At 37.2% G+C, this 72,089-nt stretch overlaps 1 protein-coding gene across 4 annotated transcripts; it reads left to right on the forward strand.

The window, feature by feature from the left end:
* Positions 1–35,056: 35,056 nt before the first annotated feature.
* KERA (keratocan) lies at positions 35,057–42,959 on the forward strand. Of its 4 annotated transcripts, none has more exons than XM_048217916.2 (3): positions 35,057–35,354; positions 36,909–37,802; positions 42,054–42,959. In XM_048217916.2, the coding sequence occupies exons 2-3, from the start codon at positions 36,911–36,913 to the stop codon at positions 42,176–42,178; spliced, it is 1,017 nt and encodes a 338-aa protein (XP_048073873.1). In that variant the 5' UTR covers positions 35,057–35,354; positions 36,909–36,910; the 3' UTR covers positions 42,179–42,959. The 4 variants fall into 4 exon arrangements, with proteins under 4 accessions (XP_048073873.1, XP_026355697.1, XP_026355698.1 ...); XM_026499912.4 differs by having other exon boundaries at positions 35,060–35,601; positions 42,012–42,959; XM_026499913.4 differs by having other exon boundaries at positions 35,060–35,354; positions 42,012–42,959.
* The last annotated feature ends 29,130 nt before the right edge of the window (positions 42,960–72,089 follow it).

Here is a 72,089-nt window from a genome sequence, read left to right on the forward strand (position 1 = left end):
TACCTTATGGTAAAATAGCCCCTATCATCAAAGGACCATGATCAATTGAGTTGACTGGCATATATGTGAGATATATATTACATTAGGGACACTGTATAGTTTTGATTGTCATGTCTTTTCTACATAAAGATAAGTTCCTCAAGCTGTGATTGTACTTTCAGGCCATTTCTTGGTATGAACTTAAAGTCTATTTTTTTTCCTCAATAAACCTATGATATAGGAGAAATAAAAATAAATTTTCCTGGCCCTACCTATAAAAAAAAAGTCACCATTAATCTTTTGAAACTTACTCTTAAGTAGGTAATAGAGAATGTGCCATAAATTCTCTTTTAGAATTCATGTTATAGACCTAAACGAATTTTGTCTTTATATCGCTTTGGAAAAAACATCTTGTCAGCTGGCAGTCTGTATCTTTAAAAACCTTTGATTTATCTCTATCCAAAGTCATATATTATTCTTAAGCTAAAAAAAAAAAAAAAAAAGCAAAACTATAACTTTTAAACAGTAATTTCCTTTGTATATGTGGTTGGTTGACAAGGACCAAATTAAGCACAGTGACACTTTGATTAGAAGCATTTGGGGAAGGCACTAGTTAGATACTGTTTTGAAACAGCTCCCCTTTCTAGAGACCAGACCCCATTAATTCAGAGCAGAGCAAGAGAAAAGAAGCTTCTTGCTTGCTTCTTCACTCATTGTGACAGCCCTCCAGGAAAGGAGATTGGAGACTCTTCATCTGCTCTTTCCTCATTGCCTTACTGCTACCCCAGCCGCGGTAGTGTTTTTCAACATTTCAAGTGTATAATTAGCATGATGAAATGCTTTTCTAAATACCAGACATGATGTCTCAGATACAGAGAACCAGTAAATTAAACAATGTAGGATTCTACACTTTCTAAAGATATGTTTTATTTATTTATTTATTTATTTATTTATTTATGTGAGAGAGAGAGAGGGAGAGATTGAGGGGAGGAACAGAGGGAGGGGGGCAAGCAGACTCCACACTGAGCATGGAGCCTGAAGCAAGGCTGGATCTCACAACCCTGAGACCATGACGTGAGCCAAAACTGAAAGTCGGATGCTTGATGCACTAAGCCACCCAGGAGCCCCTCCACATTTTTGAAGAACCTACATGACGATTCTTATACTGGTGGTCAGTGATACACATCTTTAAAAACAATGGCTAAGTGAGATCAAGCCATTGAAATCCCAAACAGTTAAAAAGCAGAAGAGTCCTTTTCTCTAGAGAAGCAGAATAGAAAGAGGTCTGTTGTTAGCAATATACATACACTAGAATACATATTATCTTTCCTGTATGCTAATTTGTTTAAGATCTCTAACCATCAGTTTCTTCAAGTGTAAGCAAGGAATAAAAACACTAACTTCATAAAGATATCATGAGACACTTCTGTCACCCAACTAACTTAGAGTTGTGTAGATTCTTTCTTTTTTCTTTTTTCTTTCCTTTTTCTTTTTTCTTCTTTTTTTTTTTTTTTTTTTGCTTTTGTAGATACTTCTTTTTTTTTTTTAAGATTTTTTTAAATTTATTTGACAGAGAGAGACACAGCTAGAGAGGGAACACAAGCAGGGGGAGTGGGAGAGGGAGAAGCAGGCTTCTAGCAGAGGAGCCTGATGTGGGTCTCGATAATCCCAGAACCCCGGAATCACGCCCTGAGCCAAAGGCAGACACTCAACGACTGTGCTACCCAGGCGCCCCTGTAGATACTTCTTATCTGCCTCTGGTTCTTTCTCTCCAGACTGGCTGTACTCTGTTAAAGAGAGATGGCTCAGAATTTACTTTGATTAAATTTTCAAGACGGGTACTGGGGAAAATGGTTAACAACCAGATGAATTTAAATTAGGAAGTTCTATCAACTGTCTTGCTAAAAACAATGATTCTGATTTTGTCTCCTCCTTGAGAACCCCATGAATGGGTTAAAGTAATGATGAATATGGATTCTTTCTTTCCTAAGATCTTTTCCTGAGATTGCATCAATGAAGACTTAACTGGAGACCCTAATTCTGGAGGAAAATAGAAAAATGAGAAATGTTCCTTTTTATTCTCAACATCTCCATTTGAAGATCAGGGTTAGGTCATGCCTTTACGGTGAAGGAAAACGATGATGTACTCGGGCTTTGAGGTTTGCAAGGAATTATCATGCCCTAATAAGTACGAAAAATACAGATGGATGAGAGACCGCTAAATGAGCCAGAGGAATGTTGATTTCTTAGTTAAAAGTTCTCCAACTGGTAATAGCTGCTTTCAGAAATAGTGGAGAGTTTAAAAGGTTGGTTTTACAGAGGACTATGGATTTATTTCCTTGTGATCTTTTATGTTTGGGGTTCCGGTTTTTTCTATAGCTGTAATTTTATCATAATGATGGCCTTAGATTTTTCTTTGGTTGGGTTTTGCAACCATCATAAATACTTGCTTAACATTTTGCTCACAAATAAAAGAAGACACTCATTTGATTTAAAGTGAACTCTAAGGCAACTTTATGAACAGAGCAAAAATAACCATGTTGTAAAAGTTAAGGAAGATATGCCGTAAGTATAGGAAACAAATAGAAATACATTTTTAAAATATGTAGCTAGTTATATTTGCTTATTCACTCATGCATTCCGTAGATTTTGTTTCCTAATAAAGTATAAGAAATGAAACTACAGCCACATGCAGGGAAAAGTAGATATTTAGGCAGCATAAAGTGAGTGAGGCCCCAGGCATCTTCAACTCACTTTGATGGCCCTGAGATTCCACTTCTATTGTGTAGTTCTTCTTGCTTCACATTTTCATTGGTCCAAAGAGTATCGCCAACATGAGTGTCTTGTCCCTTAAAATGTAACTGCTGTTCTATAAAAAAGAATACATTCCATGTTCTAAAAATATTCAAGAGCCTTAGCTACTTTACCTATGGATTGGGTCTCAAATAAATCCCTTTCTATTCCTCCTGCCACCACTTGAAGATTTGCTCAAGTTGCTTAAAACTACTTACTAATGCACCATCATTTTCAAGATATGATCCAGGCTCCTCAGTGTAGCATACAAGGTAGCTAGGATATCAAGGGTTCTTTGTGATCTGGTCTTTGGTTATCTCTAGAGCCTTATCTCTTACCAGGCTTTGCCAGGATTCACCATGCACCATATGAAATCATTTGATATTGCCACCATACTTACCAGTTTGCAGTTGGTTTTGCTCTGGTGTCTATGAAAACTCTGTCCTTTCTTCCTAGAATCTCTTTATGTCCCTTCCACTTGAAAACACCTACACATCTTTCAAGACTCACCTTAAGCTACTCTGTTCCTTTCCCATAAATCCTTCTGACCCTTTCAGGTAGAATTAATATCTTTTATCATAAAAATCCTTTATCACACAAATAAAAATACTTTATCAAAGTTCTGAACTTTCCCTGCTATGTCTCCATCTGACCATTTCCATTAATTCATTCAATAAATATTCATTGAGCTTCTACTCTACTCCGCAAATGGCTTGGGTGTTAGGGATTCGATAAAATAAGACCAATAAGTTCCTCCCTGAACAAAATTGGCATTGATAAGGAGTTCAAACAATAACAGAATAACATGTACTCTATGAGTTGGTGTCATGTAGTGATAAGTGCTATGAAGAAGAATAAACTACCTGAAGGAACAACAGAGTGGAGAAGGAGTGGTGGTTTTTTTGTTGGTTGATAAGGAAAGAATTTCTAGGGAAAAGACTTAATTGTAATAATAATATTTACTTAAATTTTACTATGTATTTGATACTTCAGGGAATGCTCTTTATATATTTAACTCAAAAAAAAAAAATCTATACAATACACTCTTCCTTAATGGGGGAGAAAAACCAGAATGTAAGGTCAGACTTATTTTAAGTGTCATATTCCTCATGTGAGACCAGATCTCTGCTGTCGGAGTGCATGTTCTAACTCGGTAAGCTCCTGTGGCATTAAGAGGGGCTTAGATGTGTTTATATGTGTGTCTGTAAATTCCCTCTTCCCAGCCCTGACAAAACACAGGGCCTGATGATAAGTTCTGAAGAAGGGCGATTGAATAGACTTACCAAAATCAATCTGTGGTAGGAAATAAGAAGTCATGAAGGTCAATCTTGAGTCAGGCCTTTTCTGACAGGCTCCAGTACAATTGCTTCTGTTTTGGTCTCTGACTTCACAAGAAAATATTTCAGTTTACTTTAATTCATGGGAATCATCTACTTCTCTCTATTAAATTTATTTTGAACAGTGTTCTCCACTTTAAAACCTGGATATTGGATATAGGAATATCAATCTATCTTTTTCATATCTAATCTGTCAACCAATATCTGGCTAGATTTTCAAAATATATCACCAATCTGACTGTTTGCCCCTACTAGTCCAATCCACTGCCATCTTTCTTGTGAATAATGCTACGGCTCTCCAATGGATTTCAAAGTGGATTCAAGAGCCGAATCACACAGTTTATTCTCAAACAACAGTCAGGATGAGTCTTGAAAAATATGTCAGGTTACCCCAACTTTAATACCTGAAATATCTTCTCATCACACTTAAAGTTCAAAGCCCATACCAGAACCTTCAAGGTCATGTTCCCTCATCACTCTTCTCAACCATTTTCCTCCAACACACAGGTAACCTTGTTTCTTGAACTTGCCATTCTTAGTCCAGGGTTCTTGCATTTGTCTCAACTGTACCCCAACTATAGACACAGTTTATTTTCTGACCTCTGTTCAAAATTATCTACTTAGAGTGGTCTTCACTAATCAGTATAAAAAAGGATACTCTGTTGCTGTCTGTCCTTTATCGTGCTTTATTTATTTATTTTTTTAGTACTCATTAGAACTTGACATTGTACTATGCATAGTATATTTGTGGTTGTGTTTCTTTCCCCGTAATTAGAAGTAAATACCGCAAAGACAAAGAACTTACTTTTCTTCTCCCCAGGCTATATTCCTGGTGCTCAGAATAATGCCTACATATAGATTTCAATAAATTTATGTTAAAAAAAAAAAAACACCTCCTATGTACGTGGCCCTCTCACCCATATGCATTCATTGATTCTTTGTTACACTCTAGCATAGATTATCATAATTGTAAAACTGAAACTGAGGGAATAAAACTAGCAGCTAATATTACATTGCTATTAAAATGAGACATGAGACAAACTCAAAAGAGTTTTGTTGCTGCTGTTTTAATTGTTAAAGTTTCTCCTAAGCTCAGTGTTCTTGCTCATGGTGCTTTGTGATATAAAATGGAAAAAAAATGTTGGCTCAATAATGAGATAGTCAACTGTTGTAATGACTTCACACAAAACGTTGAGCAGTGAATTAAACCATAAAAGTCCTTTAAAGCATTCCAAAACCCATGTTCTTGATCTTGCTAGTTTATTTCTATTTGGTTGTTTTTGTTTTTAAATATATTAAGATGAATATGTTTTGCTTTAATATTCAATATCCTAAGTAGTATAGATGTTTTGAGAATCATTGATTTCTTAAGTGTGACAACGAAAGAAGTTACTAAAATAAAAAATAGACCAAAGGGACTACATCAAACTTAAAAATGTCTGCATGTCAAAAGAAACAATCAACAGAGTGAAAAGGCAACCTATGGATCGGGAGAAAATAATTGCAAGTCATATATCTGATATGGGGTTAATATCTAGCATACATAAAGAACTTTTGCAACTCAACAAGAATGAAAAAAAAATAAAATTTTAAATAATCCAATTTAAAAATGGGCAAGGGAAGAAACACTTCTCCAAAGAAGACATACAAATAACGAAGAAGCACATGAAACAATGCTCAACCTCAATAATCATTAGGGAAATGCAAATCAAAACCACATGTGATACCACCTCACTTCCATCGGGATGGTCATTAGTAAAAAGAACAGAAAATAATAAGTGTTGTCAAAGATGCAGAGAAGTTAGAACCCCTGTGCACTGTTGGTAGGAATGTAAAAAGATGCAGCCGTTATCGAAAACAGTATGGAGGTTCCTTGTAAAATTAAAAATAAAATTACCGTATATCCAGTAATCCTACTTCTGAGTATCTGTCCAGAAGAACTCACAGCAGGATCTTGAAGAGATACTTGTACACCTATCTTCACTGCAGCATTATTCACAATAGCAAAGAGGAAATAACCCAAATGTTCATCAACAGATGAATCGTTAAAGAAAACGTAATGTATACACACAATGGATATTTCACAGCCTTAAAAAACAAGGAAATGCTGTCACATGCCATACGGAGGAACCTAGAGGATATTATGCTAAGTGAAATACGCTAGTCGCAAAAGGGCATATGAAGTATGATTCCACCCATAAGAAATATCTAAGTCAAAAATCATACAAACAGAAAGCAGAAACTGTTAGCAAGTCCAGAGAGGAGAAGTGAAGGGTGATCAGTGTCTAATGGATATAAAGTTTCAATGTTGCAAGATAAAAATATTCTAGGGATCTGTTGCACAGTAATGTGACTATATTTAACAATATTGAATTGTACGATTAAAAATGGTCAAGATGATAAATGTAATGCTATGTGCTTTTGCCATAATAAAAAACAATCTAAAATTAGATATTGGGACTGCTGCACAGGTCTGTGAATATAATTAAAAACCCCACTGAATCATACACCTTGAAGGACAATTTTTATGGTTGTAAAAGGTAAACTGTGATTGTAAAAAATGAGTAAACAAGAAAGACTTGGGGGAAAAAAAGAAACAAATGGTAATTTTAGAAATGTAATATATAATTGTTGAAATAAAAATGGAGTTTTAGCAATAAAAAATACCCTTGATAAAAAAAACAACATAATGAATACATAAAGAACTGAGTAAGTACACTTAGAGAGTTACTGACCTATAAGATATATCAAGGGAAAAGTTTTGGAGAATGCTACAAAAAAAGGTAAGGAGATAGAAAAAAAAATGAGATTCAGAGTTAAGGAAGCTAAAATAAGTCTTTTTAATATAGGACCAAATGGAGACCAATAAGGAATTGAGAATGCAGGAGAGAAAATATTGAAAAAGGTAACAGCTGAAAATTTTTCTGAGCTGATTAAAAAGTCTGAATTCATTAATCCAGGAAGAAAAAAAAGACTCACAAAGCAACATCAGTTTGAATGATAGCAGATTTACACACACACACACACACACACACACACACACACAAGGAAGACAGGAGATAATGGTGTAACATCTTTAAGCACTTTGAGTAAACAACTAATAATATACAGTTGACTCTGGAACAACTTGTGTTTGAACTGTGTGAGTCCACTTGACGCACAGATTTTTTTTTTTATAAAACAGTACTGTAAATATATTTTCTCTTCCTTATAATTTTCTTAATAACATTTTCTTTTTTCTAGCTTCCTTTATTGTAAGAATACAGTCTATAACCCACAAAATATGTGTTAATTGACTGTTTATGTTATTGGTAAGGCTTCAGATATTAGTAGTTAAATTTGTTTGGAGTCAAAATTATATGCGGCATTTCCTCTGTGTAGAGGGTTGGCGTCCCACCCCCACATTATTCAAGGATGGACTGTGTATTTGCAAACATTATTTTTGAACAATTTCAGAATAAAGACACGTTATGGTTTACCACCTAGGAAATTATAAAGAATGATCTTCAAGGAGGAAGATGATCTCAGAAGAACTATTTAAAGAATAAGAAGAAAATTAAACAGAGTAAATGACAAGTATTTGACAAATAAAACATTGTAAGTATCAAATTATAATAATTATATCTTATTTGTGTATTTTTAAAAAAGATAATAGCAATCTTATATAGTATGTATGTATATATTATATACACACATATTTTATAAATTAGGAAAAGTAAAATAAGTGAACATGTTTAAAGCCCTTTTATCATTGGGGGGGTTCAACATAGTATTTCATTTTATTTTGTGTAAGGTAATTCTGTATGGTAAAATTTTAAGAGCAAGAAAAATCAATATAGTGTATAAATTAAAAGCCAGTACAGATTTTAGAAGTTGACTCGGGAAAAAAATTAAAGATTTGATATATCAAAATTAAAGGTAAAAAAGAAGAAACATTTTATTTTTTAAATGGGACAGGAAGAAATCAAAAGGTAAGATGGTAGAATTGAGTGTCAGTATATCAGCACTCACAATTGTAGCAAATTTATCAGCTAAAGAATATAGTTTTTCATAATAACAGGAAAAAATAAAATGTAAAAAGATGAACAAGATAAAATGCATCATTAGCAATGAAAAGCTTCACAATGTCACAACCTGAAGTTATAGTATAACAGAAAAATACAATAGTTTTAAATATATCTGATACTAGTGAAATAATATCAAAATATCCATACCAAGTTAATATAAGTATAGGAGGATACTGAAAAAGATCTAAAAACAGTGTGTTAGAGTTCAAAACACTTCTTTAAATTTACAATCAAGCAGATTAAAAAATCAGCAAAGATGCAGAAAATTAGAACTACAAAATGTCCAACCTTGAGTAATAGATAGATAATTTTCTACATCCAAAAGTTAGAAAATTAACATTCTTCTCAAGTTCAAATAGAACATTTGTAAAAGTTAATATCATATTTGGCCACAAAAGCCAAATATGTCTCAACAAATTTCAAAAAATAGGTAACATATAGGACCCATTCTCAAAATGCATCAGTTGACCAAAAAAAAAAAGAAAAGAAAAGAATTCACACATAGTTGAAAATTAAGAAAACAATTCTAAAACTCTTTATGGGTCAAAAAAGAAATCAGAATAAACTACAAATAATAGTGAAAATAATGTAATCAAAATGAATTTGAATTTGCAATACTAGGAATTCTAGTATAATTTGTAGCCTTCAATCCTGTTACTGAATTAGAAATTAATGTTCAATTTAAATAAGAATGCTTTCCTTTCAAATATAGAAATAGGAATAAAGAAAATATATTATTTCTATTCAATAGGTTTTTGACAGAACTTGGCAGCACAGCAGAAAAAGAAAGCTAAATGGAATGTATTAAAAATTAAAAGAAGGGGAAAAAACTAAATTTTTGCAGATCATAGGGTTGTCTACATAGAAAACATGAAACATTCTACAGACACATTATTAGAAACAAGAGATAGTGCTACTTATTTATTTATTGAATCTCAGAGCCAATGCCATATCTTTATATTCTGTGATCCTAGACGTGGCACTCAGCAAACTACAGTTCCCAGATGCCCTTGCCTGCAGAGGGTAGGCAAGGTAGACACACAGGAAAATTGATAGGTGGAAGAAAAAGAAAAGAATCTTCCAACATAGTTTTTCTCTCTTTCTTTCTTTCTTTCTTTCTTTCTTTCTTTCTTTCTTTCTTTCTTTCTTTCTTTTTCTTTCTTTCTTTCTTTCTTTCTTTCTTTCTTTCTTTCTCTTTCTTTCTCTTTCTTTCTTTGAACTTGACAACTGATTCTGAAATTAATGTGGAAAAACAATGGACCATGAATAAACAAGGCATGCCTGATGGAAAATGATGGAGGACTTGCCCAACTAAAAGACAACATAAATTTGTAATACATGAGATAGTGTGGTATTGAGAAAGAATAGAAAAACTGACAAATAAGATGGGATAGAAAAATGTATAACCATATTCACCTTTATATGAAAATTTCTTATGTGAGAGACACCATTGCAAATCTTAGGAGGAATAGGAGCCAGTCAATAAAAATAACTGGAAAAATCAATAATCCACAAGAAAAAAGATAAACTTAGATTCTTTATTTCATGCACAAAAATCAATTCCAAATAGATTAAGAACTTAAATATCAAGCACAAAAATTTTAAGTGTTTAGGACAATAGATAGATGAATATATTTCTGATGTACAGTCAGGATCAATTTCCCAAGGCAAATGATTAAGGAAGAGATCGATAAACTTGACTATGTCATATGAACCTGTTCATCAAAACATATTGTAAAAGGAAATGAATGAATAGACAGGAAGTAAGAGAAGATAATTGCAACATATATAACCTACAAGAGCTTAATAACAAGAATAAAATAAAACACCTCCCCACACCAGTCAGAAAAAGGCAGATGTTCCAGTTTTAATATGGGCAAAATCCTGAAGCGGAAGGTGACAGAAACCACTGTGACTCCCAGGGCTCCCTCCCCCTTCCCCGCCCCCAGCAAAAAAAAAAAAAATAAAGAGAGAGAGAGAGACACTCAACTCATTAGAAACTAAGGAAACATAAATTAAAACCTTTAAGAAAGACCTCTTTTTTGACTGTTCGATTGTCAAAAATTAAGTCTGATATTTAAAGTGTTGGAGGAGATGTAGCTATTCTTATTTATTAATGGTGTGAAATTGGTACAACTACTTAGGTAAACAATTTGGCAATATCTTGCAAAGTTCAAAGTTCATATACTCTATAACCCAGCAATTCCCTTTCTACGGTGTTTCTTGAGCCTTAATATGCATATAAATATAGCAGAGACTTTAGTAAATTGCAGATTTTTCAGGCACGAGCCGAGATTCCATTTTCTGGCAAGCTTCCAGGTGATGTTCTGCCGCCAGTCAGCTCACACTTTAATTAGCAAGATAAACCCAACTCAAACCTTCCATACATGCAAGGAGATGTGTGCATAAAATATTCAGAACAGTCCTTTAAAAAATAGAAAAAGACTCACAATAACCTAAATGTGCATCCATAGAAAATTTAATAAAAGATAGTGCCCAATGGAATATTATACTGTAGTAAAAATGAGTGAATTATGGGGATGCCTTGGGGGGCTTGGTCAGTTAAGCATCTGCCTTGGGCTCAGGTCATGATCCCAGGGTCCTGGGATAGAGTCCCGCATCCAGCTCCTTGCTCAGCAGGGAACCTGCTTGTCCCTTCCATTGCCACCCCCCACCTTATACTCTCTCACACATGCTCTCTCTCTCAAATAAATAAATACAATATTTTAAAAAAATGAGTGAACTATGGCTAAACACAATAACATGGATGAATCTTGGTAATAGAATACTGAAGGAAAAAGCAAGTGTGATATACTTTTTATAAAGTTTAATATTAAGTAAAATAAGAAAATATATTGTTTATGCATAAATATATGATATATGATTATGAATTATGAGCATAAAACCAAATATGATCAACAGAAAATTCAGGACAATGGTTTTCATAGTGGGAGTGGTTAGCAGAAGGACAGCATAAGGACCAGGAAATAGGTAGATGGAAGTTACTGGAAATGTTCTAGTTCTTGGACTGGGTATTATTCCCTTGGGGATAATGATGTTATGAAAAATTAATTTCAAAAATTAATAAAAACAATATATACCTAATATAATACTATATTATATATGTGTACATGTATACATATATATAAACACCTTATAGCATGTAATTCAGTACTTCATACATGTTTTAATAGAGTTTGTCCTCTCAACTCCCTTATGGTTTAGATCATAAAATTACAAATGGAGAAACTGAGAAACAAAGAGGTAAGTTAACTGCCCAGATTTGTACAACTATTAAATGGCATCCAGAGATTTCTCAAGACAAAAATCTAGAGAGCGTCCTTGCTTCTTCTTTTACTTTTGTGCCTCACATCCAGTTCTTCAGCAATTTCTAATGAATATGCCACCAAAATGTATCCCAAATATGTCCCTTTCTTCCCATCTCCTCCTCTACCTGTAGGCCGGCCCAGTGCAAGCTTCAGTTAATCTGGCAAGAACAACCTAGTGTTTTTTCCCTCTCTTACTCCCTGTTATGGCTTAAATCGTGCCTCCCAAAAACTGCTGGGTTGAAGTACCAACCCCCAGTACCTCAGAATAACCATATTTGGCGGTCTCGATAGAGTCCACAGCCTCCATTCTCAACCACAGTAACAGTGTCCCTATCAGGTTTCCGGAGTTAGTTCCTGGGTGAGTTGTTTTGCTTTGTGGGCCAATACATCATTGAAAAATTTGTGTTGGGTAATACCCCAAGAAGCTCTTCTTTGAAAGTCCCTCAGAGACTAGTAGGGCCCCTGGCTTGAAATAACCTAATTCAGAGATCGTCTGGTATTCCATTCTCCTTTGCGTATTGCCATGTGGATTCCCACCCCACGTCAATTTGGTTTTAAATATTGCCAGGAAAAGATGAGGGGGAGGATTGGAGAAATCACAGTTCTGCTGATCACACTTGGCCAGTGTTAATTCTTTTAAGTAGTTCTATTCCCCAGACAAATACATAGACTTAAAATCTGAGCCATTCCTAGGGCACCTGAGCATTTTGTTGATAGGAACATGGCTTTTCTTCTCTTTGGTTAGTTGGACTAACGTTTCCAAGATTCTGCAGTCACTTTTTAGATTTGTCAACTCACTGGAAAAAAAAAAAAATTCCATCTGGCTTCCCATTTCTATTGCTTGGCATTTTCACAGAAAAATTCTGGGATAAAGGTTTCATTTCACTTTTTTATTTTTTTTTAAATGGCCCTTAGTCTTGAATACAACCATCTTCATTCTAGATTTATTATTAAACTTTTATTGGTCTAAGAAAACAATGACCTTTATTTGTCTAAGATGGAAATTACAAGTATGAAACTTCATGGCTATTAGGGAGTATAAAGAGGTGGTCAAATGCCTTAGCCTTGAAAATGTCAAGAAGTTGTTCAATTCTGAACCAAGATTTGCTCTAAGCAGGGCTTTTTTTTTTTTTTATTACAAAAACAGGAAATCAAATGCCATTTGCTAAGCTTTTTGGTCATGGCTTAGATATCCTAATTTAGATCATCTCAGTGAGAGACCGTGCCTTGTAAGTAGACATCCATCTATTTAGCAGGGAAGACTGCCATCGATGTAAATAAATGACCACACGGTCAGAAGCTAACATACCCACTGAAGTTATTTTCCAGATAAAAATTAAATGGCCTTCAGGAAAAGTCGCTTGATAACCACTTCTAACTCCCAGTTGATGACGAATTTCATTGCCATTCTTGCTTTGCTCAGTTTGGAGTTTCCCTGACCATTAACTAGTGCTGTCTCAGCTATTTCTAAGGTTGTACTTTCTTTCCCAAAAAAACCTTTTTATTGTGTCCTATTTGTCTCAATCCACTATTTGAGTTATTAAGTTAAAAAGGTAATAGCTTAAAAAAAATATGCCTAAAAGTAAGTTAACAAATGCCAGAAAGCAATTCTAGAGCAATTTTAGCTTATCTTTTTACAATAGCTATATTTTTAAATATTCTCAATTTCAAACAGGACAACCATTAGGAGTTTGCCTTTATCTGTAGGCTTTCTTTATCCTTCCCCAGGCAGAAGAAAAAAGTAGTCTTAGATTTCACTTAGACCTTGAAAAAGCAATTGGAGATACACTTCGGTGCTATTTGTAACCATGATAGACGCCTTACTCTTAGTACCGGAGTAGACTTTCAGTTTTGTACTTTTTCTAAACTGTATCTAATTCTCTCTTCAGAGATGAGGTATCAGGGAGCAATCTGCCAGGTTCCAAATAATTCTTTTACTGTAGAAGTAAAATGGTTCTTTGTTTCTCAAGTAAACCCGTCCAGCACTTGCTGAGCTGAAGCATTCGATACGCAAATTCCAATAGCATGAGTCCAAGATCTCCCTCCCTGAGAGGATGGGAATACTTACCTTAGGATAAAAGAATTCTCTCTCACTCATACCTTTTTCATCTCAGGTTTAGAGTGAGGACAAAGCTGGAAGGTTTGATTATTCATCTGGAATGTAAGCTTTGGTGATGGCTTCCTTCCTGTCCCCCCCCCCCTCCGAATTATTCCTCCTCCTTTTTCTTCTCCTTTTTCTTCTCTTTCTTCCTCACTGAGGACCGTACATAACCTAAGTTGTGGCAACAGACATAAACATATTGATGAAATAAATAATTGAATTTTTGTTTCTTGAGAAAGGCTTGTATTGCTATAGACTTCCCTCTTAGGACCACCTTTGCTGCATCCCAAGGGTTTTGAACAGTCGTGTTTTCATTTTCATTTGTTTCCATGAATTTTTTAAATTCTTTTTTAATTTTCTGGTTGACCCATTCATTCTTTGGTAGGATGCTCTTTAACCTCCATGTATTTGAAATATTTCCATATTTCCTTTTGTGATTGAGTTCCAGTTTCAAAGCACTGTGGTCTGAAAATATGCAGGGAATGATCCCATTCTTTAGGTACTGGTTGAGACCTGATTTGTGAGCCAGAATGTGATCTATTCTGGAGAATGTTCCATGTGCACTTGAGAAGAATGTGTATTCTGTTGCTTTAGGATGGAATGCTCTGAATATATCTGTGAAATCCATCTGGTCCAGTGTGTTATTCAAAGACCTTGTTTCCTTGTTGATCTTCTGCTTAGATGATCTGTCCATTGTAGTAAGTGGGGTGTTAAAGTCCCCTACTATTATTGTATTATTATCAATGCGTTTCTTTAATTTTTTTATTAATTGGCTTATATAATTGTCTGCTCACATGTTAGAGGCATAAACATTTACAATTATTAGATCTTCTTGTTGGATAGACCTTTTAAGTATGATATAGTATCCTTCCTCAGCACAGTCTTTGGTTTTAAAATCTTAATTTGTCTGGTATAAGGATTGCCACCCAGCTTTCTTTTGACATCCATTAGCATGATAAATGGTTTTCCACCCCCTCACTTTCAATCTGGAGGTGTCTTTGGGTCTAAATTGAGTCTCCTGCAGACAGCATATCACTGGGTCTTGCATTTTTATCCAATCTGATACTCTTTTTTTTTTTTTAATTATTGGAGCATCTAGCCCATTCACATTCAGAGTAACTATTGAAAGATATGAATTTAGTGTCATTGTATTACCTGTGAAGTCACTGTTTCTGTATATTGTTTCTGTTCCTTTCTGGTCTGTTACTTTTGGGCTCTCTCTTTGATTAAAGGATCTCTTTCAATATTTCTTGTAGGGCTGGTTGATCACAAATTCTTTAAGTTTCTGCTTGTCCTGAAAGCTTTTTATCTCTCCTATTTTGAATGACATCCTAGCTGGATAAAGTATTCTTGGCTATATATTTTTCTCATTTTGGACCCTTAGTATATCATGCCAGTCTTTTCTGGCCTGCCAGGTCTTTGTGGATAGATCTGCTGCCAGCCTAATGTTTCTACCCTTGTAGTTTATAGACCTCTTGTCCCAAGCTGCTTTCAGGAATTTCTCTTTGTCTCTGAGATTTGTAAGTTTCACTATTATATTTTGGGGTGTTGACCTATTTTTATTGATTTTGAGGGGGGTTCTCTTTGCCTCCTGGACTTGAATGCCTGGTTTCTTCCCCAGATTACGGAAGTTCTCCACTATGATTTGTTCAAATATACCTTCTTCCTCTCTCTCTCTCTCTTTCCTCTTTTTTTGGGGATCCCAATTATTCTAATATTTTTTCACTTTATGGTATCACTTATCTCTCAAATTCTCCCCTCATGATCCAGTAATTGTTTATCTCTCTTTTTCTCGGCTTCTTTATTCTCTGCCATTTTGTCTTCTAAATCACTAATTCTCTCTTCTGCCTCATTTATCCTAGCATTTAGAGCCTCCATTTTTTACTGCATCTCATTAATAGCCTTTTGATTTCAACTTGGTTAGTTTTTTGTTGTTTTAATTTTCAAGTTTAATTCTCTAGTGTCTTCTATGCTTTTTTCAAGCCTAGCTGGTATCTTTATAATAGTTATTCTGAACTCTAGTTCCAATCTGACATCCTACTTATGTCCATGCTTATTAGGTCCCTAGCAGTCAGTACTGACTCTTGTTCTCTTTTTTTAACTTCAGTCTTTCCTTCTTGTCATTCTGCCTAGAGAAGAATAGATCAATGAGAGAACAAAATACTAAAATGGCAAAAATGACCGCAGAGAAATATACACTAAACAAATCAGAAGAGAGCTGAAACCAAAAAAAAAAAAAAAAAAAAAAAAAAAGAGAAAGAATATAATCAGATAGGTGAACAGAACAGAGCAATACACTAGATCCTATGTATATTTTGGTCTGTTTGTTGGAAAACTAGATTCCAAAATTGAAAGAAATAAAAACTTATATATGTACAAAACTAAAATTAAATAAAAAGATAGAATGTAACTGTAAAAATGAAAATTAGAAGACCAAAAAAAGAGGAAAAAATAGAAGGAATATAAACAGGTAAGTGAATAGAACAGAGCAATACATTATATCCAGAGTGTATTTTGGTTGGTTTGTTAAAAGAGACTACATCTCAAAATTGTAAAGAAAAAAAAAAAACTTATATATATATATACAAAAAAAAATTAAAAGGATAGAATATAACTGTAAAGATGAAAATTTTAAAAAAAATTTAGAAGAAAAATATTTAAAATATTTAAATAAGAAATTGGTTGAAAAAGGAAAGAGAAAAAAAATGGAATGGAAAGACTAAAGAATCATGGGGGAAAGAACATGTATTCTATATGCTGTTTTCCCCTTGGGATGGAGTTTTGCAGTTCTCATTGATCGGTGAACTTGATCTTAGCCTGGATGTTCTTGCTGATCTTCTGGGGAAAGGGCCTGTTGCGTGGATTCTCAGGTGTCCGCCTCAGGCGGAATTGCACCGCCCTTGCCAGGGGCCGGGCTAAGTAAGCAGCTCTGGATTGCTCTGTGTGGCTTTTGTTCCCTAAAGGCCTTCCGTGCACCTTTAGAGAATGACAATGAAAATGGTGGCCTCCCAATCTCCAGGCCCAGAGCTGAAAGCTCGGGGCCTCACTTCTCAACGCACCCTCAGGGAAAAGCAGTCCATCACTCCTGTCTCCCTGGTCTCCATCTGCACTCGATGCTCACCCAGCCTGTGTGTGACTGTTTCTATCTCAGGCACAGGACCCCACTTCGAGTCTCCAAACCCTGCAGACTCCTGTAGTGCGCAGCTGCACCACTCCTCCCAGGGGAGCAAGGGGGGGGGGTGTCTTGTGGGTTCTGCCGCTTGCTGGGCCCCTGCTCAGAAAGTGGTTGCCTGACCACACCTCGGTTCATGGTATATGGCAACCCCGAGTTGAAAGCCCCTCCTGGGCTCGTGGATGCAGCGGCTTCCCTGCTCCGATGCTCGGGAGCTCTGCCACACTCAGGCACCCCCGGTCTTGCTGTGACCCCGAGGATCCTGAAACACACTGTCCCACCCAGGATTCTGCCCAGCTTCACCACCTGAGCACCTTTCAGGCAGGGCCATCCCTCACCAGAGCTGACTTCTGAAAGTTCTGATTTTGTACTCTGCCGCTGTGTCACTTTCCAGTAGCCACTTACAGAGGCTCCCTCTCCCCCACCATTATCTTCCCATATATCGCCTCAGATTCACTTCTCTGCACTTCCTACCCTGCAGCAAGTGGTCACTTTTCTATTTGTAGAGTTGCAGCTATTCTTAGATCTCTAGTTAAGTTCTCAGGTGTTCAGAATGATATGATAGCTATCTGCTGAATTGCAGGGACCAGACGAAACTGAGGTCTCCTACTCCTCCGCCATCTTGGACTCCGAATCCCTCCTTTAACTGATTTTTTAAACTTTTCACACATCCTTTCCCATTCCCCTCCCCAGTTGTCTTTACCTAACATATATATATATATATACATGTATATACATATATATACATATATATATATACGTATATATATATATATATATATATATTCTATTTATTTACATTCTCTTAGTGTTTTATCCTTAATAGAATAGAAGTTTCACGGAGGCAGGTATTTTAGTCTCTCATGTCCAATTCTCTATCTCCAGGGCCGTGAGTAGCTCCTGGAACATACTAGTAATTTAATAAATATTTGCTGGATGGGTAGGTGCTTATGAGACTGGATTGTTGGGGATGGTTTCTCTCTATCACTTAGGACTTTGAGTGTCCTAATAAACTCACCTTTCTTTCTCTTTTTCTTCCTCTCTCTGTCTATTTTTCTCTTTCTTTTCCACAAGGCCACTTTCACTTGTTAGTCTACCTTTTTACTAGTTGACCGATTCATAGGCCAACACAGAATGAAATTTTCCCTGCCAATCACAAGCCTAGGTATCACTATTTTCACTTTTCTAGTAACATAGAATAGAAAAAAGAATAAGATTTGGATGTGGGCTTAAGAAAATTTCAGACTGCCTTCAGTGTTGCTGGCCTCTGACGCCTGACTCTGATCTGGGAAAAAGGGTGTCTTCCATGTGGACTGGAATTGTTATAGGAGGAAAACCATGTCTCAAAGAAATTGTTCGTATGGCCTTGACTTCTGTGCATTTATTCTCCAGATGCCTGGGGTGGAGAAGAGGAGTGGAATGCAGGACACTATAGAGACATGGTGAGCTCTTGGCCATCACTCAAGATCCTTTTCTCCTTGGGTACGGGAAATTGAAAAGCTAAGAGAAAAAACAGATGTCCAAAAATTACAATAAATAGAAATAACTTGATGGAGGCTAGATTTCTTATTCCACATGCAATCCATCACGTTTTCTTACATTATGAAAAAAATTATATGGCATTTTCCATCCAGAGAAATAAAATAAGTTCATTATTAGTGTAAATTAAATATGCACAAATTCTAAAAGATAGCACAAAAACTTTTTTCTTTTTTTTTGGGAGATATTCTGTAATGCCTTTTTCCTTTCTTACAGAAACCACAAAGGATCAGTTCATTGTGACATTTGTGCCAGTTTTACCAGGATATGTGTCCCTTCCCTGAATGCTAAATAAGTGAGGAGTAGAAACATGTAAATTCTTCAAACGCTCTTCTAAAAGCCTTCCCTGCCAGAGATTAGCCTTGGTTGGCTTTTTATGTTTTTGACTAGACAGTAAAGAAAACTTTGTGACTTAGTGTCTTAAGTGATTATATAGGCAAAATATGAGAGAAACAGGTAGATGTTAAAGGGGCCCATGGTTTCTTACACACTCTCTCTGATCTGAGGGGCATTTCTTATTGGTTTACTCCTTCTGCACTGAAATCTATGATTTCTTAGCACCGCTCCCCTTCCTCAACCTCGGACCCCCCCCCCATCTGCCCGTGGAACTCATCCTCGTAGAATCTTCTCAGAAGGGAGATAATATCACTTAAAGAGATTTGATAGAAATATCAAAAGTACATGGAATCATCAACTGAAGTAAAACATGATGCCGTTCTTCCCGCTGTCACGTACTGTAGAGATCACACATTTTAAGTCAAGAGTGATAGAACTGATGAGGAAAAACTTCAAGCATCATATTCTGAGAAAACAACAACAACAACAAAAAACCAAACCTACCACAGCTAAGAAATTTGAGTTTTTATCATCATTTATTCCAAAATGTTAAAGAAGAAAGGGAATTTTGTCTTTTACAATAAACTCCCGAGGTGCTCAATGCAAGCTGTTTTGTTGAATGTTTTCTGGCTCCTTCTAAACCATATTTCATGCCCTAAAGAACTTCTACTTGGCTAAATATGGACTAACCGTATACAGTGTGTGGTGAGGTGTTCATCAGCAATAACTCTAACAGCACCCTTTTTAAGACTCAGTCTCAACGCTCACTGCTCAGTACAGCCCGCTTTCACACCCCCATGTCAGAAGGCTTTCGGGGGGGCCTTAAATGTCCCTTTTTCTGTAAATCTGTTACTGTCCACCCATCTTAAAATCAAACTACACTCTCTTTCTCTGACCTTCTTCCTTCCCTCCCTCTCTCCTTCTCTATTTCTCCTTTTCTTCCTTCCTTTCCTTCATCTGAGCCCCTTGACCCTGACCATGGCCTCCTGCCATACAACCCACTGTACCTTGTGCTAAGCTTGTTTGCACAACCGCTTGTCCAGACGTTTAGAATGAGTTCTTTGGAAGAGGTGTTTCTCTCCATTTATTCGAATGATGACTGAGGATAATGCTTTTGCCAAAGAGTGTGCTAGGCTTGGGGGACCCAAAGTAGCTTCCCACCTGCAGCCGAAATCTGCTAAGTGTGCCCGGGCATCTGCGGTGCTGGACCAGTTGGAAAAAGAGTAAAGTTTCCTCTCTTTATGCCCAGGGAATAAGCTCACGATAACAAAGAAATGAGCAAAAGGAATTAACGGTGAAGACTAATGAATGCCTTTTGCAGAGATGTCTCGAAGTTTCCCGAGAGCTAGAGGCAATACCTACAAATAGGAATCCTGGCAACCCTGGGAGGGGAGCTTCTCCGTGGCTCGCTCCACCCAGCCCGAGGGGCTTTTCAAATGGATTGTTATGATTGATTCCATCTGCTGAAAATGGAAAGAAAACGATGCAGGTTTTTCGTTACCGTCCCCACACTGGCATAGCAGCCAACTGGCAGAGTGTAAATTTAAGGTTTCTCTATTTTTCTCTCCCTCCTCATAGGCTGTGGAAAGTTCTAAATTTTAAAGGACAACAAGGCTATATTTCAGAGGTGACAGACTGAAATTCTATGCTGTTCTCTCCATTTCAAGCTTAAGTAACTCCTTAATGACAGATTAGAATATAGCTTTTAAAAAACCCAGTTTTGAAGACCTCTGCTGTAGGCCCTGTTTTCTCAGGAAGCACAAGGAAAAGATTATGGTGGAGATGAGAAATCACAATTTAAGTAAACAGAGAGAGCGCACTTGCTCAGGGTCCTGCTGTTGGACAGTCTGAAGGAGCATCACCCGGGAGCCGGGATGACAGTGAGGACCCCTGGACTCGGTCTCAAACCTACCAAGTCAGAAGCTCAAAAATTACGGCCCAGGAACATGAAATTTCAACAAGCTTCCTGGCTGATTCTAAATTTTAAGAATCCCTTAGGTAAGGGTACTGAGAAGATATTGAAAGGTTCTGAAGAAACTTTCACCTTAAAATGTGCTTCTTTTTATCTTTTTGGATTATTTACAGAAGACATTCTTTCTGAAGCCTGAATTTACATTATTGTCCTTGTAAGAACTAAGTAAAGGGTGAGGTGTATATTTTAAATGATTTGGGGGCACTTTCTCTAATTGTCATAGAGCGAATAGGTTAAAAACAGTGCGATTAGTTGACCATCAAAAAAAAACTTAAAAAGCCAGGAACGTCACATATTCTGTCATCAAGTTTATGGATTTGAGCTAAAATCCTAGAAATGAGTGTAGAGAGTGGCTTGTCAACTTAGGAAGCCAAGTTGGAGGCTTTTTGAACTGTTGAAAATGAATTTAACAGTGAAAATATTTATTGTCCTTTGGATGAAAATATTATTTGGAATTAATTTGTTTGGCTTGGGAGAGATTTGTGAAATGTATAGTGGATTATGTGGCCAGTTCTTTTTAGATTTCTAATATTTCAAATAAAATCTGCAATTCTCTACATGAGAGGGGAAAAAAATGCTTAGTGGCAAGTACTTTGGCCAAGTCACTTTAGATTCCAATTGCTTTACTTTACAAGAAATTTTTTTTCTATAAAGTGTGTGTGCTTGTTCAGTTTTCCTCTGGGATTTTTTTTTTTTTTCTCTCTAACAATTCTCTTTCACCAAATTCCAAGCAGATGTAGGAATAACTTTCACTATAACGGAAAATATAAAAAGGTGAATATAATAACAACCTCACCATTTTGGATACAGATCTCTTTATAAACAAAATGCTTGAGTCCACTGCAAAATTTGTGCTAAATGTGAGGACGCTATTTTGTAGTTTGGAGAGGCAAAGAAAAAGGTATTTTGAAAACCTAATATCTACCAGCTCTCTTGTTAAGGTGTTGAGTTCGATTTCAATGTGCAGAGACTATTTCAAAGGGCTTCAGATATAGTCACTTGATACCGTTACCTCATGGGGCCCAGCTGATCATGTTTCCCAGGCACAAGTGGAAAATGGAAGCTTTCATACAATTTTAATTTGATATTTGCACTTTCCCTTCTGGTTCTGTAAGGTAAATTCATCTTTAGTAACAGCATTCACGCGCACACACACACACACACACATACGCTGACATGTTAAGGATTCTAGAAATAAGATCTTGAGAATCAAAAGACATGGTTAAAATAATGTAGTAGGTATCATTCCATGGGATCTTTCTGTTATAAAAGTCAAGTATAAGAAAACACAGCTATTTGAATTAGATTTGGGGAAAAGTTTGGTTGTGTGACATTTCGGTCACGAAATGTAAGGATTGTCTCAAAGAGGATGTATTTCCAAGTTCTTCTAACACCTTAGCATATATTTTGTACTTTATGCGTATAATTATTTCATAATAGCCTTAAAAACAAAGGACTTCGAAGGGGCTCGCTACAATGAGTTAGTCCGGCAGGCTGCATAACTGGCGGGTGGATGGGGCAGACGATCTCTTCCGTATCGCTTGTATCTTTTACTTACTAGGGTAAATCACGGCTATTTCTGAATGACTACAAACCTGAGTTTATATCGATCTAGAACTGAAATATTTGTGACATTTCTCTGCTTAAAAACAGGTTCCAGTGGCCACATAATCAAAGACTTTCCCCAATATTCCTTCTATTCGAATTTCTTTCATTGTTTTTCTTCACCAAATAACAGCGTATATTAAGGGCATCCGTCATTGCTAAATTCTAAAATTAATCACAAGCAAAGTAAGTGATCAAACACAATGCCCATCTCAAAATCTTTATCCTCCTTGAACTTTCTGAAGCCTTGACATTGATAAGTAATTAGAATTAAAATATATAAATAAATTAAATTTTTTCTTTTCTTTGTTAAATTGTGAATCAGTTTCTTTTTTTCCTGTTTTTTTTTTTTCTTTTGTTCATTTAAATACTGCTTCCTTCGTATTTTTACCGGGAAGAAAAACCAAATTACACTATATACAAAATTGTAAGAACCAGTTTGATCCTGAGAGGTAAAAATTAGTGATGAGATATTCTTTCATGCAAAAAAAAAAAAAAAGTTGATAAGTTTTCCTTCTTACTACTAACAAATGTCTTTTTAAACACATTGGCTAGGGAACAATAGGCACCAGACTGAGGCCTTCACAAGGCAATAGCTTTATTTCTGCTTCTCTAATTTAGTGGATAGAAGATGGAGAAAGGTTGGCTCTATTACCATCTTTGCAGTTTATTTGTTCAGATTCAATAAATGAAACTCACAGTTGCTTCTGGAATCCCCATTACTACACTGGCACCAACCATAGAATAACATTTTTTGTTTTGTTTTGGTTTGTTCAAGAGTTACACACAAGAAAAGTAGGTTTGTGTGACAGCACCTCACTCCTGTGGCTCTCGTGGCCGTACAACAGCACCATACAGTTTTTCTTTATGGTTTCTTGGGTAACTTCTTTCTTAAGCTTCAATCAGAACTGGCATCGTTTTAATAGAAAAAAAAATTGCATCTTATCCAAAACTATGAGTATGGAAAATATGGATGTCATCTTTGGCCAGGAACACGGATGACTGTTCCAACGAGAAAACGAAAAGAACACTGTTATACATTATTTAAGTTGTTTCTCAAAGAATATCTCCTATAGAAAAAGTCAGGGTCTCAATTAGAAATAGTGACAAGATGTACACATTACAAGGCTGAATCATAAAAATAATTGCTGTTTTAAAAAAAAAGAAATAATAACACATAACCAATATTTATATAAATGAAAAATGCATTCATTACAAAAAATACACTTTTTACAGGACAAATCCAAACACAACAGTGTACATTATTACATTAAAGGTATCGTTCATGAGGAGAGACACAAGAGAGGTGAATGGGAGAACACGCAAAATATCAATAAAATATGAGAGAGGCCTTTATGAACAATTAACACAATCATCCGCACTTGAAGTCTAGGTGAAGAAACAAACGGGACACCAGTTTTCTGATTTCATTAAGATGGGTGGGAGGGACATTTCAGGAACCGGGTTTTCTAACTGTTTCCTTCTGGCATTCCAACTCTCTTATTCCTTTGGATGGAAGTGACATGTTAAAAGCTAACCTTTGATGATTGCCTATGTTCTAAATGTTTTACACATAAATTATACCCAACCTTCCGAACAACCAATGAGGTGAGTGTCATCATTGCCTCCATGTTACTAGTGAAGAAGTTTAGGCGAATTACCCAAAGTAACATCCAGTTGGGCCTCTGACCCTGAAGCCTGCCTAACCAGGATACTTCAGCTCCCACTGAAATCCCTTGTGTAAAGTCAGTGGTAAGCATTCAATTACATATTATCTTTAGCTGTCCTGTAAAAAATAATTAATTTATCCTCCGGTGAGGAAATTACTACAGCAGTGTTTTTACTTAAAACTATTTTGCTCTAATATATTTTAAATTTCAAGGGAAATGCAAAAAGTCTCTATTTAGAGGTGATTTTTATTTTTAAGTTTTTAAGAAGTAGAAGTATTTGGGGAAAAAAAAGGAAAAAGTTATCTATAGGAAAGTAATTAATTAGGGGTGCCTGGGTGGCTCAGTCGGTTAAGCGTCTGCCTTTGGCTCAGGTCATGATCCTGGAGTTCCAGGATCGAACCCCATGTCCTGCTCCCTACCCAGCAGGGAGCCTGCTTCTCCCTTTGCCCCTCACCACACTCTAATAAATAAAATATTAAAAAGAAAGAAAGAAATTAATTGGAATATCCAAGCCCAAGAGTAGTTCTAGTCACCAGAACTGAATTCCTATTGAAATAAAGGATAAATATAGTAATTATTAATAACGGTGAATATTTTTTTCATAACCAATTCTCACAATGGAGAAGAGAGTTAAGAGTTAGATGTTTAAAATTCAAAGGGGAAGGTAACTTAAAATTATTTTGTAAGGAGTTAAAGGTTGACTAAAAGGGTTATGAGAGCCTGACCAAATTAATCCTTATTTCTCATCACATAAACATCTATTGAACATCTATGCTGGGCCAGCACAGTGCTAGTCAATGAAAAAAGTGAGGGAAAAACAACAACAACAACTTGCCTGGCATTAAAGAGTTCATACCCTAGAAGACAGACATAGAAACAACTATACATTGTTTTAGTTGGAACTTAGTGCACGTTGGGTACAGTAGTTTCTTACAGGTGCATGTGCTTATTTCTACAACTGTAGAATCAAAGTATTGAAAACCCTGTTGAGGAAATAATGCTGCATTTGAGTGTGTTCCACGGACAGATGGGTGGTAAGAGGATTTCTGGTGGAGGAAGCATTACCAGCAAGGCTTGGAATGAAGATAGAACAGTAAATTCAGAAAACTGCAAGTCTGGGTGAGACTATAGCAGAGGGCCTGTGGATTCAGGGTGGGGGGTCCCATCAAGAGAGGGAAGCCTGACGTAAGCAAGGGACGAATTGTGGAAAAGTCTCCTGTGTTGAAAAAAGTCTAATTTATGCTTTTATTCAGGCAATTGTATCTCCCTGAGTAAAAGGCAGTCACTTCTTCCTCTGTTTCAGCTCCAAACTCTTTCCCTGTGTGAAAGAAACTGCTCTCGACTGTAATCTGAGTAAGGTTCAGTAGCCCCTCAGTATCTCTTGCCTTCCCATCCTCATAAAGTCAGGGTGGAACTTGTGGCAGGCTTAGCCAAGTGGATGACTGTTCTTAGCTTAGAATTCATCTGCAGTGACCCTTAGTGAAGGACCCAAGTGAAGGCTCCCAGTGAGGCTGTCTGTGGGACCCTCTGGTTCCAGCAATGGTCAGCATAATGACAATGACTTCCTGGCCAGATTTCTATCTATTTTATGAGAACCTCCTTATTTTCTGCCTGCTTTTTTAAAAGATTTTTTTTTATTTATCTATTTGAGAGAGAGGGGGAGAGAAAATGGGGAGGGGGAGGTTGGGCAGAGGGAGAGGAAGAAGCAGACTCCCTGCCAAGTAGGGAGCCAGATGTGGGGCTCTATACAGGGCTCAATCCCAGGACCTGCAGATCATAACATGAGCCAAAGGCAGTCCCTGAACAGACAGAGCCACCCAGGCGCCCCTTTTCTGCCTATTTTCCAAGTCCAGTCTTCCAGCCTTCCTCATTCACTTATCTGATTCACTGATTCCACTTATCACTTTCAAAGACCCCCCCCTTTTTTAGTTTTGTCACAATACCTAGAATTGCTATCTGGTGCTTATAGCCAGATAGGAATCTGGTAGAAAAAGGTATCAATACCAGATATCCATTATTGACATCAGATTGTTGAGAAATGTGGGGCACTCACAATAGGTTATCTGCATAGCTTAGGTAAATGGCAGTCAAAACTTTGAAATTATTCTGGGCTGAGAATCTGGAAGACACTGACCCACCTGTAGTTACCTGAAAGGACACATCTCCTGAGAGCAAACCCACACAGCTATTGTCATAGGAAAGTAGGAAGGTCACGAAATAGAACGGAAGGGCACAGCTGCTTCTAAAATCCCATGGAATAGCTGGAAAAGAGACGATGGCAAGCTCAACTCCAAAAATTCTCAGCTCAAGTTTAGGGCTTGAAGTATAGGGGCTTCATAAAATTATTTTTAAAATATAAAGGTCTTATTTCTTTTCATTGTCAGATGAGAGCTAAAATTAAAAAAAACAAAAACAAAAAACCCCCAAAACCAAACCAAAACAAAAACCAAACAAGCATACACTCATTCTGGATTGGTATTAATGCATTATTCATCCTATCTCTTTGTAAAAAGTTAAAGCATTGATCTGGAAACAGAGGACCTCCTGAGAACTGGACTAGGGATTATACAGTCAGATCCCGATGAGCGAGAGCGCCTCCGATCCCCGATCCCACCGACGCGCCTTTGCTGGCCGGAAGAGCCTCACTTAGTAATGGCCGGCTGAGGATGAGAGATCTGAGAAGGAACGAGATGAGAAGACTTCCGCGGAGCTATTTGATTTGTAAAATAAAATCCTCCAGAACTGGTCATCAGACCTTGGATGAGCCATTACGGCAGAGAACGGAGAATTTCTGCCTTTCGCTGAATTTTTAAACCTCAGTTAAATCATGGAACTAGAGCTCCCAAAAGCAAAGAGAGGGTATCTCGACTTAAATAAGTACTTTGTAATGATATCACAAATGTGTGCTTGCTTATTTATTTATTTATTTATTTAACCTAGCCTTCCCCTAAAAGAACCTGAGGTCATTATCAGTAACAGTGTCCTGAGGGGGAAAAAAAATGTGGTTTTGAAGCAAAACTAAATCCTGGGGACCCAGGGCACTTCTGCAGTCCACGAGTAAGGGTTTGGAGATGGTAAGATGAGAAGCGAAGACTTTACCTTTGTCCAACCCACAACCTTCTTGTATTTATTTCCTAAATTCTTTTACTTACAGTTGAAATAGAGGGCCTCAGAAAGGGACTGATTCCTCATGCCGGATCTGAAATCTGAGAAAAACGGACCATTCTGATTGGAAAGACCAACGTGGAAATTACAGAACTTTCCACCACTATAAAAATATTAAATTAATAGTAATGCCACTTCAACAAAAGAATCAGAAATATTCGTGCCACCGTCAAAGATTTAAATGTGCAGAGTTAACGACTCTAGGCAGACTCTCATTTGTGTGTGGTGGTGGAAGGATAGTTTTGGGGGATGAAAATGGATTTTTCCAAAGTTTAATTAGAAGGCGACTCCCGTTGCAGCTGCCGTTCCGTATGTGGTCCGAGTCATTAGAGCTCTGAGTACCTTATAGGAAGCAACTGATCCGAATAATGTCATTTTCCTCCATTTGAATAAACAAAATCACTAGACGCAGTCTGCTTTCTTTCACCAGACAGGAATAGCAATATAATTTTGCTGTAATGTTTCTGGATTGTGTTAGCTCCTTGGCTTGGAACCACATTTGGGTAGGCAGAAATACCATCTCACAAAACATCATGTGATACAATGAAAGTAAACTTTCTGAGCTGGATCCATTGGTTAGACGCTTGAATGCCAGAGCACTGGAGACAAATATAGTTCATCTTCGAATGACGTTGAGTTTGAACTGTGCAGGTCCACTTACGGGTGGATTCTTTCTGACCAATACAGTGCAGTACCGTAAACGTATTTTGTCTTCCTTATGATTTTCTTAATAACATTTTCTTTTCTCTAGCTTATTTTATTGTAAGAACACAATATATAATACATGTAACACACAAAATACGTGTTAATCAACTGTTTATGTTACAGGTATGGCTTCCAGGCTAATAGTAGGCTATCAGGGAGGCAGAAGTTTACACAGATCTTCGACTGCACAGGGGATCATTTCCCTTAACCCCTGCATCGTTCAAGGGTCAACAGTATAATCCAAGACCATAGGGGTGCAAGACACTGACTTATTAAAAGGCTTAGGGGAATGGTTTGGGGATATTTATCTAAAGTGAAGACAATTTGCTGAACCATGTATCCACTGCCCCTGGGAACATGGAGAGTCTCTGAATTTGGAGGCCACATGTTACCAACATGAGTCCGGTGCTGAGAAGCTGTAAGGTGTGGGTTTGTGCCAGGTCAAGAGAAGGCTCTCCAGACAGCTGAGGGGACAGTGATCCTGCTACTTGTCACTCGACAGATTAAACGATGTTTAAAGAACATCAGACAGATCAGTTTGCTACATGCAGTGTGCAGTAAACCTTAATAAGAGAATTAAACTTCTAGCTTTCTAAACAAGGGTATGCTATATTTAATAAATAGTTATTATCTTTTTAAGAAATTAGACCCAAGGGGAGACTGAACAATTTGACATTAGCTGCCCGTAAACTCAGTATTAACTATCTGTCTGGAATAACCTGAATTGTCCAGCAGTACTGATTCAACAAGTATGCGATGTGAATGGGAATAGGACCGAGAAGGGGTATTCCTGTGACACTGCTGTCTCTCCCTTCAGTCACACCTGTGACCTTACAGTGGCTTCTCGATGACCAACTGACAGGGAAAAGTATGCATACAATCAAACTGTAATTTACATTTTATGACCTGTGGGAACCAATCGAGAATGGGTACTACAACGACGCAGCTCTGATTGGGACGGGCCTGAAGGCAGTTTGCTAAGAAGCTAAGGATAGCAAGAATACACATATGTGTTCAGGAATCTGCCCAAGATTGCTGGAGAATTATGAGTCTTGTAGTATTTTGTCAGCACTCTGAATAAATGTTGCCTTGTAAGACACCTTTTCTAAAATGCTTTGGAGATGAACTTTAAATTGATGGGCTTTCAAGCTGCTTACCTCCTGTTACCTTACCATCTAAAGGCTGGTAATGTGAAGGCTAACTTCTAGAAATGGAGAGAGCTTGAGAAGCTGGAAGAAAGTAACTCGACTTCTCGGTAGTCGGTAATAGCCTGTCCAAGAACGACACAGGTAGTTTTATGTTAATTTTTTGATCAGGTAATGAAAGTCTTAGAGCAACGGGTACTCTAGCGAGTCATAAATATTAAAGTTGAATCAAAACATAAATAGCTTATAAGTGGCAGGATTTACTACTATTTTCAGATCAATTTTGGAAAACAGAGCCTCAGGATGCTTCAGATACAAAGGCTAAACTATGGCTAGAAGGTTTTCTGCCATTCATTCACAACAGAAACAATTCATGCTAGTAGTATTAATAAAAAATCATACTTATAAAAAGTACACTAAGAAGACGAAGTGTTTTGACTTTTTCAATTTACATCGTGTGTGTGTGTGTGTGTGTGTGTGTGTGTGAAATAAATATATATATGGTGGGTGGGGCAGTGGGGAAAATACCTTCCTGCTCATTAGCCGACAAGTGCCATCAGTTCTCATCGATCTTCCAGTAAGATTACTAGTGCTTTCTTCTTAAGCATTGAAGTTCAGCAAAGCACCATCAGATATGCGAAGAAAGCCTCCAATATGAACTACCTCTAAAGGCCCAACCAAACCAAGAAAAAAAAGAGAGAAATCAAAGGAAATAAAATTATTGCACAGAGCAGAAGAAATTCACAGTATACGAAAACCTTATCGTTTTTAATCTTGTTTTGAATGACATGAGAGAAGATAGTAATTACAGAAAACAAAAGAATGTTCTAGGAAAGGAACAACCAAAGGAAAAGTTTGCAAAGGAAATACATGATATATGATATAGAAATTTCAAAGGTCATATGATAAAAGGAAATCTGTGAGAAAGCATAAAAATTTTTAAAAAGAAAGTAGAAGAGATAAGAGAATCAGACGATTTAACCAGGAGGTGCACTATCTAAGACTTACCCCCCAAATTTAGGAAAAAATGGATGGACCATATGGACATAAACTTCCAGATTGAAAGGACTCCGTGAGACCCAGTGGGGGTTGAATACACCCCCTCAAGGGGTATTGTTGCAGAAGTTCGGACTGAAGATGAAAGTCTCAAAAGATTTCGAAGAGCAAGAAAAGGTCACATTCTGAAAACTGAAAATTACAATTTTATCAGCTTTTCCAATTTCAACTCCAGAAGCAACAAGCCAATTGTCTTTTCAAATATCTTCAAAATTTGGAAGGAATGTTATTTTACATTAGAATTCTATCCAGTCAAAATACCAGTTAAGTGGGTGGGCTGAATCAACACATTTTTATACATGTGAGTTCACAAAAAAACAAAGCACAACAAAACACAGTGTCTCAGGAAGTTACCAGAGGCTGTTGTTCTCCACCAACCCTGTGGAATTAACCAAGAAAGAACAGACCGGGAGATGCAGGAAATAACAAGGGATCTAACACAGGAGGCGGGGAAGGAAGCCCAGGACCACAACAAGACTCCCACAGGCCCGTGGAGCAAGCGTTGCGTCGTTCCTGAACGTACTCTAACAGACCATACCTGAGCAGAGCCAGTGTGATTTTGTATTAGTTTTAATCCACACCTTAGGTAAACTTAGTGAACTTTTGAAGATACCTTATAATGAAGACTTGCTTCATAAATGTTCTAAAGCTTGTTGCCAATAAATGCCTATTATGTAAGATACAAGCGAGCTGGACTTATTTTCATCAAACATAACACCTCCGTGTAGGTTGTGAAGGAGGATTAGAGAGCCCCATTAACTATGTGACAACGGAGATGTGCCGTGAAAAAGCCTAAACATTATCATCTGCCAAATTTCCTCAGGCTGGTCTGCAACAATGAGCCAACTAGGTTGAAGCAAGAGCATATGGAATTCCAGGGGCAGTATCTCCAGGAGAAAGTAAACCTGGTATGTCTGATTTTAGTTAGTAATGTTTTATAATCCTCTACATGCTTTGAAAATATTAATTCATGTAATTTTCACAACAATCCTCTGAGGGAGGTATTCTCACTATTACTAATACATTATCATCATCATCCTTACTTTATAGACAAGGAGACAAAGGCAAAGAAAAGTAATTGTTCAAAGTCTCAGCTCGTAAATGGCAGAGATTTATTCAAACCCAAGTGGGTCTGGCTTTTAACTGGCACACTCTGTTGTCCCTACTCAATGGGTGTAAAAAGATCTTCAAAATGGTTTGACAATTCTGTTTGAGATTTTAGAAAATATTAGTGGAATAGTTGTATATGTATGTAAAATATACTATATATAGTTTTTGTATATATATATAGCAAATAAATGCAGTACAATGAAGGAATTAAGATAATTTTGCACTATTTCAGCAGCAAACAATATTTCTATTGTGCAAGAATGTATGCAATAGATATTTATTTAATCAAAGTTCGTGCATACATTAGGGGTTATTGAAGGGAATCAGGGCGACTGGTGGGGTAAAGAGGGGGCCGGAGCAAATGTGCTAAATCTTTATCTAATAATTGCTGTTTAAAATTGGTAAGTCAAACAAAAATAATCCAAGCAAGAAAATTAAGGTTAGCACTAAGAGAAATCCACAATAGCTTTGAAAGTATGGCCTCTTGGGAGTGAGGTTCATACTTGGGGAGTGAATGGACTGGGGCAATGCTGTCTTATCAGCTTTGAAGTGGTTTAGACCATTTAAGTGTCATTACTATATTTTAAATGTATTATTTTGGAAAAGATTTTAAATTATAAATGTATGTGTGTGTTAGCTATGTAGTTTAGTGGATACTGTTCATATTTTTAAGTTATTTGACAGAGTTTAGTCAAACAAGGCTAAAACTGATCTATTCAGAGAAAATTATTTCCCTTTGCAGAAGTCCAGTCAATTGTATGTAAACCCAGCTCTTGGCAGCACCCGATAGACCAACCATGGCTGAAATCGGTGTGTCAGACACATGCCAACAAATTTGAACTTCTACTAGAGTTTCATGTCTTTAATACCCTCGTGTATTGCCTTCTGTTTTATAATGTCAATGGTCTTCAAGACATGACAAGATAAGTCCCTCAGTCTAAGACAATTTAGCCCCCCCAACACACACCTTTTAACAGCAAGAGGTAGAAGCAAGATAAGCAAATAGGAAACACTGAAAATGCTAAAAGGAAGAAAAGAGGTTAAAAGAACAATGGCAATAACAACACGTTAGCCCCACCTCAAGTTTCTAGAAGGACTTCCCTCAGGTAGGCTAGGCCAAGATGCCGATATCACATTGCTAAAAGAAATTTTTGGGTCTCATTTCCCTCCTATGTAAAAGGAGAGAGTTTGAAGAGATGATTTGTAAGTTATCCTTGGGCTTTAACTTCTTTTACTATGAAATTTTCCTGCACTTATCTGACATTATCACCTCCATTATCTTACTTGAGTTTCAAATGACCCTTGGGAGCGCAGTCCGGGCTGGTGCACTAGGGGTAGACTCAGGCTCACAGAGGTCAGATAGGCTGTGCAGGCTCAACACCTAGTAATTCGCAAAAGAAAATCCTAACTCACCTTTCTTTTCTTTCTACCATATACCTACGGTTCTCCACAATGTTGTTTTGTTTTGTTTTAAGATTTTATTTATTTATTTTGAGAAAGAGAGAGGGAGAGAGCAAGCGAGCGAGAGAGCACGAACAGGGCAGAGGGGCAGACAGAGAGGGAGAAGCAGACTCCCTGCTGAGCAGGGAGCCCCATGTGGGGCTGGATCCCAGGACCCTGAGATCATGACCTGTGCCCAAGGCAGAGGCTTAACTGACTGAGCCACCCAGGCGCCCCTTTGACCATGTTTCTATTTACACAGTTACGCTAATCAGAAAACTCATGACTATCAAAGTGGTGCATATACCTTTTGTGTGTATTTAGCTGAGCAAAATCTTTCATTAATTCTTTTAACAGCTAGCGTGACTCGGACATTCTCACCATTGTCTTAACTTCACGTGTTGAACTTCCACTTACGCAGTTGCAATGAAGGGTTTAAGTCCTCATCCTCCAGGAATCGGTAATCAAAGGAGGGTAGGTTGGATTGCTATAGGAAAAATCAAGATACAGACAGACAGAGATTATACCGACAGTGGAAAACATCCTGTGTTTTTAGTCTGGAAGCAATGATACCAAATTAGGCAAGCATTGTAGATGGTCATTTTTATTTATATCACGTCTCCCAGGGTCTCTAAAATGTGATTGTTTTCAGATGCTCGCAAAATGGGAAGGAAGAGTTAAGAATGATTTCCAGGTTTCTGGTTTGGGAGACTGAATAAGATGATAGTAGCATTTAAAAGTAAATGATAAGAGCAGTTAGCAGTAAAGGGAGACCGTGAACTTCGTTTTAGATGCACGCCTTTGAGATGCGCAAGAGGAGAGTTCCAGAAAGCAGGTATATACACACACACGAAAGTGCAAGTCTTCTTCCAGAGGCTGAGCGAGAGATAAAGACTCAGGTGAGTCGTCATAACGGAGGGAACAGTTAAAACTTCAGAACCCTATAGGAAACGTGTAGAGAGCAAGAAGAACACAGAGCAGAGGACAGAATCTCAAACAGCTCCAAATGCTAGAAACACTTTTAAAAAATTTTTAGAGGAAACAGAAAGGTTCAGGATATAAATGGGAAAATTTCTCAAAGAAAGGGAAGGGAAAACTAGGAGAGAATGTCACAGAAACAAAGAGAAACATTTAATAAAAGGGGTGGGTCAATATTGTCAAAAGTCACAAGTCAAGTAAGCCAAACACTAAAAAGCGTCAATATATCAGTAAACCTGAAGATCCTTGCTGATTTTTGTCACAACAATTTTAGGGAAGCAGAGGGATTAGAAGCCATCTTTGGGTGGGTGGATCATGGGTGTCATGGCCAACAGGAAATGAAGATTGGAGGCAGCCAATCTTTCTGTAATTTCCTACAGTGAACATGCAGCAACATTTGTGTCAATGAATCAAGAAATGACTCAAGTAATTTGGCTAAAAAAGAAAATTAAGAAAGAAAAGAGACTATTAGCTAGAGGCGGCTGTGCAGATTTGAAGATCATCTGTTGTGTATATCCTGAGGGCTTAGGAAGAGAGAGGAAAGGAGAACCGCAATGGAGAAATCAGTGTTTTGAGAAAGCAATTAACACTTGATTTTTTTCTCACATGTGAGATAAGTGTACCTGTAAAAGCCACTAAGAGATCGTGTCTGAATGAGATCTTAGCCTATAAAAGCCCTTAAACATAAATGAACTTCCCGGTTGAGAGCATACTGCTAATGCTTAAGGAAGGCTAAGGTTTCCAAAAGCATGTAGGACAAAGTAGGGCCGACCCCGAGCGGTAGTCCTGCAAGGTGGTGAGCTGGTAGAGCTCTAACTGACCTGCCGACGGTTAGGAGGCAGGAGGTGGGGGGTTCAGGAAAGGTCTTTTGCGTCCAGGGCCTTCTCCGCCTCTCCTCCTCTCTGTGCTCTATCTTTGATGACGCTTGTGTGAGCAGTGCTGACTGAGTCACGTGAATTAAACTTCCTGACCTCAGAATAAGATACATTTTGAAAAACAAAATGTTTACAATCCACCCATGGAATGTTTGAAAATTATTTTTATTTGTGTCTTTCTTCAAATGGCATAACGACTCTTCTTCTCAAATATAAGAACTAGAGGACATTATCTCAGATCTATGTGTTAAAGGAAAACGAATAGCTGTGCAACGGAATGTCTTATAATGGACTAAATGCAGAACATCTGTTCTAATGAGAAAAAAAATCTTATTTTAATAATTACTTGGAATAACGCTCCCAGTAGGAAACAGAGAGACAAAACTTATTTCTATACAACGGAGCATAACACCATGTTTAGTGCCAACATCAGGCATAGCTTCTCAGACTTCATTTTTACATTTTTCAAATACATTTTTCTATCTTTCCCTCAAACACAATATACCTAAACAGAATTCCAACATCTGTTTTATATGAGAAATGAGTAAAATATTTCCATCGAAACAGAGGGCATCAGCACTTACTCCTTTGTATTCTATTTTGAAAAAAGATTTTCTAGAGAAAAAGAAACACTTTACAATCTCTTCTGGTTAGACTTGAAATCAAAACTGTCTTCCGTTGCCTGCTGGCTGAACAGGTCTAGATATCAGTACATTACCACATCTTTGGAACTGTGACTTCAGAGTGACAATTGCTCTGAATTTTTGCTATAGGGTCTTGCGCTTAGAGCCAGAATTTCCTGTGCTGAGCTGCCTAGGTGCCGAGGTGCTGTGGCTGTTGGAGGGGTTAAAGTTGGAGCCACTGATGCATATATTTTGGGGAGGACTCATAAAAACACGACAGTGGAGCCCGGGTCAATCCATTCCTGGGAATGAGCAGTGACCAATAGAAAAGGAAGAAGAAGATCCAAGAAGGCTGAGGTAAGCATTCTGAAGTCCTGTCAAAGTGGAAACAATAGATCAAAAGGTGTTCCCCGTGACTGGTCCTAGCAGGTTTTCTTTTTTCTCATAGCAGGCTTGACAGCATAAAATAAAAACAAACCGTTATAGTCACAGGGTTTTTTTGTTTTGTTTTGTTTTGTTTTTGTTTTTGTTTCTCCCCTTAACTGAGTTTGAGCAAACTTCAGACCCAGACTCAGGACTCAACGGTATATTCCTGGACAGCAAGGTAAACTCTTTTTGTGCTTTTAAAAACCTAAAGGTACGAATTCAAAGTTCTGATTCATCAGAGGCAGGGTTACAGCTTAATAACTAAAGTAAATCCCTATTCTGAAGAAAAGAATGTTTTAACGTGTCTCTATTGGAAGATGACCAGAGCAGAATTCTGCGATCGTAAAAAATTCGACAGCTCGCGGAAGCAGCTCTGCACTTGTCATTTCCCTCAATTTAGTAGCACGATGAAAAGATCAGCGTTTTATAAATGATGTTGTTTTATTTTCTCCTGAAGAATCAGTAAAATGTATTCTGTTCTTATGGTTAAGCAACGGAATTAAATGTACATTGGTCAAAATGTTACTGTTGGTATATATGTAATTATATTTATATATATATAAATATAATATATATTTATTATTTTTCCTGTTGGAACAGTTTGTTGTGCCCATAACGTTGTTGCTATTTCAGGGGAGGGTTTATACCCTTGACGTGGTCATATACCAGTAATAAGTGGTAACCTAGTCTTTGTTAGCAGCCATCCCGAGAAGATGGAGATCTGTCCCTAAACATGCTCTTTGCTTTGTTTCTCATCAACCATAGTAATGCCATAGCTGAATATGTTACTTGCCTAATTGTGAGAGAGAGTTCATAATCCAAATTCCCTGGTTGAACAACTTGAGTTTGTACTTACAAGATGAGAAGTCTCCCCCAAACCCCAATATGAAACTTACCGGAGAAGTAGAGCAACAGAGCAAGAGACTAATGACACATTTTTCTTCATATCTTAAAACCTTCCTTCACAGCAAACTGCTAAAATGTTCTTTGATCTCTCTATTTCTTTGGTGCAGGGGCCAAAGAGCCTGGGAAATCTCATCCAGATGTTCTGCTCATTTAGGAGTAAAAGTAAAAGCATATGCTTACTTCTTAGAAGCAACACAGACTCTCAATTTGAGTTATTAAAAGATCACTTTTTTTTATACTCCTTTATTCAACTACGGGTTTCAGTTAACTTTCTTGTATTCAATAGCTAGAGATGGAAAAGCACTTAGAGCTCCTAAAATTTGCTTTCCATTTCTCAGTTTTCCTTGTGATTGGGTTAAAACCAGAAAGCTAGAAGGTGGTGAGCCAGTTTCAGTGTTTGCAAAATGCTTTGCATATGGTGCCTACTAAATATATGTGTACTCATTGATATCTGTGCATAAGTTGTTGACATGTATTTACCTTCCCCCAAAGAAACAATGTTTACTGGCTATTTTGGTACACAGAATTTTCTAAAGGTCAATGTATTCCAACATCTAACAGTTATATCCCCTATCCCAGGTATGATAATGGCAACCTCAGTCTCTTTCATCGTCTGGGTGTTATTTATAACAGATACCGTATGGACTCGAAGTGTAAGACAGGTCTATGACGTCAGTGAACCAGAGGATTGGGCTGTTCATGACTTTGACTGTCCCAGGGAGTGCTTCTGTCCCCCTAGTTTCCCTACCGCTTTATACTGTGAAAATCGAGGTCTCAAAGAAATCCCTCCTATTCCTTCAAGGATCTGGTATCTTTATCTTGAGAACAACATGATAGAGACCATCCCTGAGAAGCCATTCGAGAATGCCACCCAGCTGAGATGGATAAATCTAAACAAGAACAAAATCACCAACTATGGAATTGAAAAAGGAGCCCTGAGCCAACTAAAAAAGCTGCTTTTCTTGTTTCTGGAAGATAATGAGCTAGAGGAAGTGCCTTCTCCATTGCCGAGAAGTCTAGAACAATTACAATTGGCCAGAAACAAGGTGTCCAGAATTCCTCAGGGGACCTTCAGCAATCTGGAGAACCTGACCCTTCTTGACCTGCAGCACAATAAACTACTAGACAATGCCTTTCAGAGAGACACTTTCAAGGGACTCAAGAACCTCATGCAGCTAAATATGGCCAAGAATGCCCTGAGGAATATGCCACCAAGATTACCAGCCAACACAATGCAACTGTTTTTGGACAACAATTCCATTGAAGGAATACCGGAAAATTATTTTAATGTGATTCCCAAAGTGGCCTTTCTGAGACTAAACCACAACAAATTGTCAGACGCAGGGCTCCCTTCGAGTGGTTTTGATGTATCCTCAATTCTAGATCTTCAGCTGTCTCACAATCAACTCACAAAAGTCCCCCGAATCAGTGCTCATCTGCAGCACCTTCACCTTGATCACAACAAAATTAAAAGTAAGTGATCATCAGGGTATGCCTTTGATTGAAATGCTCGTGGTCGTTAAACTTATTCTATGTTTTCTTTAAGAATAACAACTGTGCTGGTCTTTCCACCCCCCTGCCCCCAACCAATGTGCCCTTAGATTTCTTTTTTCAACTTTCAGTATTTTGTCTTTATCTGTTCATTCTCACACAATCTTAATGAACCAAGAAGTTCAAAGCTTCAAATTGTAAATTGAAAAGTGGACCTTAGTAATCTACGAAGGGTGATTATCCATTGGAGAAACCAAATGTATCTTCTTTTACTCCTAGGAGAATCCAATACTTCTGCCTCACTGGGTAGATTTATTTAGGAAAATGTACCAAGCATGAACAACCTCATGCATGGTAGTAGGAGGAATATGATTTAGGAGGTATCAGAAAGGGACCTTGATCCTAAAAACTACAGGTGCCTGAAACACCGTAATGAAAGTCTCTGCTTTAGATCGAGGGTTTCTCAAACTTTAGAGTGTGCCGATTGGTGGCTCCACCCCAAGTTCCTGATTGAGTAAGTCTGGTTGATACTTGAGACTTCTCATTTCTAACAAGTTCCCAGGTGATGCTGAGACTGCTGCTCTGGGGACAAAACATTGGGAACCAACAGTGTAGATTAACACTTTGTTCAACTGAAATGGAAACAAGTGTTCCTGGAAGTTGGTTAGTTCTTAGGACTAATGGTAATCAACAAGGTAGAATGAATGATTGCTCCTTTCCTGAAAATAGCTTTTGATAAGGGAGAGAGAGATGAATGCGAAGTGCCATGGGGGCAGAGGTACCATCAAGGGAAGATGTGGTTATGGCTGGAAGGCTGGAAGGCTGGAAATGCTAACTGCAAACATGGTGTCTTCACAGTCCTTGCTGAGACCAGGCTGACCCTGCTGCAGGGGCGGACAGTATCGTGGTCTAGCCACAGGGGCACTGCAACCAACTGGATGCCTAGCCTCAACCCTGGCACAAGCCCTTTAGGAAGATTATCTGAGGAGACTTCTCCTGCACAGCCTTAGAAAATACATTCCTAAAGTTAGAATCAGTCGGATAGTTTGTAGGAAAATGGCACAGGTATTGTCCGAAGGTGGTACTGCTTGGTTATTATTCATTAGTTTCCTTTAGGCAAATAATCACACAGACATCCTATTTATGAGAATAGACTATTTTTCCACTGGGTACTGCTCAGTTATTCAAGCCTTTTTCTTTTTCTTTTCTTTCATTTCTTTTTTTTTTTTTTTTTTTTTTTGGTTTTTCTGCCAGCATACTTGAGCATATAATCCAGGAATTAACAAAGAGGCTGCTGCCACATTTTTCCACGGTGATGACACACATCGTTTAATCCTGTAGTCAAAAGCCAAAGATGCACAGAGAAAAAAAGAAAGAAAGAAAGAAAGAAAGAAAGAAAGAAAGAAAGAAAGAAAGAACTTAATCACTGAATCTGTTTCACCGAACCAGATAGAACTACAGTCAATATTGACCTAAATACATGCTTTTTTTTTTTTTTTTTTTTTTTTTCCTGATGAAAGTTCTGTCTACAGGTGCATTCCTTATCTGGCAACAGAAGTCCCATAGACATTTGGTATGGGAAGTGAATTTAAAGGGATTCCACACAGATCACTGTTTATGAACTGGGGATTCCCCTTAGAAGCTGAGAAAAGGGGTTTTAGGAGTGAGATAGCAGAATTCAGCACGCTGATGGGCACGTTCACCCACCACTTACATAGTTACACAAAGTTATACAAAAAAGAGTAGGACTCTGTTCTTCCTCCACTCGCGTTTTTAAAAGTTTTACAGTATTTTCTCATATATTTCTGTTCTTCAGTTGTTCTCATACCTTAGCAAGCATCAGGATCATCGGGAAGGCTTATAAAATAAAGCTCGCCAGCCCCACCTCCACATTTTCTGACTCAGTAGGTCTAACAATTTAGTTCCCAGGAGGTATTGATGCTGCTGGTCCAAGGACCACACTTTGAAAATCACAAATTAATCCTCACGAGAATCTTGGTTGGTAAATCGTTAAGAGTTTCTGAAGAAAGAAACTGAGGGTCAACTAAGTGAGGATACTTGCCCAAGGACAAAGAATAAATATAATACAGGACCTGAGCTCAGGCCTTCTCATTTTAAGAGTTGTTTCTTACCCATGCAGTATAAATCCCACCACATTTTCTTCAATTTCCAGAATACAAGACTTTAGAAAAATTTCTATCAACCCAGGTAAGAATAATTTTAACAGCAACAACAAAGAGAGATTTATTTGTTCCTTAATGTAGATATCAGGCACAGTCATTTCTATATTCCCAGAAAATAAATGTGAAATAAGAATTTCCCTGGCTAGAATTATTGGCTCGCTGGCATATCACACTGTGCTATAATAACTGTTAAAGTACTTGTTTCTTCTGGCTGCATAATCTACTCTAGTTGTTAATAAAGTGATTTCCAAGAAACATAGCTTTTATATGAAGAGTTCTTAGACTTTACCAGACCGTGACCTTTTCTTATGAAAAAACATGGAAATATTTATTTTTTCTGAACAATTTAAAGGAGTAAATTTGGCAAAAAAAAAAAATGTTATCTATTCAAATAAGTTACTTCTCTGTGTTCTCTAAGAAATGCCATAATGAATTTATGAAAATATAACTACATTTAGAACTTGCTTCTCACATTACATTTATTCAGACATGCATTGGTTACGGGGCGTAAGGGTAATAAGGATGGTAGCACATTAAAAGGGACATGGTCTCTCCAGAAGGCAAAGGATCCCATTAGTAGGAAAAGGACAAGGCTGGGACTCAGCTCTGGCCACTTACTTGCTAAAATACCTTGTGTGCATTACCTTACCTGTCTGAACCACTTGCAATCCCCAGGTAGGGAGAATAATCATATTGCCTGATAAACACTGTGATGATAAAGTAATAATGCATGTGAAAGATAACTTTATATACACAAACTGCTATACACTATGAGTCATTATTTTTAGCAAGTTGAATTCACAAAATGGCATAAGATCAGAGCATAGGAACCTCGCTGTAAGCATAAACAAAGGCCATTGCCAAAGTTAGGTGGGTCTCATCTTCCAAGGGAAGACCTCTTTCTCAAAATAGTTTCAAATGAGACGTAAAAGCAGTATACAGACTCATGGTTGGAATCAGTTATTATGCACACTTGTCTCAATTTTGCTATTTTAACAGGTTTTCTCTCCTGAATACTCCTATATTTCAGTACAGTCATTGATGCCAAGGGCTCTGGTCCAAGGCAGGTGCATGATTTCTCACATCCTCACCATCTGAAAAAGCTGGTGGGATATTTCCTGGCTTGGATCTTTGTAATTCGATTCTTGGCAAATACATCTTTTCTAATTAAATACATTTAAGTATAAAGATTCAAGGTTCTTTTCTGTAAGTATTATATATGTAAACATGTTAAATGTACTTTTTAAAAAACTCATCATACACTATTAATTGGAAATTTTGCATTTTAAGGTAACTTTTAAGCACTTTCCCTGATAATAGACTGATTTGCCACTTACACAGCCATCCATCCTTCCACCTACCCATGCACCTAACCATTCCTTCTATGAACCTTTGTCTCCACTTCAAATGTCCTAAATACTACCCATCTCATTTTATAGTAGTCTAAGCATGCCTTATCTCACCTGGAAGCTTAGAAAACAAATGATGTATATTCTTTTATTTCCATCGCAGTTTTTATTTTTTTTTTAAGATTTTATTTATTTATTTAGAGAGAGAAAGAGAGCAAGCGAGAAAGAGAGCACGCAAAGGTGGGGGTGGGGAGGGCAGAGGAGAGGGAGAAGCAGACTCCCAGCTGAGCAAGGAGCCCAATGCAGCGTCCATCCCAGGACCCTGAGATCATGACCTGAGCTGATGTCAAATGCTTAACCTGCTGAATCCCCCAGGCATCCCTCCATCACAGCTGTTAACAATATGTCCTTTCTCGTGAGGTGTTCAAAGTATAACTGAATATGGAGTAAGACAACTATATATATGTTGCATATTTTGAACGGGGTTACTTTTATAAGACAGATATACCTCCAACTTGACAAAAATGATTGGTGTCTCTGGCACTGCCACAGACCAGGCTGCTAAGCCCTCTACAAGACTGTTTCGTGGCTTCTTGGTCTTCTCGCACCTGGTCTCCTCTGTTCTAATTCATTTGTTCATGCCATCTTTGTCTCCGTAGATGTGAACGTCTCTGTAATATGTCCTCCCACATTGCCTGCAGAACAAGACTCCTTCGGTTACGGACCTCACCTTCGCTACCTCCGTCTGGATGGAAATGAAATCAAACCACCAATTCCAATGGATTTAATGAACTGCTTCAGGCTCCTTCAGGCTGTCATTATTTAAACACATCTTCAACATCTGAAATCTGTTTAATGAGCTAATATTTCTGAAATGAAATTTGGGTACCATTCATAACTTTAAGACAAAAGTCACGTTTCCAATTGCTCTTGGCCACCGTTTTTGTTTGTACAGCTTATGTTTTCTATTCAAAGATGCTTTCACCAATGATATGTAGCACGGTTGGCTTTTCTTTAATTAATAAAACAGACACAGAGTTCAGATAGTTTATCAACTCAAAGATAGTTCTTTTTTGTCTCTTCCACAGCTTACTAATATCAAATAAAGCAATTGTATTGTTATGCAATATAAAAGACATCTGTTTGCATATGTTCAAAATTGCTTATGCAGATATTATATTAATAGTAGAGATACAGTAATCTAACAGGAGGTAAGGAGATCTGAAAAAATGAAAAAAAATGAAACATTTCTTCATCATAATTAATTTCAGATGGCTAAGTAGCATTTGTAAGTGTAAGTGTGGTATTTAGCTCAAGAATGGATAGGAAATGTATTAAATACTTCATGAAAGGAGACTTTTAGCCATTTAGTACTAAATAACAGAAAAACAGTAATCTTCAGTTCATTACTATTTTTTATAGCTGTTGTTCTTAATATAGTACAGCGTACTCTATCGATTAAACAAGTCCTAAGTTTTACATTTGTTATTGCAGAATCTTAGTGTTTTGCCATTAGAAATCCACTTGAATTGCGAATTGTTCAGCTCTTATATTTGCCAGTGGTTTTGGATTTTTTAAATAAAAAGAGTGAATGCTTTCTAATGAAATAGTAGTAAAATATTTATTTCAGGTGCATTATTTACAAGTTTTATTAAGAACGTATTTTAATAAAAGGTATTACAATAACAATAATCTCTATTTTTCTACAATGAATATATGCAAATATATTTTCTCCTACCTTGTTTTTCCTTCTCTTCTGATAAACATAAGAAAAAATTTATACTGTAATCACTTAACATAATACACCTATTTCTCATGAGTCAAAAAGAATAACCCAGGATTTCATTTAGTAACAAAGTGCAGTTTACTTTAGACTTCTAATTTTTAAGATATATCTATAAACCATAAATATTCCATGGAGATTAATACATGAATTTATGTACTTTCCAAATAGTATTCTGAAATATCCTATACAATTTGATGTATTTCCCTAGAAAAATGATCATATATGTTTGTGAAAAAACAGATTAAGGAAAATCTAACATGTTACTTTACACCAAGTCTTCTCAGAAATGTAATGTTATTCTATAAGGTGAATTCTTAAGAAAAGAGCATAATGTACAGTTTTGCCTACTTATTTTCACAAGAAAACTTATTTGGGCTTAGGAGGGAAGAACCAATTAACACACTTTGAACAGAGTTTTTAAAATGCTGGCTAAAGGCAAGAAATGAAATTAATTGACATTAAGAAAAGAATATTTTTTTAAAAAACTTGAAAGCACATAAAGAAAATTATTAAATTTATGTCATGAAAATATAAGTAATCCTATATCATTAGGCTGGGGAACAAGAATATGTTGAGAGAAATATAAGAACTTTAAATATTTGAAAACTTGCCATGTGAAAAAGGGATAAAATGTATTCCAGGAGCTCCAAAATGAAGAGGAGAACATATGGGTGAAATGTATATGGACCCATATTTTAACTCTAGCTAAGGAAGAATTTTCTAATAGCTGTTCAGCATCACCCAACAATGAAAGCAGCTTTTCTTGAGATGCAGTTACCCACCATAGGGACTGTTCAGAGAATGAGTGATGGTTCAAGAGAAAGGCTATAAAAGGAATTCCTGATCTTGAAGCAAAGCTGTAAAATGTTCCTTTGTGACCTTTTCAACTCTAAGAATTCCCTCTCTTCCCCCTCCCTCCTCTGCTTCCTCCCTCCCTCTCTCCCACCCTTCTTTCCTTCCTTCCTATCTTTTTTTTTTCTTTATTTATTTCAGAAAATAGACATCGAGTACCATATATATATACCAGACTGTACTACACACTGGGGATATAATAGTTTTCACTATAGTGGATAAGACACCAATTAGGTGAAAAACCACAAAAATATATAAAATTTTATCTGTGATAAATGCTATTAACAGACAGCTACATGGTACAAAGGAATTACTAACACTGATTTGATATAAAGATTCTCTAAAAAAGTAATGATTAAGGAAACACATAAAGGATGAGAAGTATTTATCACTGGTGGGAGGGAAGGATAGTTCAGGTAGAATTTAGACACTGTAGTTTCTAGGAACAATTTAGAAGTTCCTGAAGAGTCTTAAGTCAGAAGGGATTCTGTTCATTGAGGGTTAATATCATGTAGTGATAAACCCCAGCTTTCTCGCTTTGTGGTCCTGGGCAGAATCTTTAAATTCTTTGTGCCTCAGTCTCTTCACATTTACGAAATGGGGACAAGAAATAGCATCTACCTTATGGTGAGAATTAAATGAGTTAGGATACGTAAAGTGTCTGGAAGAGTGTGAAACACATGGTAAGTGCTAAATAAATGTTTATTATTATTGTATGCAATATATAGCTACATAGATCTAGACATACATACATATATGGGCAAGCTTCTTGGTGTAGTGAGTGAAACTGTTTGGAGGGAATTTTAAGACTAAATGGGAATAGATCAGCTAGGATTTTAATCTTACGGCACAAATTTAAAAAAAAACAGAGTAGCTTAGAGTATAATGGCAATGATGGGGTTGCTAGAAATGGAAGGACATGGACAAACGTGAGAGAAATAGGATCTAATACTGTCAGGATTTGGTGGTTGATTGGATAGATGGGAGCAAGAGCAAGGAGGTGGGGACACTTGGGTGGCTCAGTCATTAAGCGATTAAGCGTCTGCCTTCGACTCAGGTCATGATCCCAGCGTTCCTGTATGGAGCCCCACATCGGGCTCCCCGCTAAGTGGGAAGCCTGCTTCTCCCACTCCCCCTGCTTGTGTTCCTTTTCTCCCTGCCTCTCTCTCTGTCAAATAAATAAATAAAATCTTAAAAAAAAAAAAAAAGAGCAAGGAGGTGGTAAGGTTTCTGCTTGCAAAGCTGAATACACAGCAATGTGTTTTCTAAGAGGACCATGCTAGTAGATCATGAGTTTGATTTTAGACATAGTTAGTTTGAAATTATTTTGATTCATCCAAAAGAAGTCATGTAAGCTGTTGAATGAGGACTAATGTTGAAAGGAGGGGTCTGGATAGGCACATAAATATGGAGGTAAAAGTTTCTAGATTTTGTTAATAGTTCCAAAACTCTTGGGAGAATTCTGCATTTAAATATTCATATGTGTATGAGGGAAGACTGAGTCAAGGGCAGGGGACAGATTGAGAAAAGGCAGGCATTATTCTAAGTATTGACCAATGAAGCTAGGAGGAATAGAGTAAGCTTCTGTCAGAAATTATTTTTTAAATATATGCACAAAGTTACTATAAAGTCTTTAAAATTTACAAATAATCTGCTGTTCTCTTTCTTGGTGTATACATTGTAACTATTACCAATAATTTTTAAAAATCAAGAAAAAAACTGGGTGACAAGCTCAAGCCATTTTTGAAGTTATGGGATCTTGATAGCGCTCAATGTCTCATGGTATGGCCCTAACTAAAACAAAACACTTTTATCTATGAAGTCACACTGTAAATATGATAAGCTTCATTCATAAGCAAGTAAAAAAGGAGCAAAAATAAAAGAAAAGGCAGTATCCAATGATCATGAGCAGTATATTTGCAAATGATAACCTTCAAAAAAAAAAAGATGGGCTTTTGGTGGTAAGAACCCTGTAACAGATTGTTTTATTTGCTTTCTCTAAATTCTCTTTTCAAAAACAAAACAAAAGAAAAGAAAACAAAACAAAAAAACCTAGGCAGAAGAACTGTATGGTGCGAGATAATTCCCAGAAGACATCTTTTATAAAATTGGTGTCAAAGAATCCAATGAATCCTCCACCCCACAACATGATTGAATGGAAATGTGAGTGTGTATTGATAAATAGATAGATGGATGTATAGATTGAGATATTTAAAAGTTTCAGTGTTCTAAGAACCATGCATTGGCCAGGAAGAGTGTAAATTTTATTGGTTAAAGTTAGAATTATATGTCATATAGGAAGAATGAATTTTTTCAAAGTTAACCACAATATATTGGTAAAGAATGTAGAACTGTTAAACTAAGACAAGGGAAAAGTAGAGTAGCAAAGAGTATTTATTGAGTCTAAAAGAAGGCAAGAAGAGAAAGAAAAAAAAGGACAAGTGGAACGTATATAATAAGGGCATTTGAATCCACATATATCGGTAATTACATGGTAACAGTGGTTAAGAACTTGTGCTTTAGAGAGAAAAGATCAAGTTCAAATCCAGCTCGTGGCATTTACTTTGCCACTTCCTTGATCTCTGGCAAATGTTTGAACATTTCTAAGGATCGGATCCTCATTTGCGAAATAGGGAACAACACCAGCTGTCTTACACAGGTGCTGTGAGGGTAAGAGAGAACAGATGTGCAGTTCTTACCACCTGACACGTAGAAAGTCTCCAGTAACTGGTAGGTCGGAGTTTTATTATTAGCAGGGACTCTGGTACACACAATTGCACATGTTTTCTCCAGACCAGTTTGCAAATAAGAAACTGAGAAAAGTGAATGGTGAAACTGATCCACGTTCATTTACGTTTTGGTGCCCTGGAAAGCTACACAGTCAGGTGGCGTTGACAGTGATGGGATGGGGCTGGAGAAGTTGGATAGTAAAAGAAATGAAATTGGGATGGGACGGATCAATTGAAGAAAAAACACGGAAGCCTCCACGGAGTGAAGTCTAGGCTTGAGGGGAATTACGTGTGCATAACCCGGAAGGAAAAGACCGATCTGAGCCTGGGGTCTACAGTTTAAAGTGTTGTAAGTAGCCCAATGCTGAGAAATGAGAAGGCTCTGGGTGTGGGAAGGAATTGACAGAACAAAGAAGTGAATGTCACCAAGGTCAAAGAGGAGCAGGATCTATGAAATTGGAAGAATCGCCAACGCAAGTGCTTACAAAGGCAGAGCTCCTGCTTTGACCACCATGTTAAACCACCTCTCATGATGAAATAGGCCTTTATAGTTGAAAAAATTAACAAAATTATTCTAGAATAATACCTACATACCCATAACAATTGATTATTAAAGTACTTCTTTAAAAATTGTTGTGCCCTGTGGTGCCTGCATAGGTCAGTCTCTTAAGTATCCAGCTCTTGATTTCAGCTCAGGTCGTGATCGCAGGGTCGTGAAATCGAGCCCTGTGTGGGGCTCTGTGCTCAGCATAAAGTCTGCCTGATATTCTGTCTCTCTCTCTGCCCTTCCCCCCACTCACTTTCTCTCTCTCTCTTAATAAATAAATAAAATCTTTTAAAAAATTGTTGTGCCCTATGGAATGATATTTTGCATAATATCTGAAATATTGCATATAGTGAAGGTAATTTATGATTTAGAAAAACAATGAAATGTATTATTTATCAAAAACTGTAGAAAATTTTTGTTTCTTATGCATCTAAATGAAACTTCTTGCTCAGAATATTTCTATACAGGGAAAAGAAGAAAAATGATATATAAGCATATTATAGAAATTAAAACTGTTATGCAAATATATCACCTCACTTGCAAAGTCACAGGATTATTATCCTGAAGTTTGAATCTGTTGTTCTACCTTTGGAAAAATATCGCTTTCTTTGTGACATTCAGCTGAGTAAACAAAACTCAAGTGTAGAAAGAGACTCATTGTCTGAGTTCTTAAAGGATTCTGAAAACAAGTTAAAATGGTCCTGGAAAAAGATCAGAGCAGTCAAATGACTAGCAGGAATGGCTTTTACAAAACCCATCTGAAAAACTATCCATAGTGTATATTATGGTGCCAGAGTTTGTTTCCAACAGGGCAAGAGTCCTGCCACATATTCCATTTGCTGGCTTCCTGCTTGCATTAAAAGTGACAAAACAAAGCTGTTGGTTAGTGAGAATATAGAAAAAGCTGTCGGTCAGTGGGAATATAGACTGGGAACACTGTCCAGGTTGAGAAGTCGAAAGATTGCCTTAAAAAATGGAAATAAAGATGGAACAATCATGTTTTCTACATATGCTTAGTAAGTTTAGATCTTATACCCAATCTTTACATAGTTAAGAGGAAAGGGGCAGAAAGTGATTTGGATAACTTAATAGTTACTGTTGTATTAAAATTGAGGGTGGTGAGATATTGTAGTAAGAGCGTTGAGGATGTAAAATAAGGTACACATAAATTTGAATCCCAGGTCTGCTAAGGGAAACTGAGAAAATTACTCAAACTCTTAGATCATTGATTCTTTAATTATACCAGGTGGAGAATAATATGTACTTTACATGATAGCTCTCTGAGGATAAGAAGTAGCGTATTTAAAATGCCCGCAATATAGTAGGTCTCAATAAGGAAAACTTGATCGTTAGTATTATTGGTATTCTTATTTGAGGTTCTCTTTTTTAAGAGTATTTATTTGTTTGTTTGTTTGTTTGTTTGTTTGTTTGTTTGAGAGGGAGAGAGGGAGAGCATGAGCAAGAGGCAGGGGCAGAGGGAGAGGAGAAGCAGGCTCCCTGCTAAGCAGGGAACCAGATGCAGAGCTCGATCCTGAGACCTTGAGATCATGACCTGAGCTGAAGGCAGACCACTGAGCAACCCAGGTGCCCCATTATTTGAGGTTCTCAAACAAAGATGTGCTAAAGAAGTTTAGACAGTACTTTACCTGGAAGGAATATGTGATAAAGTAAGAATAGTAAAATGTTAATGATGGAGTCTCAGGGCTTGGTACAGGTATTCACTGTAAGATTCTTTCAATTGCATAGTTTGAAAAATTTCGTACTAAGATTTTTAAAAATTTAGAGGCAGAAAAAGGACCTGATACTTAATTCTTTTCTACTCATGACATCCTAGTGACTTATAGAGGTTCTAAAATGCTAGTCATGATATTAAACTTATCTAAAATCGTTGAATGCAAATTTCTTTTTTTTCCCCAAATTTTTATTTAAATTCAAGATAGTTAACATACAGTGTCATATTGGTGTCAGGAGTAGAATTTAGTGATTCATCACTTACATATAACAAGCAGTGCTCATCACAAGTGCCCTCCTTCATCCCCATCACGATTTAGCCCAAGCCCCTCCCACCTTCCCCCATCAACCCTCGGTTTGTTCTCTATAGTTAAGAGTCTCTTATACTATAGGCTGGCTAACTGAACATACAAAAAAAAAAAAGAAAAGAAAAGCTAAACTCCTGGGGGCGGGGGGTGAGAAAGAAACTTTGGTCATACGCAGGAAAAAATACAAAGTGTCTCTTATGGTTTTGAATGCAAATTTCCTTATTTTGATGGAGAGGTCTAGCATTCACCAATACCATTTTACTCTCTTTCTGGGCACAGTGAAGGATGAAACTTTCCCATCTCTTTGGAAGAAAGCAGAGAATTCATGAGATAATTTCTGGACACTGTGCAATGAGCGGAAGTGACATGTGTCACTTCCAGGCCAAAGGATTTCATTGCTGAGTTGCAACCTTCTTTTTCCATCCCACTAATGTAAGGAGGAAAAAGTCCACATGTTCCAGGTTCCAGATGGTAGTGGGTCTGCCACTCTGTCAGCGATCTGTTTAGCTGTTCGAGGGATGATACGGGGCAGAGCTGCTCCCCTAACTGGTACAGGGACAGATAGCATTTGAGAGAAAATTACTTTTTTTAGTATTAAGCCAGTGAAATCTGTGGTATTTGCTATTACGACATAACAGTCTATCCTTATGATTCACTCACATTATACATATCTTCTCAGTGATGTAAATGGATAAATTCTGAAAACTTAGTGTTACAGAATCAGTATAATATTTGCAGTTTAATTGTTAACTTCTATCTAAACGATACGCGAGCTTGCTAAAATTCTAACAGCTCAGAAAAGTCTCCAATGAAAACAATGATTTCCTGCCCCACCCTTCCCACTCCAGTCCAGTTCTCCAGACACAACCCTGTATATATTTATGGATTTTATTTTTCTTGCAGTTATCTTTATATTGTTAATAATATGATTTTATCCTTCTTGATTTAGCCACTTGAAGCCACCCATACTAACCCTGTTGTAGGTGACCATCTAGCATACTCCCATCTACTTACTCCCTTCTTCTTCTATTTTGGTTGCTATCTTTTTATCTATATTTCTTAACTTAGGTAATAAACTTGAAAAAAAAATTTACACTTCGATTCCCAGTTTCAACAACTCTAGGAGATTATCTCAACCTCTCTCTATGTGAGATGAAGTTAATTAACATCTGAACCTTTCCTTTTACTTTACCATTGTCTCCTGCCTGATACCCTTTATTTTCATGTCAAAGTTGCACACTTTTGTAAATAATAACTATGTTTTCTGTGCATGCTTATAAAGTGACTCTAAAAGAATTTTTTAGAGACAGTTTAGAGCAGGGCACCGGGGTGGCTCAGTGGGTTAAATGTCTGCCTTCGGCTCAGGTCGTGATCCCAGAGTCCTGGGATTGAGTCCCAGGTGGGGCTCCCTGCTCAGTGGTATATCTGGTTCTCTGCCCCTCCCCTGGCTTGTTGCTCTCTCTCCTCTCTCTCTCTCTTGTTCACTCTCTCTCTCTCAAATAAATAAATAAAATCTTTTTTTAAAAGACAGTTTAGAGTATATTGAGTATGTAAACATTGTCTTTTCCTGAGTTGCAGTAAGAGTCAGATTCCTCCTTTTCTGCATCCATTCCTTAGCAAATATGGAACTTATGAATTTGATTTCTGAATCACCAGTTAATACATGTTCATCTTGTTTCTGCTATCATACAAGGAGATGTTGAAATGTGCCATTTGCAGTTGACCTCCTCTTCAATTTTTTTGCTGTAATGGATTGGTCCTTTTTAGAATTCTGCATAATGACTTCAATGGAACTTTTGAGAGGAATGTGAGACAACAATGTTTAGACAGCATCTTCTCTGTCCATCGCTACTCCATTTAAAGATTCACTGTCATGTAGCTGTTTGAAATCTTCTCCTTAAAGTGTGAGCGTGAGTCCCAGGATGAGGTAAATGATAGAAACAGGAAGAAGTGTATGCAAGAGTATCAAGAAGTGGGGAGCTATGAATCAAAACCACAGTGAGATATCACTTCATACCTGTCGGAATAGCTAAAATCAAAAAACACAAGAAACAAGTGTTGGAGAGGTTGTAGAGAAAAAGGAACCCTCATGTCCTGTTGGTGGGAATGCAAACTGGTGCAGCCGCTGGGGAAAACAGTATGGAGGTGCCTCAAAAAGTTAAAAATAGAATTACCACATGAGGGGCGCCTGGTTGGCTCGGTCATTAAGCATCTGCCTTCGGCTCAGGGAGTGATCCCAGCGTTCTGGGATCGAGGCCCATATCGGGCTCCTCCGCTAGGAGCCTGCTTCTTCCTCTCCCTCTCCCCTGCTGTGTTCCCTGTCTCACTGGCTGTCTCTTTCTGTCAAATAAATAAATAAAATCTTAAAAAAAAAAAAAGAATTACCACATAATCCAGTAATCCATTACTGGATATTTACCTAAAGCAAATGAAAATAACTAATTTGAGAAGATATATGCACCCCTATGTTTACTGCAGCATTATTTACAATAGCCAAGATATGGAAGCAGCCCAAGTGTCCATCGATAGATAAATGGACAAAGATGTGGTCTATAAATGCAGTGGAATATTATTCAGCCATAAGAAGAATAAAATCCTGCCACTTGCAACAACATGGACAGATCTAGAGAGTATAATGCTAAGTGAAATAAGTCGGTCAGTGAAAGACATGTATCTTATGATTTCACTCACATGTGGAATTTAAGAAACAAAACAAAGAAAACATAGAGACGAACAAACAAAAGCAAGTTCTTAACTACAGAGAACAAATCGATGGTTCCCAGAGGGGAGGTGGGTGGGGGGATGGGTGAAATAGGGGATGGGGATTAAGAGCACACTTACCGTGAGGAGCACTGAGTAGCATATAGAATTGTTGAATTACTAGATTGTACACCTGAAACTAACATAACACTGTATGTTAACTCTACTGGAATTAAAAGAATAATAAAAAGAAGTGGGGAACTAATGGTAAAGATGCATGGAGTAGGGTGTTGGAAAGAAGCTATAGCAGGAAGGGAAGGGAATAACGTATGGTCCCCTGGGTCACTTGACTTCGGTGGCTAAATGTCAATGACGGTTGACTGCAGTTTGGCCTGCAAACGCAGAGGTACTTAGGAGGTCAGAGCCCTGCAGTGAATATCGTTCATGCTTTTGGTAAAATCACTTTGCTCCACTTGGTTTAAATAAGCAACTTTGCTCATGTGTGCCACCGATGGCGGCCCAACAGCCCCTTTGCACGTCCTCCTCATACACTTTCAGTCCCTACATGCCTCCTACTAGCGGGATTCCTCTTCCCTCTCATCACAAGCTCTTATTATTCAGTGAAATATTGAAACTACTGTGTAGTTTCCGCCTCTTTTTCCTTTTAATTTACCTATACTTGACTATTACTCTTTCCAAACTTACGGTCAAATGTGAGTCTTTTTAAAACATTAAAATCTATGTATTCCCGTGTTGGGTGAGTGAACTGCTTTGCTAGGGCTGCCGTGACAAATACACACCTGGGTGGCTTAGGCAGCAAGAATGTATTTTCTAGAGGCTAGATGTCCAAGATCAGGCTGTTGGTAGATTTGGTTTCTCCTGAAGTCTCTGTCCTTGGCTTGCAGATGGCGGCTTTCTCTCTGTCCTCACAGGGTTCTTCTCTATGCACACAAAACCCTGGTGGTGTTCAGTGTGTTCAAAGTTCCTCTTCTTATATACATTTTTAAATTTTTTAAATTTTTCTAATTGTTTTAAAATTTTTATTTATTTATTTGAGAGAGAGAGAAGGAGAGGGAGCAAGCACAACCAGGGGAAGGGAGCAGTGGCAGAGGGAGAGGGAGAAGCAGACTCTGCTGAGCAGGGAGCCTGACCCAGGGCTCGATCCCAGAACTCTGGGATCATGACCTGAGTCGAGGGCAGACGCTTAACCGACTGAGCCACCCAGGTGTCTAATGTTCCTCTTCTTAGAAGTCAGATTGGTTAAGGATTCACCTTAAAAACCTCATTTTGACTTTAAAAGACCTCATCCCCAAATACAGTCCATTCTGGAGTACTGGAAATTAGGACTTCAGCATATAAATATCGGTAAACACAAATTCGTCTGTAACAGTAGTCATCTGAAAATGTAATGTTTCCTTAACTATTTTAAGTATTTTATTTAGTAACTGGTAAAGATACCCATTGATAAATCATATGAGTGTTTTTTCCACGCTTTGTCAGACTAACCTTTACTGTTCGCTAATGTTACATATCTGTATTTGCTAGGTTCTTTTAGTGCTTAGAGAAAATCTGATTGCATTAGTCACTGTAGCTATCAGATTGATCCAATTTAAATGCAAGTTAGCCCAGAAAAAGGAAAACACACCAATCAGTACTAAATTCAATCCTAGTTATCAGCCCTACAAAATACATAAAGCTTTCAATACAAACCTATACAATTTCAGATAGAAATAAGACTAATTAGCAAAGTGCTGTTTAACACCAGTTCATTTCGTTTGTTCAAAATGAAAGTTTTTACTCTCAAAATCTAAGCAAATAAACTTTACAAAGAATGAATGCTCAGTCTAAATTCTCAGCAGTTCTAAATGGCCAAGACAATTCAATAATCTCTAAGCTAGCTGACAGAATCTTTTGGTCCTAAGTAATAATTCCAAATGTTTGGGGAAAGATCTCAACAGAATAAAATGAGAATTGCCACATCAAATCTTCTGTGTTTATAAAAGAAACAGCTGTGACTAAGGAGCCTGAGGGCAATGAATTAATATTCAAAGTTATCTTTCTAAAATGGAGTTATGAATTTGAGCATGTTCAGAGGAAAATAAAATAAGCTGACATCCATGTGAATGATCTTTACAGATGCGAAATAAATATATTCAATCCACTTTGCAATTAAATCCACATAATTAGTTCAGGGATTTCATGCCAAAAGTATGTTGTAATTCTACTAAATTTAAATTGTGCATAGTGGTAAATGAGAATAAATGTTCTTAAATGATAGCTCAGTTAGCATGTTCACACACACGCACACACCCACACGCACGCACACACGCACGCACACACGCACACACAAGCAGAATCAAACCAGTGCAGATCTGGAAATAATTATATCATCTCTTTATTGGCAAACCTAAAGGAAAAGTTCAGAAGGAAACTAGTTTTACATTTAATTTCTCATATTTCATGCACATAAGGAGAAACCAATGATGGCAAAAAAAAAAAAAAAAGGTTTGTATGTATCTTTTGTTGCAGTCAAAAGATTGCTTGTTCTATGAACATATTGTAAAGACATCCAAATGTTCTTTTCTTTATCTTCTTTGCTAAATGATAAGTAATTTAATTCCAGATGGTACATATTACACAATATCATTCATCAAAAGTTGTGTGATTGATTCCAAGCACATAAAACTCTTGCAAAAAAGCACTTCTCTGGAGTTCCTCTTTTTTTGTTGTTGTTTTTCCTTCCTCCTCTCCTTTTTTTTTCTTTTTTCTTTTCCTTTTCCTTTGTATTTTTTGCAAGGCGCAGTGGTATTAATTTCTGGTAATGTGATATCTAAGTATCTTTGTAAAGCAGCAAAGATTCAGACATCACTAATGCTCTTTTCTAAGCAGAAAGTTAGCCTTTACTCACCATTCGTTTAACAAGGTTTATCAGACTGTGCACTTTGTCTAAGAAACTGTGCAAGGCAATGCAACGTAGTAGCTAAAATTAAAAAAAGAAAAAGGATAGCGAAGAACCGAATCAGACTAATTCCAGTGGAGGATAGTGTGTCAAAATTGTTATGCTATGCCGATAGAAGAATTTTTTTTTTAATCAGAAACTAAAAGTACAGATCTTGCCCAAGTCTCAGGTCCCAAGTAGGATCAGCCTGTAAACAATCCTCCCATTGTCTAAGAGAGGATAATCTAGTGGCTGAGGTTATAGCTGAGATTAAGAAGAAAAATACACTTAAAGAAAAAAATACAACTGTTTTTTTTTTAAGATTTTATTTATTTATTTATTTAGAGAAAGTGTGTGAGCAGGGGGAGGGGCAGAGGGAGAGGGAGAGACAGAAACTCAAGCAGACTCTGCAGTGAATATGGAGCCTGACCCACGCTCGATCTCAGGACCCTGAGATCATGACCTAAGCAGGAATCAAGAGTCAGATACTTAACTGACTGAGCCACCCAGGCACCCCAAAATGACTGCCATTTTTAATCCCAAAAGTAAATTGCTAAATATGTATTGATAACATTATAAATATACAGTACCCAATATATAATGAGCTAAATATTAGAAGTTTCAACTATATAAACAGAACAATAAAACTGATAGTAAATGAAAATTCAAAGATCCTATTTCTCAGTCTGGGACGCAGAGAAAAAGAGACTTCAGAATCAACGAAGGGAAAAGAAGTTCAGTCCACTTTCTCTTCTGGTGTACCCCAGCCACAGAGAGCATGCTCTCACGTCCTATAGCTGGAGGCAGGTAAATAGCAGATGGCATTTGTCAATCACACCACTTAGTTCTTGCAAGAGCTCAGGCAACCAAAAAATAGCTAGACTTTAATGTTCTCATTTGTTAAACGAGAGTAATAACAGTCACTATTTTAGTAATGTTCGGTCGGCCCTGTCACTGACAAATCCCATTTTCTGTCTCTCACTTTTCTCTAGAGACAGGAAGGGTTAAACACTCCCATTGTCTTCATTTCGGTTATTCCTAAAGCAGATTCTGAGACAATGATTTGTTTACACATAGTGAGTGGAGTTATCCCAGGAAAAAATTGAAGGGGGAGTGAGGTAAGAGAGCCAATAAAGGATGTGTTAATGACTGACTACCATGGTGGGCAACCTGCGATCAAACACTGGGGACTCTGAGAGACTTGCAGAAGACCACCTGGAATTACCCAGGGAGGGGTGCGAAAGCTGGGGTTTTTATATAACTACTCTCATTCGTATCAATTCATTTGTTCATCTCTGTAACATAGGCAACTGAACATGACTGCACCACGAATGATTGTGGAGATGTACCTGTAGTCTGAAAAGCGTCCTGCTAAAAATATGTGTTTGCGTAGAACCGCAAATTTGTCCTGGTGGTAGAAAGTGTGCACAATTTGATCCAAAAAAACCTGAGTTTTAGCTCATCCTGCCTTTGTCATTAGCTGATAACAAAATGGAATAGTCTTTCTGTCTGGGCCTTAGAGTTTTGTTATTTTGAGAAATTATGAGATTGAAATATTGATGAAACCAACAGATTTTCCAGTTCTAAGTCCCAAGAATCTTTGATTAAATACATTTTATTATGTTTATAATAACTTTACCCATTTTTTTTGTTAGGCCCTAAAAACCTGAAATGCCACATTTACTGTTTTTCATTAAATAGAATACAGAATGCCTTTCCAATATCAGAAAGCCATCTGTAAAGTGAGTAAATTAACATGGCTAAAACAAAATCCTTCCACAGGACAAATCGAATTATCTGTTAAAGCAATTGGACATAGCTCTCACAAATTTTCATGGTAGACCATTTAGTGCAAGGAATATTACTTCAAGATTTAAAAAGAAATTAGTCAATGTTTAATTTTGAATTTTAAAGAGAAGGACACCATGTGTAAGCAATAAACTTAGAATCCCAAACAAACCAAATCCTCAAAAAAAAAAACCCTCATGATTAAAATTGTTTCCTAAACTACCATGTTATTGATGCCAGATGTTAATCATAAAAACAGAAGATAAAGAACTTATGCAGAGAGAAAGTTCCATTTTCAACAGTAGGATGTCAACTTATGAAAATAAGGAGTCAGTGTAAGTCTGGTTAGCCAATAACCCTTCTGTAACATATTATAACATTTTTCCATTAGCCGTAGTTTATATAGTCCAATCTTTTTTACAGGGTAAAAAAATTTTTTTGGATAAGTCTTAAACTGCTGGAGGTTAGCAGTCATGTGATAAGTGCACAAAAAAGTTAATTCTTGAGAGATTTCTGGGAGATTTTCCTTATTTTATTTTATTTTTCTACAATGAGATAAGAGTTTCATCCATGATTTGTAGTTGTCTCTCCACACGCTGCCTGTATCATATATAGTCCAAGTCCACACTTCACAGCTTTTACAACATCTGTTCTTGATTGCCATCTTAGCACCACAAACTTAGGATGCTCAAACTTTTCTTCCCTAGAAATTATTTTCTTCTGCCAATTTCCTTTTATTCAACAGTGTAATATTTCATTCAGTCATTCCTTTATTCATTTAGCTTTTCTTTATTCAAATGTCTACCAGGAGGAGATATAATGGTAGAAGCTACAACAGTAAAACACAGTGTCTGCTCCTGAGGGGTCCCACTGGGGGTGATCATACAGGACTGTTACAGTAACCTGGAGTAGTGCTGTACTTGCTATTCGTGAAGCCCAGAACACTCTTTCACTCTGCAAATTTTCAAGATGCCTCAGATAGAGCCAAGGGACTTGAACCTTGACCAGTGAGTGAAACTTTCCAGGGCAGAAAGAAAGACAGTGGTTTAGCATGAGTAAAGTCAAAGCAATGGGGAAAACGAAGTGGAGCCTGTCGAAATTCCAGCTTCCTACTGGAAGAGTAGAGTTCCCTTTGTCCCTTCCCCTTGTGCTGTTACTATCATATATGTATCACATCTACATATGTTAGAGTTCCCATAAAAATGTATCCAGTTCTGCTGGATACAAATACTCTTATTTTTCAATATTGACAAGGTCTTCATTTAACTTTTATTTGTGAAGGTTTTTTTTCTGAATACAAACTTCATGGTAGACATCCTTCCATCACTTTAAAAATGTGACTCTGCTGTCATCTGACCTCCATTGCTTTTGATGTCAACTGTTTTTTGTACTGTTGCTCTCCTATAGATAATGCATCGTTCCTCTCGGCTTCCCTTTATTTAAAGACTTATTTCTATTTATTTGAGAGAGGAGAGGAGCAGAAGGAAGGGAGAGAGACTCTCAAGCAGACTCCACGTTGAAGGCGTTGCCCACATAAGTCTCAATCTGAGATCATGACCTGAGCCGAAACCAAGAGTCAGGCACTAGACCAACTGCCACCACCCAGGGGCCTGTCTGCTTACTTTTAAGATGTTCTCTTTATTTCTGATTTTTTAGTTTATTCATGATGAAACTAGCTGTTTTTCTTTATATTTATCTTGCTTGGAGTTTTCTGAGAATCTTGGACCTGTCAGGAGATGTTTATTGCAACATTTGGGAAATTTGGGGTCATTATTCCTCTGTTATGGACCACATTCTCTCCCCCCAAAATTTGTATGTGGAAGTTCTCACCCCCAGTGTAAGCTGTATTTGGAGATAGGGCCTAGGGAGCAATTGAGGTTAAATGAGATCGTGAGAGATGAGGTCTCACTAACACTAGCCCTCAGGAAGAGAAAGAGACACCAGATCTCTCCCTTGCCTTCTCTCCCTCTCCCTGTCCCTCTCCCTCTTTCTCCACATGCCCACACACAAGAGGTCATGTGGGGACATGGAAAGACACCAGCTCTCTGTAAGCCAGGAAGAGATGCCTTAAGAAACCAACCCAGATGGCACCTTGATCGTGGGCTTGCCTCCAGAACTGTATCAAAATAAACGTTTATTGTTTAAGCCACGCCATCTGTTGTATTGTGTTATGGTGGCCTGAGAAAACTAATATATCTTCCAAATATTTTTTTATTCCCCATTTTTCCCTTCATCTCCTTCATGGAATCTAATTACACGCATCTTAGACCTCCTAATATAATCTCACAGATCACTGAGAATGTCCTGATTTATTTTCAAATTTTCTTCTCTCTGTTCTCTATTAAAATTGTATGTTTTCTATTTATCTATCCTCGAGCTTAGTAACCACTTATTTTACCATACATGAAAACTTTTTTTTTAATATTACATATAGTCTCGGGGTGCCTGGGTGGCTCAGTTGGTTAAGCGCCTGACTCTTGGTTTCGGTTCGGGTCATGATCTGAAGGTCTTGGGATCGAGTTCCACATTGGGCTCCACACTCATCTCGGAGTCTGCTTGAGATTCTCTCTCCTTCTCCCTCTACTCCTCCCAGGCTCGCTCTCTCTCTAAAATAAATAAATAAAACTTAAAAAAAAATATTACATCCAGTCATGCTCAGTTATAGAATTTCCATTAGCTGTTTTCTGGAGTTTCCATTTCTTTGCTGAGATCCCCTATCTGCCTATTCATTTTGACCATATTTGACTTGTGAAGTTCCCCAATTTATCTATATTTCTTATTTAAAATCCTTCTATTCTAATTTCAGTATTCAGAGCATTTTATGCTGGTTTCTGTTGATTGCCCTTCTCTTGCCTGTGGGTCACAATTTCATCTCATGGTCCACCAGCTTCTTTTTATTGCATAGTTGATAGTGTGGATGATACATCGTGGAGATTGGATTCTGTTCTCTTTTTCTGAAGGTCGCTGATTTTTATTCTAGTAGGCAATTAAATTGGCTTGACTCAAGCTCAAAATTATGCCTCCCCTCAAGTGGGCATCAGCTGAAACTTCTCATTTATCTCATTCTTCTATCTGTTGCTCTTCATGGAGAACTCTGAACTCTCCACTGCCCACATACAGTTCAGTGGTCAGAAAAGGATTTAGGTGGAATTTACATACAGATCTGGGGTTCTCCTCTTGGTTGTTCCCCCTTTATGGCATCTCCCTCTTTACTCTCCTCCACCCAGTGAAATTCCAGCTTGTGTATTACCTTGAGAGTGCCCTCAGGTGAAAAGTTAGTGTAGTTCTCTGCTTTCATGGGTCAGCTTCATCCAGTTTCTGTCTACTTCGGCCACTCTCTAGTTATTCAAATACTTTATCTAGCATTTGTAATTTTTATCTGCATGAGTGTTGGTCATATATAAGCCACTCTACTATTATAGGAATAAGAGTTTGTGAGAAAGTTTTAATAATGGTTACATAACTAGATATTGGACATATTAGATTTTCTTTTTCTTCTTTTTCTTCATCTTTTATAAATTACATTTTCTAAGTACTTGTTTTTGTCATATACTTTGTGAAATTTATTGACAGACATCCTGAACTTTTTATTATATTATTGAGTCATATGCCACAAAGAGTCTGGTGCCTGCCCTGACTCTGGAATCTGAGTTGTGAATTATATAATATTACCTTACAATATTATCAATTTAATTCAGATATTTTTCATTTTTTATCTGAAAGCATCTGAACTAAAGAGTATACATTAAATAAATGTTGATATGAATTTAATTCTAAGATCCAGATTTTTACATTAAATATTTACTTTGTTTATACACTGTCATCAAATGAAATCTTTCAGGTGAAAATGGCAATTTCCCTATTTCAAATATTTCCATAACTGTCATCAATCTATCATCATGAAAGAGAAATATGGGAAATGTGACTATTTCATTAAAAAGCTTAAATAATTTGTTTTAATCAGTCCCTTGTGGATGCAAGTAAAACAGTATTTTCTAGTTATCACCGAGCAATGGGGCGCCTGTTGTGAGGACACAAGTGCACATAAGGAAGTGTGATGCTGAGGTGTGCAACCGAACCTGGGAATAATGGAAACCGTAGCAGTACCCAGCATTGAAAAGGCTGGAACTGGATTCTCAGTAGCTCTAGGTGATTCAGTAGTAACTAGTTTTTAATGCATTTTTACAAACTTCCAAGCATCTGCTTTTCATTCTTTTCCCCAAACCAACCTATTTCCTCATAGCTTTTGCTCCTTCATAATTTTGATTTCCTTTTGATTCCTCCTGCTCCTCTCTGACTTACAGATGGTCTTTATCTCTGTTTCTTTTAAGCTTCAGATTTCTTTGCCTATGCATAAATCTTCTCTGTATTAACAAATATTTTTAATTACAATTAATAGCAATCCAAAGCAAATTGCCATTAACATAAAACATAATTTATTGGTGTGCAGAACTGATAAATAAAGGTTTCCCATTGGATTCAGGAATGATTAATGCAGGGGTTCAAATAATATTGCTATGTCCTCTTTGCTGTTTTTCTTCATCTCTATGTCTCTGTCTCAGACCAGATTGTTCCAAGTGATGGGCCATATTGACACCACGAGTCCTAGAGTTATATCATCTTAGTGATATGGTTGGAAACGAGTGTATATTCCAATAGCTCTAACATTATATCCACAAGGAGTACTCTGATTGACTCTAATTAACATAACTTATATTATGTGCTCATCTCTGAACCAATCTTTGTGTCATACCTGTGGCAGTGGGGACAAGAACAGTGTCAGCACCCCTGAACCATATCCAGTGGGTTTCTAACTGGTAAGATAATCCTATTCTTAGAAGACATGTAGAAAGAATTATTGGGCATAAACACAAAGAAAGCCAGCACACCAATGGTTCTTAGTTCAGATTTCTGACAACAATTGTGGTGCCATTCAGGGCAATTCCCTCTAAACACTCTCATCGCCTGGCATGGATACACTTTTCTTGGATGAAACATTGAGTCATAGTCCAATCATAGGTGCTTGTAGACTGGCACAACACTGTACAACATCAGGTGTATAGAACCATCCTGTAATCAAAGCTTTGACTGTTTTAAAGTGTCATATTTAATAATAGTTAAATAACTATTATTTCAGATGAAGAAAGTCAGTTGGCTATATTACTTTTATAAACACCAAAAAAAAAGCCTTATTCTATTATTTTTCATCTGATATGCCTACAAATCTATCCCTTAGCTTTTATTACACTGACAAATATTCTAAAACTTGGCATATTTGTAAATACACTGGCATATGCTGTATTTGATTGAGTTTATTATTTAGGTGAGCTGAAGAGACAAGAGTGTTCTAACCAAAAATTATCTCTTATAAAAAAATTATTTGAAACCCTGGATTGACCTTGCTTCATTTCATAAAATTAAACAATTCCAAAGGTTATAAAACTTAATTGAAATCAAAGATAACATTTATTCAAAATGACCATTTAGACATCGAGAAAGAGGTAGAATAAATTTCATCCAGAATAATGTCTATAGTATTATTTGTACTAAGCCCCAGTGTGTGCTTTAATTCTGAATGTCCTTATAACTTAGTATTTTAGTGTTCAAAGTAAAATGTGTCTGGAAATAGTGTATATAAAAATTAAATAAGGAGAAAAATGCCATATATAATTGTCTGGTTTTAATATAAAATAAGATACTAACTGGGTACAGTTATGCTTCATGTCTTTTGGTGTTTTCAGTAAAACAATAGGGACATGCATGATTGGAATACCACACTGTATAAAAAATAATATTCATTCAGAAAACTAAACACAAAACAGAATGAATGTCCCTTTCCTTTCTATCTCTCACGCTAGGAAAAAGCTTAACTTTGAAATGTAAATTCTACATTCAGTATTCAGCATTTCTAAAGTTTTCTCAATAAAATGAAAAGGAAATTCTCTTTCCTCAACTAAAATTCCTCTGCATTCCTCACAATAAGAGATACGGTTGGACTCATCTACTTACTTATCATAAACACTTGTGTAAACACAATTTTTCCAGAAAGTTCAAAAAAAGTTCACCCTACTTTCCAAGCCAACATCACATGTTTGAAATACTTCACAACCCTTACCTTCATTGAGAAATAGCAGTAGAAGGATCAAACTGTCCCTACAAACTTTCGCCATGGTGTTTTTAATTTTGCTGTATTCACTAAGAGTCCTTTAAAACAGCAACAGTAGTGTCAAATTCATCATTTGGTTTTTTAGGTTTCATATTTGCGAAGTACTCATCGAGGCTTCCACAAATGAGGCATTAAAGGTGATCCCAGGATCGACTGCGGTCTTTGGAGTCTGCAGGTAGGCCAGTGGCCACGGCAGGCTTGGAGCTCTCCAGTGTAACCTTTGTGGTAAATTGGTTTTCAGCTAAACCATGATCTTCTATTTCATGCCATTTTATGACTTTCCTCTAATTTTACAAGTTCTGGAATATGACAACTTGCAAGTCATTGCAATAGGAGAACGTTTGAGTCACTAATGCCATGCATATATTCATATTTATATTCATGTTCATATGTGAGAATATATATATGCAAATAGACATGTTTGAGAATTTGGAATACATAAATTTAACTCAAAATTTTGTCAACTTAATTAAAATTAATAAAAATAAACCATCACATGTCTATATAATCGTGTAGTATGCCCTTTATTCATACGTTCTTTAGCTACTCTTTCCTTTAGAGTTAAATATCAGGAGGTTTGTCCTCATACTTTTTTTCCACTTTTTGATTGCCCTTTACCTCCAGTTACTCACATTTGCCTTCTGATCTCCTATGTCACTGAAACGGTTTTTTTTTTAGGGTGGGGGTTGTTTTTTGTTTTGTTTTGTTTTTATTTTTGCCATTGTCACCAGGGACATCCTTATTACTAAATTCAGTTATTAATGTAACCCCCGTGGCTGTGTCCGTTCCCTGTCCAGTATCCATTCTTTCCTTCTGTATTAAGAGAACAGCAATTTTCTTTGGTGTAGCAATGTCCTCTCTCTCTCTCTCTCTCTCTCTCTCTCTCTCTCTCACACACACACACACGCACACACTGCATTTTCCAGGTTTGCTTGCTGCAGTACTTACCCATTGGACAAGGCTGCCTAATGAGCTGCCTTCAATAAAGCCTAGGAGATTTTGGAGCACGTTTGGACTTTCTGATCTAGGCACCATATCCAATGTTTGGTTATTTCTATCTTCCTCTTTATGCTTGTATTAATGGACAGAGAGTTCAAGGTGGGCAGCTGTTTTGTGGCTGTAGCTTGAAAGAAAGGACATGTCTTCCATGTCATATACTGTAATCCTCAATTGCTATAACTTCACTGCTACATTCCTCATTCATAAAGTCTTTTTTTTGGAATCAATAACTTTCCTTGGTTTGGTGACACATTAATATTCACATTTTTCTTATTACTCTTCATCCACTCTTGTTATTTAGAGTTTCTACTTTGCTCTGCTTTGTGTTGCTTTCACTGTCTTCACGTATGTACTAAGTTTATTTTATTTTTTTCTGAGCTCTGGCAAATTGTCTCAGCTTTTCTGTTGTCTTGCTATTCTTTTCTTTGAGGGCTTAGAGCTGGCTTAGCTGGGTGAATTAAGGTGAGCTACTTAAACTTTCTATGTCTTAGTTTTGTTTTGTTTTTTCATTTTTAAAGTAGGAATAAGAAAAGTACACTTCATAAAGTTGTCATAAGAATTAAGTGATGTAATAATGTATGCCAATCACTTAGAACTATTGTTGGCACAAATTCGACATTCAGTAAACATTGGTTATTAGTACTTTATTACACTGATTATGTCATTTTTAAAAACATATTTTATTTTATTTTTTTATTTTATTTTTTAGAGAGAGAGAGTGCATGAGAAAGCGGGAGGGCAGAGGGAGAGGAAGAATCTTCAGCAGACTCCCTGCCCAGTGCAGAGCCCGACATGGGGCTCAATCTCAGGACTCTGAAATCATGACCTGAGCTGAAGTCAAGAGTTTGTTGCTTAACTGATTAAACCACCCAGGTGCCCCTACAACATTTTTATAGAATTATAACCACATATGGAAAATTATTAAACACAATGACAAAAGATATGAACAAAATTTATTGACAGAAGTTTTCTCAAAATATCCTTATCTGGGGCGCCTGGGTGGCACAGCAGTTAAGCGTCTGCCTTTGGCTCAGGGCGTGATCCCGGCATTGTGGGATCGAGCCCCACATCAGGCTCCTCTGCTGTGAGCCTGCTTCTTCCTCTCCCACTCCCCCTGCTTGTGTTCCCTCTCTCGCTGGCTGTCTCTATCTCTGTCGAATAAATGAATAAAATCTTTAAAAAAAAAAAATCCTTATCTAGTTTTTTTCAACGTCTATGGGACCATATTTTTTTCTTTTTCATTCTTTATATTACACCTCTCTTTTTTCCCCTAGATTAGATTCATAAGAGATTTATCAACTTCATGAGGTTTTTCAACACCAAATTTGGCTTTCTATTATTTTTGTTTCTATTTTATTAGTTTAAATTCACTTTTTCATTATTTTCTTCTTTCTTTTAAATTTCTGTCTTATTATCTAAATTCTTTACTTATTTATTATTAGTATTTTTAAATTTTATTTATTTATTTGAGAGGGAGAGAGAGAGAGAATAAGTGGTGGGGAGGGGCAGAGGGAGAGGGAGAGAGAGGGAGAAGCAGGCTCCCCACTGAGCAAGGAGTCCGATGTGAGTCTCGATCCCAGGACCCAGAGATCATGATCCGGGCCAAAGGAAGATGCTTAACTGACTGAGTCACCTAATCGCCCATATTTAAATTCTTCAAATTAGTAATTAAATCATTGAATTTCTATCATTCCTTCAGGTTTCATATTGTCCATTTTAGGCTATAAATTTCCTTGTGACAAACTATAGCTGCATTCCACAGGCTATGAGATGCAGGATTTTTGTTGTCATTGAATTCAAAATATTTCCTAATTTTCATTGTGATTTCTTTTTTCGATCTACAGGGTGACTTAGAGGTGTATTTCGTAATGTGTAATTGCCTTAGTGATTGTTTCGTTATCAATTTGCAGCTTCTTCCTTTGGTCAGAGATTTCTCCCACTGACTTTAGTCCTTGGAAATGTGTTGAGTCATGACCTCTAGCTCAGCATATCATCAATTTTTTTAAACATCCTGTAGGAAACTAAAAGTAAAGTGTGTTCTGCACTTCAAGGGGGCCAAGGAACACACTTGCTAAGTTGTATCTGTCGCATAGTCTCTGATTAGCCTCAATTCTTTGCCCTCCTTTTCGTCCATGTTTTTTGCCATTACGGGAGTCTGAGCAGAGCTGTCTCGTGCAAACTCAGATCCAGGAAAACAAATAACTGATATGTTAAGCTGCCAAATTCTGGAATGGTTTGATTTTGTGTGTTTTTTAACTGAAAACCATAAACATTTTTCAAGGAAATGTATTCCAAATGGTGAATTTTACTGAAGAAGTGAATTTGGTTTAAATAATAATAATTTTAAAAAACTCTCTCAAAGAGCAAAGACTCTTTGCAGATAACTTATACCGTATGATTGATTTCATGAACAGCGTGCAAACAAGGTACATAGATTTTATTTTAATTAAGACGGAAAGATCAATATGAATACTTATGGTGGGCGGGCGGGATGTTTTATACCCCAAACTCCCATATTCCATCTCTGTATGCTGTTCTGCTATTATTATTTGTAAGAATCTTAACCACGCAGTAGTTGAGTTTTTTAAGTTCGATCATGTGTGAGAGGACAATGACTCTCGGTTTGAAGTATTTGTTGTAACTAAAAGCCAGAATAGTACTTGACCATGACAATTAAATACATAAAATGATGGGTGATTCACCAATATGTCCAATATCTTATTTTTTAGTTCTGAAGTGGCATCTGTGCCTTTAAACTCCCCTGCAATATGAACAGCACCAGGACTGGTCACTACAAAGGCCGGAAGTGTCTAATGAGCTACGTCTTTTGGGAATGATTGATCTCTTTTAAATCAAGTCTTGATTTTCATGATGCAAAGCACGTTTATTTGCATGCACAACAATGCAGATGTTGATAGCAGATGAAAAGGAAAGCAAGCTTCAGGCAACTGGAGAAGATCAAGACATTGAAGTATCTAATTCTGGAACCTACCACAGGGGGAAGACTTGCGGTGCTGCCTTCGGAAGTTAAGTCTCCTGACCTGATGCCTCAGCAGGCTTTTAAAAAGGCCTTTTTTTGAAGCATGAGAGACTATGGACTCTGAGAAACAAACTGAGGGCCTCAGAGGGGAGGGGGGTGGGGGAATGGGATAGGCTGGTGATGGGTAGTAAGGAGGGCACTGGGTGTTATACACAACTAATGAATCATCGAACTTTACATTGGAAACCGGGGATGTACTGTATGGTGACTAGCATAATATAATAAAAAAACATTAAAAAAAAAAAAAGGCCTTCCTGCTGGACCATCTCCTCTATTCCCTTTCTCATTGGCAATTGGCTCTTCCAGATAGTCTGTGTTCTGCGTCTGTGTATTCAGGAGCTCCCAGGCAATCTAAGAGACCGGTTTCACTGTTCTCAGAAGCCAAGATCTTAGGGCCTGCAGAACGGCCCTTCACACGTTCTCCAACTGCAGAGCAGAGTGTACGTCTCGTATAATCCTCCCTTCTCTGCCCAGCCTCGTGCTAACTGGAAGGCAGGCAGTGCATTCATGTTTCGTAGGTCTGCAAACCTTAGAATATTGGTTTGCGTGTTCTCTCTTCATATCGGCCTGCGCTTTGAACAGTGGGCAAAGGAGGTACTTCTGTCTCTTAACTGTGATAACAGGCCACAGGTAGGCAAGCCTCACTGGCACACGGCTCATGAGATGCCACTTGGTGAGTCCAGCCTCACACTCTCCAGGGACAGGCCTCTGGACCTGGGATGCAGGCGCTCTGTTAGTGCGGAAATAGCTAGCTCTGGCAGTTATGTTCTTCAAATCTTTTATTTCCTTACTCATATTTGTCTTTCCCCTCTGTTGACTGAACGCATGGAAATGCATTTAATCATTGTATTTATCAACATGTCCAAATGTTACCTTTCTATAGATTCTAGGTTGGTTCAACTGTGTTTCAACATTTTACCACTGAATTTTCAGATATATTGAAAAGTTTAAAGAATTTTACATTGAATCCTCATGTACTCACCACCATGATTGCACAATTAACACTCTACTATACAATATTGATGGAATATTTATCATAAATAATTACTTTTGGCCACCCACCATCCATTTATTATTTGACACGTCTCAAAATAAATTGCAGCTATCAATATACTTCTTCCTAGATACTTCATTACCTAGAGTTCAGTATTTGTTTTGTTATTTTTTTCTATATAAAATTTACATGTAATAAAGTATGTAAAAATCCTCGAAGAGAGCACAGGTAGGGGGCGCTTGGGTGGCTCAGTCAGTTAAGCATTTGCCTTCAGCTCAAGGCATGATCTCAGGGTCCTGGTATCGAGCCCTGTGACAGGCTCCCTGCTTAGCAGGAGTCTGCTTCTCCCTCTGCCTCTCTCTCTCTCAAGTAAGTAAGTAAGTAAATAAATAAATAAATAAATAAATAAATATTTTTAAAAGAGAGAGAGAGAGAGCACAGGTAGGAATCTCTCTGATATAGCTGTAGCAATATTTTTCTAGATATGTCTCCTGAAGAAGGGGGGAAAAAAACAAAAATAAACTATTGGGACTACATCAAAATAAAGTTTCTGCACAGCAAAGGAAACAATCAACAAAACTAAAAGGCAATCTACTGAATGGAAGAAGATATTTGCAAACGACTTCTGATAAAGAGTTAGTATCCAAAATAAAGAACTTATAAAACTAAACACCAAAAAAAACAAATAATCCAGGTAAAAAATGGACAGAAGACACGAACAGACATTTCTCTGAAAAAGACATCCAGACAGCCAACAAACACACGAAGACATGCTCAACACCACTCATCGTCGGGGAAATGAAAATCAAAACTACAATGAGATATCACCTCACACTTTTTGGAATGGCTAAAACCAACAACACAAAAACAAGTGTTGGTGAGGATGTGGAGAAAAAGGAAGCCTCTTGCACTGCTGGTGGGAATGCAAACTGGTGTAGCCACTGTGAAAAACAGTATGGAGGTTCCTCAAAAAATTAAAACTAGAGTTACCCTACGATCCAGCAATTGGGCCATCATGTATTTACCCAAAAAAATGCAGAAATATTAATTCAAAGAAATACATGCACCCCTATGTTTATTGCAGCATTATTTGTAGTAGCCAAACTATGGAAGCAACCCAAGTGTCCATTGACTGATAAATGGATAGAGAAGAAGTGAGATAGATAGATAGATAGATAGATAGATAGATAGATAGATGATAGATAGATATTCCAGTGTGTGTGTGTATACAAATATATAATGAAATATTATTCAACCACAAAAAAGAATGAAATCTCGCCATTTACAATGACATGGATAGAACCGGAGAGTATAATGCTAAGCAAAATAAGTCAGTAGGAGAAAGACAAAATCATATGATCTCACTCCTGTGTGGAATTTAAGTAACAAAACAAATGAGCCAAGGGGGGAAAAAAGAGAGAGAGAGAAACAAATTAAGAAACAGACTCTTAACTATAGTGAACAAACTTAGTTACCAGAGAGGTGGGGGTGGGGCCATGGGGGAAATAGGGGATGGGATTTAAAGAGTACACTTACGATGAAAGAAAAGAAAAGAAAATGAAAAAAAGAAATATGTAAATGTTTACCGTACATTTGCTGAGTTTTAACAAAGACAGCTATATCAAATTCTTACTAGGATATAGAACATGGGTATCAGTCCAGAAAGTCAACTCTTGACCTCACCCTCCTGCAAACTGACTGTTCTAATTTTTTCCATTATAGGTTCATCTGCCTGTCTTAGATTTTGATACAAAAGGAATCAGTATGTATCCTTTGCATAAAGCTCCTTTCACTTAGAACATTTTTTTTTTTTTTAAAGATTTTATTTATTTATGTGACAGAGAGACAGCCAGAGAGAGAGGGAACACAGCAGGCGAGTGAGAGAGGAAGAAGCAGGCTCCCAGCAGAGGAGCCTGATGTGGGACTCGATCCCGGAACGCCGGGATCACGCCCTGAGCCGAAGGCAGACGCTTTAACGACTGCGCTACCCAGGCGCCCCCACTTAGAACATTTTTGAAATCTATCCACATCCTGGATCTATCAATAGCCCATTACTTGTAAATACTATGTATTATTCTTTTCCTCTTTTATCTATTTTGGTAACTTTTGCCTTTTTTTGTTTAGTTTGCTAACATTTTATGGAATTATTAATATTCATAGTTCTAAGTCTATCATTTTGTTACTTGTTTTCTGTTTATACTCTTTTTATCTTCTATTCCCTTTTTCCTTTTTTAAAAAAGTATTTTTATTGAAATAAATTCACATATGATATTGTGTAAGTTTAAGGTGTACAACATGCTGATTTGATACATTTATATATTACAAAGTGACTACTACTGACATAGCATTAGCTAACACCTGTCGTTACTGTTGTTTTAATTTACGTATGTTTGACACACAATATTATATTAGTTTCAGGTATACAACACAGTGAGTCAAAAACAATATGCTTTATGAAATGCTCACCAGAGTAAGGATAGTAATCCTCTTTTTTGTGTTTTGTTTTTATTATTCAAGTATCTTTTAGAATTCTATTTTAACATATATTTACTTGTCAGTTGTATATCTCCTTTTGTTATATTTTTAGGGATTATTCTAGGGGTTATAATATTCATGCTGGAGTTTTCTCAGTCTGTTTAGATTTTATATTGTAACTGGTTCCATTTTGACAACTGATGTTTGAATAAAATGATTTTTTCTAGCTTATTATTTGAATGAGGTTTTCCTAAGGGACGGACCAGTAGTATATTCCAGGCTGGTGAGAAATGTTTTTTTGTCCTATGTTGGTGTGCATGAGAAGTTTATTAGCTTTTACTTATTCCCAAAATACTGAGGTACCAACTGGCAGGAAGGACCTCTCTCCTCTCCTTGGACTAAATTACAGGTAGGTTGTCTCAGTGATTTTTCCCTCAAAACAGAGTCGGGCCCAAGGAAGTTTTACCCCCATCAGTCCAGACAGCCTGTTGTCATTTTTGCAAACAAAAAACTTACTTCTGAGTCTCAGGATTGCAAAGCAGTGTTTATAGCCTTTTAATAGAGTTCTGCAACCTCAAAGATCCACTCTCTATAATACCCCGTTGGTCTTCACTGTTTGGACAATCCTCTCTCCTATTTGATAAGTCAGGGTTGCTTGCTGTTACCTCTAAGATTTTATTCATTTATTTTTATTTATTTTATAGTGAACTTTATGTATCTGTTTCTTATTCTCTTTGTTGCCTTGGGATGATTGCCAAGAAGAAGAAGGGGATACTGATTATACCCAGCCATAGTGAAATAAAACATTCACCTTCCCAGTAACTTTCTTTCCTCTTGTTTTGTTGTCTTTGTAACATGTCATTATTTAAAATGTATCTTTTTCTTTTTATTTGTCTGACCCCACCCACTTGAAAGTACATTCCGTGAATAATTAACTGCCTCAATTATTTCTGCAACTCCAGTGCACAGAACAGCTCCTGACAGTATAACTGACAAACATTTGTTATAACAATAAGAATTCAGGATCTGTTTAAAGGCTATATTTTCAGGGTGCCTGGTTAGCTCAGTTGGTTAAGCATACAACTCTTGATTTTGGCTCAAGTTGTGATCTCTGGGTCATGAGATCAAGCAGACATCAGGCTCCAGGCTCATCGGGGAGTCTGCTGGAGATTCTCCCTCTCCCTCTGCCCCTCCCCGGCTCATGCTGGTGCGCACATATCCGCACACTGTCCCTCTCTCTAAAAAAACAATCTTTAAAACCTATGCTTTCACCTACCTGAAAGTAATTTTTCCTGAAGGCATGATCCACTTCCAAGTGGTTGTATGAGATACAGATTTCAGCAGTTTACTTAGGTAGTTTTAAAATTTATTTTTAATGTGATACACATGACAACAAAAACCACTCACGATTTCCGTGAAATTTCTGTGACATTCTGAAATTTCACAGAAATCATGAGATAATATGAGCCTAAATGTTTGAAGGAATCAAGTTGCATCTGTTTAATAAAAATATTAAGTAATGGAATGAGTTTATAAGGATATGACAAAGCTCATTAAAGTGGCCTGGTAATAATGGAAGCTTGGAGAATACTGCATTGATTCCTATTTTTAAACAAGACAACAATTACCAGGCCATGCCAGCCTGGGACTGTACACCAGATGACTTTCTTTTAATCCTTCAAAT

This window comes from Ursus arctos, unplaced genomic scaffold (assembly GCF_023065955.2).
Source record: "Ursus arctos isolate Adak ecotype North America unplaced genomic scaffold, UrsArc2.0 scaffold_21, whole genome shotgun sequence".
Lineage (NCBI taxonomy): Eukaryota > Metazoa > Chordata > Mammalia > Carnivora > Ursidae > Ursus > Ursus arctos.

Bases quoted from the DNA above. Each gene is read 5' to 3' on its own strand.
- KERA (XM_026499912.4), top strand. From the start codon at position 36,911: ATGATAATGGCAACCTCAGTCTCTTTCATCGTCTGGGTGTTATTTATA. The intron at 37,803-42,011 runs GTAAGTGATCAT...TTGTCTCCGTAG, and splicing joins TGATCACAACAAAATTAAAA to ATGTGAACGTCTCTGTAATA.